Source organism: Mirounga leonina, unplaced genomic scaffold (assembly GCF_011800145.1).
Source record: "Mirounga leonina isolate KUSES-001 unplaced genomic scaffold, KU_Mleo_1.0 Mir_127, whole genome shotgun sequence".
Lineage (NCBI taxonomy): Eukaryota > Metazoa > Chordata > Mammalia > Carnivora > Phocidae > Mirounga > Mirounga leonina.
The window spans coordinates 70,181,460-70,240,910 of NW_023270316.1; the positions used below are offsets into that span (position 1 = coordinate 70,181,460).

The window sequence follows — 59,451 nt, forward strand, 5'->3', positions numbered from 1 at the left end:
GGAACACTACATCTAAAACTAATGATGTAATGTATGGGGATTAACATAAGAAAAAAAAAAAAAAGACGACTCTGGCAACAGAGTCTAGAATGCACTGGAGAGAGCACAGACAGATGGCAGTAAGGTGGATTGAAGACCATTGCAACAGCCCAGGCATAAGTCAAAAAGGAGCTGCAGCCCAGGCTGCAGAATTAGAAAGGAACGTGAATGCAAGAATTGTCATGAAGGATAAATCAGAAAGATTTACGATTAGCCAGAAGGAATTAAACATGATTCTGAAGTTTGGAATCCTAGTCGCCAAGTATCATGGTGAGATAAGTGAGGGGAGAGGACACATGGGTTTAAAAGATTTCGTTTTTCTGACAAAGTGTATTTGAGGTGAGGGTGGGACATCTAAATAGAAACATTCTGTAAACAGATAGATGGGAGGACTGGAACTCAGAGAAGGGTCAGTGGCTGAAATACAGATTTGAAAGGAGCCACAAAAGAACTGGAAAAAAATTCACAGGAGTCAATAAAGAGAGAGAGTTGCAAATGGCAGGACACCAAGTTAGGGACACCATCCTGGTGGCTATTAGGTTTTTTCCATCTTGATACCATATATTTGGTGTCTTTTGCAACACCACATCTCCAGCCTCTGAAAACAGTTGTCACCATCCACCTGGAGTAGGTGTCAGATCCCATGGGGGAAAAGGCTCCCACAGACTGCCCCCACTTCAGATGCCAACTGCAAGTTCAGGGTCACCCATATTTCTGACTGATAGGCTGTAAATCTGAGGTTCCTACAACCTCCTCTTCAGTTTCAACAATTTGCTAGTACCACTCACAGACCCCAGAAAGGCACTTCGCTTAGGTTGACCAGTTTATTAGAAAGGATACAAATGAACAACCAGATGAAGAGGTACATAGGTGAGGTCCAGAAGGCTCCCAAGCACAGGAGCTTCTGTCCTCATGGAGCTGGGGTGCACCACCCTCCCAGCACATAGATATATTCACTGACTTGGAAGCTCTCCGAATATGATCATTTAGGGATATTTATGGAGGTTTCATTCCATAGGCATGATGGATTAAATAACTGGCCATTGGCGATGAACTCAATCTCCAACCTCTAGCCTCACTCTTTTCTCCCAGGAGCAGGGGTGGGGTGTAGCAGTGATGTTTGAGATTGAAAGTTCCAAGCTTCTAATCAAGGCTTGATCTTTCTGGCAACCAGCCTCCATCATGAAGCTATGTAGGGAATCCCTAAGAAACACCTCAACAAAAGAAATTCCTGTCACCCTTATCACTTAAGAAATTCGAAGGGTTTTAGGAGCTCTGTGCCAGGAACTAAGGAAAACCACAAGGGATGTTTTATATAATACCACAGGGGTTATCCTCATTGAAGGGTCAAGGGCAGGAAGAGAAGCTAGGGACAAAGCAATCTGACATGTAGGACAGGAACCAGACTTGGCAGTGCCATGAAGATAAGCTGGAGCACTTCCGAAGGAGGTGGAAAGTGGACATTTAGCTTTCCTTTAGACTTTCCAGCATCTGAGTTCCTTTGCTACATTTGGGAAATTCCTCATCTTACTATATGCAGAGCCTGATCACTTTCCCACCCTGCATTGCAGTTAGGAAGCAGGGGCAACACCTAGACTCTGCCAACCAGACACTCATGCCCAGGCTCTGAACGTGAAGTTGGGGTGGGAGTGCTGCCAGGTACACTCTGCAGTGAATGGTGGCAGCAGCAACAGGCTCCTCCAGTGTGGGTGCCCCCAGCAGTGGAAGCAGCAACATCTAGGGCCGGCGGCAGATTCAACGGATCAATTTCCAGCATGACTGGGGGACTCATTCCTGGCTTCCTGGCCTCCAAGCCTGGTTCCATGCCCTCACCCCATGTCCATCCTCCAACTCCCCAGATTATTTGAGCTTCCCAATACCTTTGTGCCCCTTTTCTTAAATCATCCAGAGTAACTTCTGTTGCTTGCAACTAGGACCCATGGCGAATATAAGAAGTTGCCAACAATGTCAAGTACTGAAGACTATTGAATTCAATTTCATGATTTGGTTATTCGTGATTTTTAGACAGATATCTAGCAATGGGAATAAAATATTATTAACAGTGGAAAAAAGACTGAGTTCAAAGATCATACTTATCTAGCCACATGTCTGAGATCAATATCGTGCTAACAAACAATATCAATTTGGTTATAGAGTTCTGGAGGACTCATCAGAGTCCAATTGTTAAAAGCCTGAGACCTTCTCTTGTTCAGAGCTATATTTTTTGTGTTAGGTGCGGCTAGAGAGTGATTCTCATTCCTTCTTCCTCCAACAGAGAGAGACCCACTCTTAGGATCATAGCCAAGAAGAGAATCGCACAGATTGATCTAACGGAGCAGTAGAAAGGTCTGATTATCCTTCTCTTTCCTCCCCTCCTCTCCTTCCTGTGGGACAAAACACAGGTTCATGAACTTGGCATCCTCAGTTCTTCACACTCTGGTCTCAACCTTTCCACCATGGGCTCTACCTCTCCCTTCCCTCACATATCCCACCATGGACACAGGACTCTCTCAGAGCACATCCCATTCACAAAAGTGACATGTTCTTTCACACATATGAGAAAACACTGCTATATTTTCCTTCTGACTAAGATGGTTCCCCCACTTTTCTGCCTGGCAAACTCACAGGCTTCCTGTATGACTCAGATCAGATATTGCTTATTTGGGGAAGTCGTCCCAAGTTCCACACTTCAGATCAAGTGACTCCTGTTTCTGTTCTCCTTTAACACCACTCTCTAAACAATTGATTATGCAACATATCTACCTATATCTATTTATAAATTGCATGGGTGTCACTATACCAGTTATATATATCTAAAAGCATACAAAAACAGAAAAATTTAAAATGTGAGATAAAAAATACAAAACAAATTCTAGTATTTTTCCTTGTCCCTACCCCCACCCCTTCAGTCACATCCTTTGTACATAATTCTTTTTTTCCTTTGTACATAATTCTATCACATTCATAGCATCTATTGCATCCTATTATAATTGTTTCAAGACCCTATATCTGTTGAGTTAGCCTAATAACATTATAAGAAATCATTTTTTTATAAATAGTTTCAAGTTCCCATAATTTCTCAGTGGTGACAGATTGAAGAAATTGGTATATTGACTGAGTTATCTGAACAACTGCAGTTTAAAGTCAAGTGAATCACTTTCCTTCATTTAAACTGCCCCGATCTTGTGCTCAGTTAGTTTTCTTTCTGTCAGTCCTGGATTTATGCTTTAGAGCACAAATAAATGGCAATCCAATCCTGGATCTGGAGCTATTAAAAATTCCAGAATCTGGGTTTGTTTTTGAAATGAAGTATATGGACATTACCATCGCAGCTAGGACTGGGTCATTAATTTGCAAATGTGAAAGTCTTCCCAAACAAGCCAAAAGCCCAGTTATTCATGCAAGACTTGAATCAAAGAAAAAAACCAATAGGAATATACTTTAAATAGTCACGATTCCCATTTCTGAAAATTCTATTCATTTTGGGCATTCAAGGCTCAGTGCTTTTTCTTATGAGAATTATCTGACTGTGAAATACTTGTTTAAAAATAGAATCTTTAAAAAATACTATTACATAAAAAAAAAAAATACTATTACGTTGTGGTCCTCTCCAATGTTCATCCTACTTATTTAAATTATATGCTGATGGCTGAGCTACATAGGCAACATATTAACATATTAATAATTAAGTGAGTTCTGTGAGGAAAGCCGGTGTGCACCTGCCTGATGGGAAGGTGGCTCGGTAAGTGCGTGTTGACTCCACATGATGTTCTATAGCTTCATTTCCCAGGGTCCTTGCAATAACCCCTCCCTCCTCCAAATACTCCCATCCAAAAAAAAAAAAAAAAAAAAAAGCTCATTTGGAATAGGTCTATACAGAGTCTTTTTTATTTGTTTGTTTGTTTGTTTATACAGAGTCTTGACTGATCACTTATTCTTTATTTTGTTTGGAATGTATTTTATTTGGAAACAGTAATATGGTGTGAGCTGCTGGCAATATTGCTTTTATTTGGGAAATCCTACAGATAAGAAATTGATAGTAAGTTTAAAGGAGTTGTTTAGCGTTTGAGTTGGTGTTTAGCGTTTGAGTTGGTGTTTGGGGTAATCACTCATCTCTCCTTTCTTCTGGGGGTTTATTCCTGACTGTCCCACACCTGAGGAACAGTAGCCAAAGTACTGCTTGCACAATAACCCCATTGCTGGGCTATCGTTAAACCAGACACATACGGCTGAGGCTGTACCCACGGTGAATATGGCTGAATAAAGTTGAGGCCAGGAGGCTTCCCTTCCAAATATTAGATGGCTGGGTCTGTAGAGCAGTGCAAGTCCACTTGCCCAAGCAATTGAATGGGCAGGATTGACATACTCTCCCAGAAGCATGGTTCTGTGGAGGAAGAATGTAAAAAAAGGAAGTGCCTCTTGTCCATCCTGCCCTTTAAGACCAGCTCACTAGCAAAGCATAGGCCAGGAAATGCCTTGAATTCTAGTCCACCAGATTAGCAAGTCCTCTTTCTGTAGAAGTACTAATAGAGTTGAGTATAAGGATAAATATGGGTTAAAGTATTCCATCCACTCTGGCGAAGGAGGCCTAATAGGATGAGAAGGTCTGAAAATTCCTCTTCTCCAATAACGGTAATATTCAGTTCCATAATTTGCTGGTGTTTTCTAAATTTCATGGGTTTGAGGTTATGCATCTGTCAGGTTAGGCCATGTTATGCTGCAGTAAGAAAAGACCCCCAAACTCTCAGAGGCTTTACATGATAAAGATTTATTTCTCTCTCACATTACATGTCTATCAAGGGTCAGCTGTACCTCTGCTCTATGTCATTTTGACTCTAGGACTCGAGGTGACAGAACAGCTTCTGCCTGGGACATTAGCTGTTGCCATAGGAGGAGGGGGAAAATATAGCAAACTATACATCACTTTTGTTCATATTTCATTGAGCAAAGGAAGTTGCACAGACACATGTAAGGCACAGGATGTATCATCCTTTCTAGGAGAGGTCGCCACAAGCAGGTCACTGAATATGATTAAACTATATTACAATATAATGCATGCTGTTACGGTCTTATGTTTTATGTTGACCCCAGAGAACTTTTAAAAAGTAAGACTCAAAGGAGATCTGGAAATGGAGAAATACAACTATGGACATATTCTAGCCCCAGGGATGCTTCATTGTCAAATACTCTAAAAAAAAATAGGCTTATTTTGCTCACAATACATGTCCCTCTCAAGGGGCTCTGATCTATGGTGTCCTCACTAAGAGACAGGAGCCTCCATCCCTTCATCTGCAACATGGTGGACCCATGGCAGGGAAAGAGAAGAGAAGAATTTGCACATTCTGTCTTAAAGACTTTGACCAAGAAGCAACACATGACACTTCTACAACAACCATTCTGTTGACCAAAGTAGATCACATCACCATGCCCAAATTTAAACAGAAAACCCAATCCCACAATGTGCTTGGAAGGAGGAGAACCAAACCACAGTTGAACCACTCAGTGACTACCACATAAGGTACTGAAGGTGGCCTAGGCTGAGCAATGGAAGAAGAATCCAGAATCTACTGACCACCTGTGACTGTTCTGGCCAGATTACAAAGAATAGGGGACAATGAAAAAAAAGAACATCTTTTGTATGTCTCCTCAACTTTAACTTTTCTTTCGGAAAAAATAAAAGGGTTGAAGTTTCATATGTTGATGCAAATTTTGAGTTATTTTATATACTAGCCCTGTATTATCTGGGCTGGGTTCCTATCTGAGCTCACCATATAAACCTGCCAGACAAATTTAGTTAGCCATGGAAATAAACTATGGATGACTTTGCAGCCTATTATAGAGTATGACCCTGGGTATAACATTATCTCATCTTGATCCAGTTTAGAGATGGTGGGAGCCACCTCATAAAGGCCTGAGGGGCTCAAATACTCACCTTACAGACTTTGGGGGATGTGCAGGGAAGATAGGATAAGTCTGTGAAGGGGCCAGAGTAAACTCCATTAAGCACAGCAGGCAACTTCTTTCAGAAAGTTCTTTGAAAATCAGAAGAAAATTGGAAGAAAGAAAAGATCTTTTATGTTGAAGAAAATGTTTTCACATATAATATTAATAGTCATCTTTTTACCAATGCTTTAGTAAAATAATTTTTATTTTATCATAAGGGAAGGGGCTCATGAAGACAAAAGTGGCTAAGACCCATGAAAGTCATAATGCGATGCTAGAAAGAGCACCCAGAATCCTCCCCTAACCTCTCTGGAGGGCAGTAGAAATATGGTTGACTCAACCCGATCATTGACATTGGGATTAACAAGCCAAGAACACAAATGAGGAAATTCTGGCCTCAAGGGGAAAATAGGACTTCCCTCTGCTCCCCACCCCAGGGCATACCATATAGAATGTGCTAAAAATGATATTCAAGGTCTACATAATAATTTGGGAATCAAGAGGTGGTAGAGTTTTGCTGGGTGATAGAGTGTGATGAGGAAGGGATTACAATGCTAAGCCAGAGCAGTCTACTTCTGGATTCTTCTCTTCCATTATGTCATGGAGTTGTTCCCGATATGGTTCTTCCTTCTCCCTACAAGGGGTAGGGGTGCGAGATTCTGCAAGTTCTAGCCTATGTCCTAAGAAGAAGCTATTGTTTCTTGGGATTGCTCATCCTTGGTGCATTTTTGTCCTTACTGTCATCTTTCCTCACCATTATCTCCTATCTGCACTGTTGCAAGAATGTCCCAACTGGTGACCCTGTTTCCAAACTTGCCCCCTATAGTATAGACCCATGTTACACATTATGGTAACCTCAAGCCACGTAGGGCTATTAAGCCTTTGAAATGCAACTCTGCTGAATTCAGAGGTGCTATAAGAGTGAAATATATGCCAGATTTCAAAGATTTAATATTTTTTAAAAGATGTATATATAATCTTAATAATTTTTATATTGTTTATGTTATAGCATTAATAATTTAGACATTAGGTTAAGTTAAATATACTAAAATTATTTTCACCTGTTTATTTTTGCCTTTTAAAGCAAAAAACTGTTTCTATTTGCTGCTTGAAAATTTTTTGAAATTATGTATGACTCATTTTTGTGGCTCACGTTATATTTCTATCAGGCAACGCTGCTCTAGACTTCATGCAACACCTAGAATCATTCTTTGGGAATCATGAATATCATGTTTCCCTTCTATTCAAAACTCTCCAAAAGCTTTTACATTTCACTCAGAGGCAAGTAACAGATCTTACTGTGGCCTGTAAGGTCTTATGTGATCGTAGATGATCCCGGCTACCTCCCTGACCCCCTCTCCTACTACTTTTGCCTTTGCCACTCCATTCAGGGCACAGTGGCCTCCTTGGTAAACATGCCAACCATGCTTTTACCCCAGGGCCTTTGCATATGTTTTTCCCTCTGCTCAGAATCCCTTTCCCCAGATATTGGGCTGCCACTCCCTCACTTCCTTCAGGTCTCTACTCTTTTGTTACCACCCTATTTAAAGTAAAAGTGTGCGTATGCATGCACACATGCACACACACATCCACAATCCCCTGAGTCACCTGTTCCCTCCTTATTCTGTTTTAGTTATCCTCAGTACTTACTATACCCATCAGTTTTTCTTTTTTTTTTTTCTGTTAGAAAGGAAGCTCCATGAGGGCAAGGTTGTTTGTATGTTGTTTACTGCTGAAGACCAAGTGCCTAGAACGGTGCCTGGCATGTAGTAGACACTTAATGAATGTTTGTTGAATGAATGAATATCAGAGCAGTAAATGTGTGTGGATCCAGGGAGGAAAAGCCCAGGATGACCCTCAGGTTTGCCACTAGCCTAAGTAAAAGGATCTCCTTCACCTCCAAGAGATCTGTACACTGGGGTTTGAGGCAAAAGCCTCTCAGTAATAGGGTCCCCTTTGCCTGACTTTGTTCTCTGTAGAAACTCAAGGACAGGACAGGACCTGGGGATGCTAGGTGCTATCCAAATATTATCAACCCTAACACAGCTCACAAAAATCTCTTTTGTATGTGTGTCCTTTTTCTTTCTTTTTTTTCCTTTTTCCTTTAAACACAACTAAAACAGAATACAGTGCTTTAAAATTCTTAGGTAAAATGAAAAGAAAGCTAAGAAATCCAAACAGTATAAAACCAATTACTGTAGGGCTTGGGCTATGATCCTACGATAACTAGAGTCAAGTCACAGATTGATTAAATTTTCAAGGGCAAGGCCTGGCTTCCTCCAGCTTCAGCTTTCATCTGTTCCAGCTCATACGTGCTCTGGGCGTTACCTCATTTCCAATTACCTAGTACAATCCTGAACATTGCCCTTAATTCAAGGAGAAACTGGAATGCCCACTTTTCTAGCCACAAACCCTTGCTTGCTAGAGACCTCAGTTCATAGTTTACGGTTTCTCCAAATGCAATTAATCCCCAGTTCTTCCAGTCAGCCTCCTCCCTGCCCTCACTGGCTCTGAGATTCACTTCCCTGGGCCCTTCTCACCCCTACCAGACTCAAGGGAGCCTTTCTGGCAAGATTTAGCAGCTTGGTCTCAATTAGCAAGGAAATGGAGTACCTGGAGGCTGAAGGCCCCAGATGGTAGAAGAGCCCCTTGGAACTCAGCCTCAACATCTGAGAGCTGCTCCAGACCCTCTTTGCCCCTTCCCCATGGGAGGGTTAGGATCTGCTCTGTGTGAGATCAGACAGCGGGGAGTACAATCCCGGGCTACACTCCAGAAACCTCACCCCGTTCCATCCCCACACACTGCCCAGCGCCAGATATAGTAACCTGTGCCTTTAATGGATGAACATTGTTCCACTCTCTGAGACTCGCCTGGGACGGATTTTGTGGCTTAGGCTGTGCTGGAAGCAAAGCGAAGGAATTATTTAGAAGCACTCTGCTCTGTTTCCTCTCATTGCCTACATCCACACCCACTACCTCAATCACCCAAGCCTGCCAGCCAATGCCTTCCCCCAACTTCTCCTGTACTTTCCTGCCCCTTTCAATCAAGCAAGGACTTCCTTAAGTAACACATGGCTCCACCACTTACCAGCTGTCCTTTGGGAAATCACTTAATCCAGCAGCGCTGTACTCTCACTTGTAAAATGAGGATGAAATAGAAGGTACCTAGCTCCGAGGGGCCTTGGGAGCTTATCCTCGCTCTCCTCTTCTGAGCTGTAAGTACCTTGTCCACCTGGAGCTGCAGGGCCTGGTTTTATCCCCATGACGAAGGAAAGGGACACAGAGCAGAGCTTAGCTGAGAGTTGGATAGAGAAAGACAGAACAGGTCCTGATAAGCTCAGTGGAGCACCTGGATATGGCTGAGCCTAAATCAGATGCACCCCAAAACTTCCAAGTTGGGTGAATCAACAAATTCCCATTTTTAGTTTTATTTTGTTGGTGGTTGATTGGTTGTTTTGTTGCCTGCAACTGCAAAAGCTCAAACTAAAATACTGCTTTTCTATGCCCTGGCTCTTAACTTTGGCAGCTTCATATAAGATTTTCATGAGTCTCTGGCTCCCCTGGGTGGCAAAGAGAATAAATTCACCTTTCTAGGATTCTTACTCTCTACATAAGCATTTTCATTTCTACAATTTATTCACACTTTGGCGCCTATAGTCTCGGATATATTTGGGTTTACTCTTAGCCCACAGGTGCCTTAACAGAGATTTCTTTTTCATGATTCCCCCCACCCCTCCCTCCTGTGGTGGTGCTCTGTCTGCAGTGAGCCAGTCGAATTCTCACTGGTCCTATTTGGAGTGGCTACTGGGTTTGGGGCAGTTGCATAGTGAACGGCCCAAGTCAGGAGAGCAGAGGGTCACCTGCCTCCAGAAGCAGTCTGGACACAAAGCACCATTTTAGTATTAGTCCTGGTTTCACCAACCAACTATGTGAACCAGCCCAGATTCTATCATGCTTTCAAAAGCCCCAGCCATGTGTTTCCAAAGAAGACATCCAAACGGCCAACAGACACATGAAAAAGTGCTCAACATTGCTCGGCATCGGGGAAATCCAAATCAAAACCTCAATGAGATACCACCTCACACCAGTCAGAATGGCTAAAATTAACAAGTCAGGAAACGACAGATGTTGGTGGGGATGCGGAGAAAGGGGAACCCTCCTACACTGTTGGTGGGAATGCAAGCTGGTGCAACCACTCTGGAAAACAGTATGGAGGTTCCTCAAAAAGTTGAAAATAGAGCTACCATATGATCTAGCAATTGCACTACTGGGTATTTACCCCAAAGATACAAATGTAGGGATCCGAAGGGGTATGTGCACCCCGATGTTTATAGCAGCAATGTCCACAATAGCCAAACTGTGGAAAGAGCCAAGATGTCCATCGACAGATGAATGGATAAAGAAGATGTGGTATATATATACAATGGAATATGCAGCCATCAAAAGGAATGAGATCTTGCCATTTGCAATGACGTGGATGGAACTGGAGGGTGTTATGCTGAGTGAAATAAGTCAATCAGAGAAAGACATGTATCATATGACCTCACTGATATGAGGAATTCTTAATCACAGGAAACAAACTGAGGGTTGCTGGAGTGGTGGGGGGTGGGAGGGATGGGGTGGCTGGGCGATAGACATTGGGGAGGGTATGTGCTATGGTGAGTGCTGTGAATTGTGCAAGACTGTTGAATCACAGATCTGTACCTCTGAAACAAATAATGCGATATATGTTAAGAAAAAAAAAAAAAGAAGAAGATAGCAGGAGGGGAAGAATGAAGGGGGGGAAATTGGAGGGGGAGACAAACCATGAGAGACGATGGACTCTGAAAAACAAACTGAGGGTTCTAAAGGGGAGGTGGGTGGGAAGATGGGTTAGCCTGGTGATAGGTATTAAAGAGGGCACGCTCTGCATGGAGCACTGGGTGTTATATGCAAACAATGAATCATGGAACACTACATCAAAAACTAATGATATAATGTATGGTGATTAACATAACAATAAAAAATTAAAAAAAAAAAAAGCCCCAGCCATGTGAATTGGCCGCATCCAAATTTCTCTAAATGAGAAGAGCACAGAATTGAAATTGACTTGCAGTGCCAGTGCAAGCTGATAGTCATTTTCATTATGCAATTTGTAAAGACATATTTAAGAACACAAAGGGTTGGCCATATTGGTATTATTTTACCATGATCAATTTTCTGGGAAGGCATTGCTATTAAAAAGTCAACAAGGTTCTTGGAACCCTTACTCACCTTTTCGTATTCCGAGACCATCTGGAAACATGTCATTAGTACGTGCCACTCTGTTGTGCTTACGTTTTTTACATAATTGTTGCTCATTCCTTACTTCAACCCTTGCACTTCAGAAACACTAACCTGCTTGTCCTTACAGGCTATCATTCATCTCCTGTATATTTGCATCCTCTGGCAGAGAAATGGAGTACTTCCCCCCATCCTCCTCACCTCAGCTCAGGTGTATCTACCTTATCCCCCCATTCTGCACCCTTGGCCTAAGTTGGGCTAGTGTCCCACTTCTATTTCCAATAATGATCTATGCACAGTTCTGTCATTACAGCGATTACTTGTTTATTAATTGTGTCCTCAACTAAATCGTGAAGCTTGAGGTGTGGTCTTTTATCTCTTTTTTTCTTTAAAAAGTGCTTCTAGCACAGGGCTTGGCCCAAAGTTTACTAAATGAATATATGAATTAGAAGGACAGGAGAAGATAAAATAGCATTTGTTGAGGACCTACTGGCCAGATGACTTAAAGCACTGTGGTGAGAATTTCGCAAGAGAGTGTAAGTAAATGACCTGGAGACATACCTAGCACCACATGGACATGTATGTTGAGTGAATGATGGTAGATCCACATTCTGAAGAGGAAAGCTGAGGCTCAGAGAGCCTAAGCTACTTCCCAAAGTCACCCAGTTACAGTGAGAGAGCTAAGATTTGAACAGAGCTCTCTCTGGCCCCCAGACCCTGGCCTCATCTACCCCTCCCTGTAGCCTTCCACTTCCGCCTCACCATATCCCTCATCCCAGCAGGTAGGCAAATTTTTTTCTGTTGATCATGATCTTTGAATCAACTGTAACACTTTTACATAATGACTTTCCATGGGAAGAATTCCACAAATATTTGTTGGGTGAATGGGTGAATGACTAGACTGGGGGAAACTTCCAGTGCCGAACAAACACAGGTGGCTGACTAGTCCATTTAGTGCCTGGTATTAGATTACTCCTTTAGAAAATGTACAATATCACTGTAGCGATCCATTAAGCAGAAACATAATGTGTGATAAAATAACAGTGGGTAAAAGGCTTTTAAGACTATGTAACAGAAGTAAAGGTAAAGAAAATAAAGCTACTCTTTCCAGGACATGGACAAAGTTAAAATCTGTAGTATTCAGAATATTCTTAAGAATCTCTCACTACAGAGAGGAGGTATTTTAACCTCCCTGCTAAAATCTGATTCTCTGATTTTGAATTACCTGCAGAGATATTAACACAGATCTATCTAACGTTTTGAAATCTGGATGGTTGATTGTCTAAGCAGTTAAGCAGTATGAAGTAGCATACCGTGAAAGGTGAGGATAAGTAAAGAGTTGCAGGTTCTCTTACTGGGAGAGGTTTAGGAGGGGAATGAAGCTAACTGGAGGCGTCGTGGGTAGCTAAGAGATTAACCAAAGCAGTAACAATCATAACTGCTGTCCATTTTGCTCCCTTTCTGTGGCAGGCACTTTGCTTATGCTATATATTGAATTAACTGGTCCCCACAATACCACGATGCGGTAGGATTTCTTATCCACATTTCACAGGTAAGATTTCAGAGAGGTTAGGTATAGTAATTTGCCCAAGGGATGTTACAGACGCAAAGATTTACACCCAGATCCATCTGACTCCAGACACGGAGGCTGGTGGATTATCTTGTGACTCTCACTGTAAAGGCAAATTCACAAACCTGCCGCCCAGGCTGTGAACCTTACCACGCTGGGTTCTAAGAGCTGCGCCCCCTTCAGTTTGCTGAGGACATGGACTGATCAAAGCGAAGGCCTTGCACACTGAAGAAGCTCATCCACTGTAGGTGATGACAAGGGCTACTCTGTAATAAGCAAGGTGCAAAGTCAGCTTGTTAGAAAAAAAGCATATCAAGCTGAAGGCTAATAGGCATTTTAATTACGTAGGACATATTTAAAGCACAAAGTCTTGGCCATATTAGTTTTATTTTATTGTGATTAATTTCCTAGACACCCACTGCTATTGAAAGAAGTCAACAAGGTCCTTGCGATCCTTCTTGGAAACAGCCCAGTGCTCCTCAATATTACAGTCTTCCTCCCACCATCCCTGCCAAGCCTCCCCACATTTTCTTATGTATAAACTCTGCCCCAGGGAAGAGTTCTGTTCAAGGATAAATGTGATCCTCAAGGACAGGTCATAGGTCACAGTCATAGGGTGGGGCTTCCTGTACTCCCAAGGAACAAAAATGTCCTCTTCTTTCATTTCTGTCCCCTAAGGGTAACAAGCATAGTTAGCACTTCCTCTTCCATAGGAGGATATCCAATGATTTCACCTTTGGGAGATCAAGCAAGGCCAGTGCAGGACCAGAGGAAATAAAGTTCTGTAGTGGTTTGTTCTAGGAGAAAGAGGCCCTTTTTTCACTGCTTGGCACTTGATGATATAAAACAGGACTGGGGCTGCCTTTTACTGGTAGGCCTCTCAGGCCTTGGAAGGTCAAAGAGAAATCAAATAGGAATAGAACATGCATATCTAGAGAACCTTAGCAGAGGCAGGTCAGGGATTTGCATTCAGGGCCACATACGAGACACAGCCAAAAGTAAATGAGGAGGCCGGAGGCAGGTATAAAAAGTCAGGGGTCAGGAACTATAGACATTCCTGACCTTTTGTTTTGGGTTGACCCTGTTCCTTCCTGTAGAGACAAAAAAGAAGAAATTTACATTGTCAAAAAATTAAAAGCAGTTGACAAATGGAGAACTTCTCAGAAGGGAGACTCTGCAAGTATAGAATAAAGTGCAATGACATATTTGTGGAGTGTACTTTTTTTAATGGAAAATAACAACACACAAACTTCCTCAGGAAAAACAGACTTAATATATCACAATTTAAATAGCTGGTTTCAGGGTTGTTAGTCAGCAATATCAGATTCCTAACCGTAATTGTGGGAGGGTGGAGGGATGCATCTTCTCCAATGCTTTACTCATAACATACCTTAAGCCTTTTGTTTGTTGATATAGAAAGCAGTTGGAAGGCATGTGTTATTAGTTTGAAGCGCCTCATCATTCAGAATTGGCAAGAATTTTTGCTCCTTTTCGCTCTTTCTCCTTTTTTATTGGGAAATTAAAGCAACTTTAATTTGCACAACTCTTAGTTCTCATGTCTCTCTCTTTTCCAATTCTAGCTGTCCACCATTAGACAACTGACCTTTTGTGATTATATCCATTTTTGCTGAGATCTGACTTTGTAATCAAGTAGCCAACTCTCCTGAAGGATCTAGAAAGAGGGATTTCATTTCACTCTGCACAGATGAAGTTACAGGTCAATTTGCCCAATGAAAACAAATCCTGAACATGTTCTTTTTTTTTTTTTTTTAAGATTTTATTTATTTATTTGTTTGAGAGAGAGAGAGAAACAGCATGAGAGGGGAGAGGGTCAGAGGGAGAAGCAGGCTCCCCGCTGAGCCGGGAGCCCGATGTGGGACTCGATCCCAGGACTCCGGGACCATGACCTGAGCCGAAGGCAGTCGCTTAACCAACTGAGCCACCCAGGCGCCCTGAACATGTTCTTTATTCCAGCACTCCCACCCTCCTGACTGGGTTATTAATTCATTTGGGAAACTGAATATACATATACTGGTTCCATGAACCTAAGGTGCCATCTAACAATAGCATCCATAAAAATGCTAACATCCCTGGAACTCAGACACATCCTGGTCTCAGAATCTGATTCATAAAAAAACAAAAACAGTAACACTTTGGTGGTTGTTTCCCACTGAAATGAAGATGCTTTCTTTCAACAGGGCAAATCCAAATAGTCTGTAGTGAAATGACTCATCTTTATGTACAAGGACTTTGAATTTACCCCATTATAGCTCAGAAGAGAGAAGACACAGGATACTAATTCTTCTTCCTTTCCTTTTTCTCACATGTGCTGAAGAAACAAAAGAGAAAAAAAAAAGAGGAATCTATTTCTGGCCTACAAGTTTAGCTTTCAGGGTGAAAAATCAGAATATTATGTAGGGCAACAAAGATCCCGATTATCCAAATATGAAATCTCTTATTTCTACTATCATAGAATGCTTAAGGTAACCATAGACATAAGAATTGCTTTATAATTTTCAGTAACAGAGCAGGAATTCTCATTAATAGTTTATAGGTGAGAAAACTAAGGCAAAGAAGAATGGTGAGTTACATATATTTGTCTGAATTAATTTATAGTCACAAAAGTACTTCTCAATCACAGTCAAAATCAACTCCTTGGAATGGGCAGGGCAGGCGTTCACAACAGTAAGCATGTCCTGTAGCTAAATGGCAGACACACCATCCCTCCTCACCTACTGGATGGAACACAGGATGGAGCTGGCTGTCTTATTCATAGTGAGGTTATTGTTCTTCCATCTCTTAGCCTCTGGTTTCGGAATCAAACATCACTCTATTTTCTCTCAAAAACATCTATGCTCTATTTGTGCCAGTTAAGCTTAAATAAAATCTTTTAGATATTATAGCAGTGGTTCTCAATCAGGGACACTTTTGCCTTTTTCTGCGACTGGTAAAGGCTTGGGGTGTTGCTAAACACTCTAGGACAGCCCATACACAACAAAGAATTATCTGGCCCAATATGTCAACAGTGTCAAGCGTGAGAAACCCTGTATTAGAGGAGAGCTGACAAATGTCCCTTTTCCCCAATAAGTTTGTGATATATTTCTATCATCCAAATCATTCACCAAATATTTATTGACCATCTATTACGGCACTGTGAAGAAGAAAAACAAGATCACTGACTTCCTGAGCCATACAATTTAAAGAGAGGAAATAGGTAAATAAACAACTAACTAACTAACTAAACACTATAATTTCAGAGTGTGGTATAGATGGTAAAGGAAATAAATGGATAACAATAGAGAATAACCAGAAGATGCTTTTGATAATATAGTCAAGGAAGACCTACCTTGCTGAGGAAATGAGGATGTTTTTAGCCGCGAATAACAGAAACTCCCAATTCAAACTGACTTACACAGTAAGGAAAAATATGGTTTCATTAAAATCCAGAGGTAGGGTGAGTCTCAGAATTGGGTTAATGCCTAGGCTCCAATTTCTATCCAAGTATCTACATCCAGCTTCCTTTTCTGGATGGCAGTAAGGTCGGTTGTAATCATGAGGTCTCATAACCTTACATAATGGGGCTTGAGGGAAGGCAAGGGAGATGGAATGGGGCACACAGGTAATAGTCACACCCCAGTGCTCTAAGCAATAACACTGAGAATCACCTGATTGGACTGTGTAGGTCACGTGTCCACCCTGAACCAATGACTGTGGCCAAGAGGAATAGAATGTGCTGATGGGCTTAAGCCAAACAGTGCCCACCCTTGGCACGCGGTCTGGCATCAGCTTCTCCTTAACAACTAAGCAAACAGTGGGAAGAGTGAGGTATTTACTGGGTGACTTTAGGAAACTTTCTCTGTAGAAGATGAGATTCAAATTGTGCCTCGGAGAATGAGAAGGAGCTGGTAGTGAGGGGCCCAAAGAAGAGCATGGGGATGGGGCGGAGGGACACAAAGGCTTTGAGACGGGGAAAGGAGGCCATGGTGCTCCAAGGGGAAAGTGGTCCACAGTAAGCTTGGAGGGGCAGATAGGAACATTATCCTCTAATTTGAGTTTTTGCTAACCACATTTGTTATAAAATATGGTGATCCTTTTTAGGTTGGAAAAAACACAGTATTTCCTTCAGGATTTTTCCCTGCATTCCTACTTTTAGGTAATCATTCTTTCTAATGGCACTTAAAATTAAGGCAAAATAGGTTTTATCAGAACTAATTAACTTCCAAAGAATAATTTTCAAGTTAATATATGAAAAGAAAAAATCCTTTAGAAAGCAAATATTGAAAGAAACTCAAGTGGATGAGATTTCAAATATTTGAGCATTTAGATGTATGGGTACTCTAGAGAAGCTATACGAAACTCATCTTGATTTAGAACAAGTTTTATCTACTTCTGTAACCCCCGGCACCTGGCACCATACTGAATGCAGAGGCGGCCACAATGATACTGATTCACACCAGAAGTTGAAGATCACGAGCACTTTCATGTTCATTATTCTACCTACATATCCATTGTTTTGACCATCTCTTCCTTCCTTGTAAGGAAGCCCATCACAACTTTTTTATATTGACTGCACATTATCTCTCTGAATGACATTCTGGTTTGGGCTTTTCTTTTTTTTGTCTTTGCATTTTTGTTTTATTGTACTTTGGGAGCTGTTTCTGCTTCTGATTTTGATGATTCTCTCGTTCTCCAAGACAAATATGGGGGAAAAACCCCCAGTAACTGCACTGATAGCTGCTAGCAGATTTAGGATAAAGTCACCTTAACTTCTTGTTTACCTTTGGCTCCATAATTACATAATAATGATGTGTTGGAATTATGTTTATCATTCTTAGTTTCATCCTAAAATTTCTGACACTATGACAAATAGTGTGAGAAACTATATGTATTAAAAATGTAATAAATAAAATAATAAAATATGATAAAGTAATAAAAACAAGGATTCTAATTAGATAATAAATGTAGCATTATCTAATTAGAAAATAAATGTGGTAGTTCATATTCCCTACTCACTTGTCCCAAAAATTTGTGAAGGTGATATAAAATGTTAAATAGGGTTAAATAAAAGGGGGCTACAAAAATGTACAACTCAGCATTCACAGCAGTGTGAGCTGAGATACAAGTTCTGGTACTGGCTTTTCTTGAATAATATTACCGTTGCTACAATTTATTGAGTGCCTGCTACCATACTAGATGTTTTATTTACATGTAATCCTTCCAAACTCCCAAGGAGATAGTATGATCTCCATTTTTTACATATGAGGAAACCGGGGCCCAAATAAGAATTGGAAGATTACACAGCTATCACATAATAATGACATATGTTTGGTGGTTTATATACATTTTCAGTCCTTATATACAACCTATCAGGCGGAATTCAAGAAAGCTTAATATAATTATCTCAAGGTCTCACAGCTGGCAAAGTAGTGAGTCTCTAGAGCCAGAATTAAAGCCCATGAAGTCTAACTCTGGGAGGCTGGTACTCTTAGAAGCTGTGCTATAAAATATCTTAGTATTGCCCAGGATTTGAACCTGACTCAAATCTACTTCTAAAGACCAAGAACTATTCCTTTCTCCTTTCTGCAGAAGTTTCCTCATATACAAAATGTTAGAAGACCAAAAAATCTCCAAGTTCTATTTCTGTTCAAAAATGCTACGATTCCATGGATTCTAATACAGAAAATTTTGTTATGCAAACAACGTGGGGGCAAGAGAAGTTTTTGTAAGGCAAAACAAATATCATCATAGCTACCAATATTTTCAAAGGTAGGAATACCATCACCTTTAGTTAACTAATGAAGCATTTAAAGGTTAAGTAGCTCGTCTAGATGCCAGGCCAAGGATCATAAAGCACATACAATTTACTTCACGTGTAACAAAAGCTGGCCTCCTAGACTTGTCTCTAATACAACCTTCTAAGAGTTGTCATACTCTTCAGAAGACAGATTTTTTTATCTTTGGGTCACCACTCCTAACTTACCCAGTTACACACCTTTGAACTGTGCTTATATTTTTCTGCGCCTGAGGGAAAGTGAGCAGAAAGCTATCAGGAAAACTTGAAAGACACAGAAGCGTATGAAAGACCTGATGATAGCAGCAGAGTGCCAACTTTTTTTCTTTTCATAGTTGTCTCTTTACTGAAAGCAAGTTGATAGCAACATCACTGTTCAGGGAAAGAAACAAAAGCTGTTTTCTGATCAAACCAAGAAGCAAAACTTAATATGGCTAGGAGTGGCAGGGTAGAACAAGGTCCGCTTAAGTAAGACATCAAAAATAAGCAGCAAGTGATACCACAGACAGCCTTCCATATTACGCCACATCTAAAAAACGCTCCCTTAAAAACAAATCAGTAACAACAACAACAAAACCTTTTACATTTTATTCCACGAAAGAATATCCTGTCGACTGACGAATACAAGAACATTTAACACACACCTTGTGCCTATTAGCGGCTTAAACGGAAATTCCCTCTTCTATTTCATAATTCCCCAGTTGAGGGGTAATCCGTACAATCGAAAAGAACACAAAACAAACAGAAAACAAAACGCCACCGCTAGGGAATGCGCGCAAAAGCACCAGAGGGAACCCAGCCTCCCCCGCGAGTCTTCCAAGACAAAGCGGGGTCCCGGCACGCACTGCGGCCGGGACTACACATCCCAGCATGCAAGGCGCACTCCATCAACCGGCTGGACTACGGTTCCCGACGTGCTCTGTTGACAGCTGGTCGGCCTCCTCGGGGTCTAGGGTCTCCGAAGAAGTGGGGTTTGTCTCCGCCCGATCAGCCTCTGAGGGTCGGATACCATCACCCAGTAGTAAATTGTGAAGATGACGATTTTCCATTTTTCCATTCTTCATTGTCCGTTTTATTAGGACAGCAAAGAGCCTGTGGCTACGGCGGGCGGGGACCTAGGTGGGTCAGCCTGGCCGGCTTGAGCCAATAACGCCGGGGCGGCTTTTCTGCCACTATGGCAACCGCGGCCGTCCCCAGAGGGACCAGCCACCCATTGGGTAGAATCTTTCGAGAAGGCTCGAGAAAAAGGAAGCGGAAGTAGCACGTGGAGGGGCCGGTGGAGGCGCCGGTGAGTAAATGCCGCAGATTCTGGAAAGTTCTGATCAGTGCGATACATAAGGCTGAGGAATTGGGACCTCCCCTTCTGGGTCGGTAGTTCAGCGCCGCGCCGGTGAGCTGTGGGTGCAGATCGAGGCAGTCAGCCCGAGCTTGCGGAGCTACCCGCGGAGACCGATCACCGCTTTCCCCAGTGCTTAGTCGTCTGGGAGCTGCCACTGTCTCCAGGAAGCCGGAGGCGCCAGCCAGGCCGACTGTCCGTGTGTCCGTCCGGGTGACAGAGGAGCGGTCGGACTCCGCGGGAGCCGCGCGCGGCCGGGGCAAGAAGCGGCTGCGGAAGGAGCGGGCGGGCGGCCGGAGGACGCAGAGCCAGACCCAGAGCGCAGGCGGAGGCGGACCGCGAGCCGGCCATGTCGGTGGTGGGGCTGGATGTTGGCTCGCAGAGCTGCTACATTGCGGTGGCCCGGGCCGGGGGCATCGAGACCATCGCCAACGAGTTCAGCGACCGGTGCACCCCGTAAGTGGGAGCCTGCGGGGGCGCTAGGAGAGACTGGAGTGAGGAGAGAAAGCCGGCGGGGGCTGGGGAACGTGGGCACCGGGGGCTTGCGCGCTGGCGGCGGAGCGCCGGGCCGATCGGAAGGCGATGTGGGGAGCGGTGCGCTCCTCCGTAGGGTCTGGGTACCGGCGGCCGGGTAGGGCAGGACGCTTGCCCAAGAGTAGGGGTGGGGGCTTGCCGCCGGGACTGGGAGAGGAGGGGGTCTTGGCGATTCACGGGGCCAAGAGAAGTCCTAGAGCGGAGTGGCCCAGGGCGGTCGCTTCGGGGGCGGGCTGCGCTCAAACCCGCGATTTCGTTCCTTTTCTTGGCAGGCCTCAGTTCGCTCTTTCCGCGGCCGCCCCCGTTTCCCCACGCGGCTTCTCGCTGCCTGTGCCGCCCCCAGCTTGTCTCCCTCCCGCGGAGCATATCTTTGCGCACCGCAGTTGCGGGGCTGCTGAGCTTTTTCTTCCGCATTGTGAATCTCGAAATGAACTGGAAGCTTCCAGAGCCTGTATGCTGCTGCTTGTCCAGTGAGCGGGCGGTCTGTTGTTAGCGACCGCAGAATCCCTCGTTTCATAGATACCTCTTCGTGCGCACTTTTGGTTGCTAACGCTGTCCGCCTTAGTGCCTGGGATCATTTGTGAAGATGTAAATGTTCTTTTGCTCATTTTATGGGCGCCATTCAAGGGGAATCCTAAATCGTGTTCTAGTTTATTAATTTTGCACAGTTTAAATAAAGGAGATAAAATGAGAATTGCACAGTTTTGTGCTAGAACTCGGGGATGAATGTTATCACTGAATTAAATATTCTACAGCGGCACGGGGTGGGCAAAGGTAACATTTCATTAAAGCAACTTTTTCGGGGGGCTTATTTTCTGAAGATGATACATGCAAACATGCCTGCCTGTACATTAATGAAAACAATTGCTTCTCGGGAAAATTAATGTAGGTATTTATTTTTTAAATGCCTTAAACCCAAGATAAAAAGCGTAGAATGAGACATTAAGGCCCAAAGGTAGAATGACTGTGTATGTCACGATTTGAGTACAGATGGCCATTGATTAAAGTGAATGGAAAATCAGAAAATAAGCAAATATTTGACAACGAGTAGCCTTGGGAATACTTATTTCATGATTTTACGTATTTGCACATTTAGTCTGGTCTTTAGCTGTGTAAAGGGCTCTGTAATTGGAGTATAGTAAGAAAGACACTATGTCAGGCTTTCGTGCTTAGGTACAGTTTACATCTTTGTTCTCTTTGATCCGATAAAAGGAAGAAAAGCTGTTCAGATGAGAGTAGGAAAAAATGGGTATGTGGCTGTATTGACCACTGTGAAAGTAAAGACAACAGATATTTCTCTAAAAAGGGTAAACAGAAGGCAGCTTGGAATTCCCTTTAGTCTTTTGATCTAATAGATGTTTGACTCATTTGCATTGGCCAGTATTAATTTCAGTGTGGAAAATGAGTTAAGTCGTTCTGCAAGTGAATAGTTTACTCTGAGGCTAGAATGATACACTGTTTTTGGAAGGTGCTAGCCTTTGCTTGAACATTTCTCTGGCTTTTAGGATGCTATTTAGCACCTGCTCAGATAATTTAGATTTAGGGTGTTTCCTTACTAGCAAATTTAAAGTTGATTTAGCCTGGTGTTTAATGCCCTCCGCATATTCCCATTTTGTTCATCACACTATTACTCCTACCTGCTCTCTGATTGAAAACCTAATTTGCTTACCTCCTCCTGACAAGACTTTGAGTTTCTCTCTGCTCTGTGCTGCCATTCCATTTCTATTGCTGAGAAGGCTGTCTCACAGAAGTCATTTTTCATCTCTTCTGACTTAATGTAACTAATTACTCACTCCTTTCTCTCAACTCTGTTCTGCTGTGGTCATTGCTCTGCGTCATTTTTAGTTGGCTTCATTAAGTAGAGTCTTCCATATAAGACCCCCTCTTGTGCTTTTAAACTCCAAAAACCTAACTTAGGGCCACTTGTTTGGGTTTATATAAACCCTTTGATCCTAAAGAGGCCAGTGGTGTACATATAGAACAGCAATGGGTATGACAGTGATACTTAGATTTGTACAGAGTTGCTAACCGAGAAGTGGAATTACACCATGAATTTTGATAATCATGTATATAAGGCCAAGTTAATGATAGCTTTTATTCAAAATATTTTCAGAGTTCATGTGCACTTCCTAATGATTGGGCATCTGGAGAATTATACTGGTACTTGAGGTATTGGAAAATGCCCCCTGAACCATGAGCAGACTTTTTTGGGTAAGATGGCCACCTAGATTGGATTCTCAGAGTAGCGATTAAGCAGACTTCCACTGAGTATCTGACCAAAGCTTTAGAGTCCAAAGTTGTGCTATAGTTATGCTGTCCTCCACCCCCAATGGGTAAGAAATTTGTATGTTCTTGTCAGTTAAAGATGTCCACATCTATGCCTTTTAACAGTTTTGAGACATGCGGTTTGTATATCTTCTAGATCAGTCATATCATTTGGATCAAAAAACAGAACAATTGGAGTTGCAGCCAAAAACCAGGTATGTTCTTTAAGAGAATTCTGGTCATTTTTAAGGGGGAGATTTTCAAGGTAAAATCTCAAGGGCATGCAAGAGTATGAAATATCTAAGCCTATATATTTTTGAGTTTTAGAAATGTAATGTGAGTATTCTTTATGAGCCCTTAGATGGCTATTTTTCCTTCTGTTCCGTTCTTCTTTTCCCAAGATCTACCTTAGTGTTCTAATCTGCCAACCTTAATTTTTAATAGTTTTGCTACCTTCTAATTTATCTAATTTTTAAAAATTATAAATAAGACACCTGAACTTCTTTCATGTGTAATTTCTTATGATATGCATTTAAGAGTTAAAGATTCCTTCTAGAAGTTCTGTATTTAAAAGCATTTTCAGGTTATTTAATAATTAAGGTAAGACTGGGAGAATTTTCTATATAGACCTGTGCTGTCTTATTAGGGTAGCCATTAGGTACACTTGAAATGTACAAATGTGAAGTAAGTATGAAATACATATGAGATTTTGAAGTCTGAAAAGGAAATAAAGTATCTCCTTAATATTTTATATTGAGTACGTGTTGAAATGACAGTATTTTGGATCTATTACGCTTTTTTTTTTTAATTTTTTAATTTTTAGATTTTATTTACTTATTTGAGAGAGGGAGACAGAGATAATGAGAGAGAGCACAAGTGGGGAGGAGAGAGAGAAGCAGGCTCCCCACAGAGCGAGGAGCCTGACGTGGGGCTCGATCCCAGGACCCCCGGGATCATGATCTCAGCTGAAGGCAGACGCCTAACCGACTGAGCCACCCAGGCACCCTGGATCTATTAGGCTTTAAAATAAGTTACTGAAATTAATTTCGCCTGTTACTTAATGTGACTAGAAAATTTATGTATGCCCCTCCCACATGGGCCTCACGTTGTAACTGGTGAGCCCTTAGGTTTGGGGAGGAAAAAATAAAGGAAAAGAATATGAAATATGAAATCTCTTCTGAGAGGCTTTTAAAGAGAGACTGAAAAGTTCTTTTAAATACAGAAAATAGTATTGCTGAAACAGAAACAAAATTCTAAACCCTGGAAGGGTATAATAAGGCTAGTTGGAAGAGATACAAGATAAAAGAAGAAAAAAAAGAGAAAAAAAGCTATGTACACTCAATATACTCAAAAGGAAAGAAACACATTAGTGAAGTAACTATCTTCCTGAATATGGCCATTTAGAATATTGATAATTCCAGACATAAAATTCTGTTGCATTTTTTGTAATTATATGAAGAGAGTCAATAGAGACCCAGATCTAGCCTGTAGGTTACTAGATCTACCTCAAGTCAGTTTCAGAATCACAGGGAATTTTAGTATATAAACATGCTTCAATTCTGTGTTGTTTGAAAAACTAGTACTGCCAACTTGTAGTCCTCCCTTTAGAAGAAGTGGACCAGAGAAAACAGTAAATAGTTAACTGTTTTGGGATTTTCATTATTTCAGAAGTCTCAGTTTTTAGTCTTTGAATTATTTCTGTATTTTAAATAAAGTTCCCACTGCCGACTTCTGTGAGTGAAACATACTGTGGAGTGTGGGACTTTTCAATCCAGAGCCTAATCATCAAAAATATGCAGTTGAAAGCATTAAGTCACTTAGAAACTTCTTGAATTATCCTCTAGCCTCTTCTGCTTTTGGGTATAGATAATTAACATTCCATTATTGTCCCAATCCATGTATTTTGTGACACAAAATGTTTATTCTGACCACTTAGCAATTTATTAGACTGTAACCACTTTTTTTTTAAATGTAATTTGCCCTATAGTGCTTCTGGATCTCCTTATTCATTTATTCATTGGGTATAAAACTTACAAGTTCAGTGGGGGGGGGAGGGAAGGAATGAAATAAAGGGATGCAGTTCTTGGTTTGTTCAGGGCTTTAGTGATAGTTTCACCATCTTTGATTTTATCTTGCAGATTTTGAAATCTTTTTAAAAGTCTGTGCTGACAGTATTGCCTTCTGTTCCCTCTCACTGCCTACCTTCTGGCATTTCCCGGGGTTGCGGAGAAAGTTGTTTATGTTCTTAATGGTTTGAGTTGTACAATTGACTTTCTATAAAATTGTAATAGCTGATAGATGTTCCAATTAGGAAAAAAAATTTTCTGATTTCTTTTGCAGCAAATCACTCATGCAAACAATACAGTGTCTAACTTCAAAAGGTTTCATGGCCGAGCATTCAGTGACCCCTTCATTCAAAAGGAGAAGGAAAACTTAAGTTATGATTTGGTTCCAATGAAAAATGGTGGAGTTGGAATAAAGGTAATATAACTGAGCAACCTTAGAGTCCTTAGTAGGAAATGGAATTCACCTACAGAACAAAAAACAAAAAACCCTTAATTCCTAATAAACATTTAATTTAAAGTTCTTAATTAGATGAGATCTTTTTTTTTGGTCAAGTTCTTGTAAACTGTAAGTATGTTTTAATGTCTGAAAATTATTCAAATGATATATACTGCTATAACTTAAATTGTCTCATAGCTTCCTTATAATTATTGAAATATAGGTTTCCTTAGGGGTGGTTAAAAAAAACCTCAGTTGTCTTGTTTTATCAAACAAAAGCCATGACAACAAGCCATGCCCAGTTGCAGTTGTTTGGAGAGCAATAGTGTAATACAACCAGAAATCTGTTTTTAAACTAGCAGAAACGTTCCTGTCTTAGGATCTACACCAAATAATATATGTCACAGTGATTCATCTCTTCAGTTAGAGTGGAAATTTACTACTTCCTATAATGTTTTGACTAGTACTTTAGGTTGAGGAAAAATCTGCCTTAGCTTTTTTCCTTCTCTTCATCTCTAAAGAAAAGTTCTTCTTTTTTTTTCTTCTCTTTCCTTTCTTCTTTTCTAACAGCTGTACCAATAAAGGTTTTCTGGAAGAGAATATGTAATAATATTTGGAAGTTAGTATTAGCATGTAGCTTTAAGTACTATAATGTTTAAAATATTTTCTTTCCTCAATATAGGTAATGTACATGGATGAAGAACATCTCTTTAGCGTGGAGCAGATAACAGCCATGCTGTTGACTAAGTTAAAGGAAACTGCTGAAAACAACCTCAAGAAACCAGTAACAGATTGTGTTATTTCAGTAAGTAGAATTCAGCAAGGCAGTGTGTTTTATTTTAATTTGCCTTTTTTGCTACTCTTAAGTATTAAATGTGTGAAAGCTGTTCTATTACTAGAGATCAAAATCCTACTGGACTACATTAGCATAGTGTTCGGGAGCATTTCAGAGTATGTTTGAGTGGTATTTTTAGCGAGAAGTTGCAGAGGTTCTTGACTAGAGGTGCAAATCAGAATCTCCTGTGGGGCTCCTTGGAAAAAGAGACTGACTAGTTGAATGGGGGGTTGTTCTAAGGCAGTTAACATACTGTTAGACAGTTTGTATACTTAATGGGAAGTTTTCAGAATTCTGCTGTCAGTTGAGAACCAGTTCATTAGAAGTTTTACAATGTCACTTCCCAGTAGTGACAAAACCTAAGATATTTTAGGATTTTATTTATTTACTTGAGAGACAGAGATGGAGAGCACAAGTGGGGAGAGAGGCAGAGGGAGAGGGAGAAGCAGACTCCCCGCTGAGCAGGGAGCCCGATGCGGGACTCGATCCCAGGACCCTGGGATCATGACCTGAGCCAAAGGCAGATGCTTAATTGACTAAGCCACCCAGGCGCCCCAAAACTTAAGATTTTTATGGACAGTTGGTAGGTTATCAAGGAATATTTGAAATGGACAAAAGTCATCTTTTATTTGGATACCAAAAAGGCAGCGGGACATTCTCTCCCAAATGTCTAGGGTCTCTTTTTGATCATCTGTGGTTATGTCCTGGACCAAGACAGCCTGTGATGGACTTCCCTGCATCATTCATGGTCTTTGCATTATAACCATGGGCAGCGTGGCCTGCCCAGACCATTCAGAAGCTTTTATGGCAGTGTGTCCTAGGATATGAAAGAATAGAGGCAGAGGCTTAAAATTTCTCCTAGTGCCCTTGCAAGACAGAAGGTGTTCTGAAAGAGTATCTGGCTGTCTCTTGGAAAAAAAAATTAATATCTGGTAAAATTAAAGAATAAGTTACAAGTCAGTGGTTCTTCCTTTTTTTTTTTTTTTTAAATAAGCAATATAGAAAACTGATGAAAGCAGTGTTCCTGATTTGAAAGGTGATCACAACTGCCCTAACTTTTGCTCTTGCCTCTCTTTCTGAAGCAGCTACAAATACTTTGGGGAAAAAATGAAAGCCGCTCTACTAAGTTTTCTCTTCGGTACTTTCTAGTTAAGTGATTCTATGGCTGTATTGTTAGATGCTCTTCCTGAAGAGTGTCCTAGTTAAAGTGATGTCCTAGAAAGCGATCAAAAGAATTAACCTAGCTGGAAGCACAAGTCAGCACCATAAGAAACTTCATCCCATCCCTTGAGCTGTTTTTGCTTTTCTTTCTTTTAAGAATATCAACAGGCTTTGCCTAAAAATGTTTTTGTAATCTTAACAGGTCTACAGAATTAGAAGGTCCCCCATCATCTATTAATGCTTAAATGCAATGAATAGCAAAACTATAGGGCAGTGGCATATGCCAGAATTAGCTCCGTATTATCTTTAAGTTCCTGAAGTATTTATCTGTAGTGCAGTTATATTTAACATTAAATGTTGACTTAACATTGTGATCTCCAGCTGTCAGAAATTTAGGACTGGCTTAGAAATGGTATTTCATATGCTTAAAGCTTTCTGTTAGATAGGAGTAATTGTCAATATATCTTAGTGAATACTCCTGATTTTTATTTTGGATTAAAATTTGGTTACAGTAGGGCACCTGGGTGGCTCAGATAGTTAAGCGTCTGCCTTCGGCTCAGGTCATGATCCCGGGGTCCTGGGATCGAGTCCCTCATCGGGCTCCCTGCTAGGCGGGGAGCCTGCTTCTCCCTCTTCCTCTACCTCTGCCTCTCTCTCTCTCTTTCTCTCTGACTCTTATGAATAAAAATAAATAATAAATAAAATAAATAAAATTTGGTTACAGTAAAGATTACAATTTTGGGGCAATTTTTTTTTCAAGTAGTTATTCTTTAAGTTAAGGAACTTGCTAGACATTAAGTCTAAAGTTTTATTTATGTTTATGACTTCACTAGGCACCTATTTAGTTGAATTGTTGTTAATTCATTATAAGTGGTTGTGAGGAATTTGTATGTGTGTATTCTAGACAAGTTAAAATTCTTTCCTTTCTTGTTGGTAGGTCCCCTCTTTCTTCACAGATGCTGAGAGGCGATCTGTATTAGATGCTGCACAAATAGTTGGCCTAAACTGCCTGCGACTTATGAATGACATGACAGCTGGTAAGGAAAAAAAACTATTTTTATGTAGAAGTGAATATACTATCAAAGCTAGAGTTAAGACACATCAGGTATCATAACCGAACACTTTTTCATGTTCTTGTAGAAACATAGCCTAGTAAAAAGTATGGGTTAGATTTGAAATTAAAGAATTCTAACTTTTCAGATGCTTATGTCTAATGAGACATTGGCACTTTGTCAGGTTTATGATTCTGTTTTCATTAAGAAATTCTTTTATATATATATTTTAATCTTTTGAGTTATGTATGTTGGATTTAGTTTTCTATTTCCTTACATAGTTTTAATAGTTAAGTTTTCCCCAAACCTTAAGATTTGGGGTTTCACAACTGCCCTGACTATAAGCATTGATTAAAAGTTTTTCCCTTCTACATTTCCTGAATATATGCAGTTAGTCACTGATCATTCATCTTCTATCAAATATTGACTTAAACTATCATTTGCCAGGCATTGTGTAGGTACAGATACAGTGTAAACAAAGCAATCACTATTCCTTCCTCCTAGAACCTTTACTAGTTTTTTATGATTACAGGTGAACAAAAGGTCAGTTACAATTTAGTGTATTCAGACAAAGCGAGTAAGACTTTTTTCCAGTGTATATCTAATATACACGTGTTTTATATCTGATATATATATGTCTTCCAAATCTAATATGTGTTTTAAAACTCCTAGCTAAAGTATCGATAAAGATGTGTTCTTAGGGTATATGTATTTTGAAATACAGTGGTTTCAAAGCTCAGAAAAAGCTAACAGTCTCTTTAAGGTAGATCAGTTATTTGCCTTGGACCTAGAAAGAAACTGGTAGGAACTGCAGTTGCTGTAGTTGTATATTAAATTCTTAATTTTTTTGGATAAGCAGTCTCCTGGCAGGTTGTGGTTCAAATGTAAGTATTGTGTGATGAGCCTGCTACTGTTTGTGGTTACATTTCATTGTATTCGCACCTTGTACATTTTCTCTGTCACATCTCTTCATACATTGAAAAGTGATAGAGCATTGTTCTAAAATCAGAAAGGGAAAAAGTTATTGATGCCATGAAAATTAGTTCAAAGTCCAGGTATAAAAGGAATGTGTTCACCTTTAAGTGTTTGAAGTATAGTCAAATTTCCTGCATGTATAATTATTTTGGTAATGATGAAATTCCTAAGAAAATGTGAACCAAAGAATTAAAACAATTATTTTTTTGTAGTGGCTTTGAATTATGGAATTTATAAGCAGGATCTTCCAGGCCTGGATGAGAAACCTCGGATTGTGGTTTTTGTTGATATGGGACACTCAGCTTTTCAAGTGTCTGCCTGTGCCTTTAACAAGGGAAAATTGAAGGTAAAGTCATAAATTGGAACTCAATGACCAAAACATATTAATTGTGTTGTATTTGTCATTACTTTAAGCAGCTTTGCTTCTTGGCAATGAAGAGTTTTGGGTAATATTAATAAGGAATTATTCCCAAGGTTGCTCTCCATAATGATGATGTAATTATCTTAGCATACTCGTAAGTATTCTTGCTTAAGAAAGAGCAGCTTTTTAAGATTATCTTCTATGTGATCATTAAAAGTAAATCAGAAATTTAGCATTTCATGTGGCTTTGGTAGTAACATTTCTCTTAACTTGGATTTCATGTAGTAATTTAAGTAGAAGTCTTGATGTCTTTAGTTGTTTGAATAGCAGTATTTAAGGTTTTAGTTAAAAATATGATTGAAAATAACCAGATTATTTGTTTTAACTAAATTAGGTACTGGGAACAGCCTTTGATCCTTTCTTAGGAGGAAAAAACTTTGATGAAAAGTTAGTGGAATATTTTTGTGCAGAATTTAAAACTAAGTACAAGTTGGATGCAAAATCCAAAATACGAGCACTTCTTCGTCTGTATCAAGAGTGTGAAAAATTGAAAAAGCTAATGAGCTCTAACAGCACAGACCTACCACTGAATATCGAGTGCTTTATGAATGACAAAGATGTTTCGGGAAAGATGAACAGGTGCGTCTTGAATTCTGCTAGATTAAATAGAAGAAATTTCTTGCTGATGAAACTATAACCCAGATGTCAGTCTAGCTGTGGTGTTGAGAGTCTTGGCCCACATTTCAAGATTATATGCTATACACTAGGACTGTTCACACCATTAGAAACTAGGATCACTTCTGCAAAGAGATTGTTTTTTATTTATTTTAGAGTGGGGATAGGGGCAGAGGGGGAGAGAGAATCTTCAGCAGGCTCCATGCCCTGCAGGGAGCCCGATGTGGGGCTCGATCCCACAATCCTGAGATCATGACCTGAGCCGAAATCAAGAGTTGGATGCTTAACCAACTGAGCCACCCAGGTGCCCCATGCAAAGAAGTTTTTTAAAAAGATCTTTGCTAAGTGCCCTCATGATGGAGTCTTTTTGGTATTTATCATCTCATAGTCTTTCTAGGCCAGTAATTGAATAATGGCTTCACAAAAAAACTTTTAGGAAGAGAAGAGCAGTCTTTTTTTTTTTTTTTTTTTAAGATTTTGTTTATTTGACAGAGACACAGCGAGAGAGGGAACACAAGCAGGGGGAGGGGGAGAAGGAGAAGCAGGCCTCCCGCGGAGCAGGGAGCCCGATGCAGGGCTCGATCCCAGGATCCTGGGATCATGACCTGAGCCAAAGGCAGACACTTAACGACTGAGCCACTCAGGTGCCCCTAAAACGGCAATCTTAATTTAAAAGTGATTTTCCCCCCCAGTAATACCAGTAGAACTAATTTTTCCCCCATTTCTTTTCTGCACCTGTTTTGTATATTTATATATTTTTTAAAAGTTAAAGATTACAGTTAAACTTGGCCCATGTGGAAGAGAGGTTGTTGAAGGAAAAAGAAATTCATTGGGTTAATATTATTAAAAAAAAAAACAAAACAGGCAGGATATTGGCTTTAAGATAATGTTTCTAGAGATTTATAGTGTTCCTCTTGCTTGCCAAGGGCACAGTTTGAAGAACTCTGTGCTGACCTCCTGCAAAAGGTAGAAGATCCCCTACACTCTCTGATGGAACAAACTCAGCTCAAAGTGGAAGATGTGAGTGCTGTGGAGATAGTTGGAGGCACTACGCGAATTCCAGCTGTGAAAGAAAAAATTGCCAGATTCTTTGGAAAGGATATCAGCACAACCCTCAATGCGGATGAAGCAGTAGCTAGAGGATGTGCACTACAGGTACTTTTTGCTCAGCCCTTCTCTCTCTTGGTGCTCATTCCTTAAACCATTTCGGCCGTATTTCATTGTGGTGGGGTTATATAGTAAGCAAAGCCCTGTGTCTCATTAGCTATCACAAGGGAGTTCACTTGCAAACACAGCCAGAAGGCTGTGGGGAAACAAGGATCTTCAGATCCGGAGCATCCAGGAAATTTTTGATGAAAGGAAATTTGCAGCTGATGTTTTTAAACTGCAGATCAGGAGCAGGCATGATTCTGAGGGGACACAGGAAACACAACAGTGAAGCACGAATTAGTAGTTCCAAAGCACATAGAGGGGAATTAGAACGGCAGTATGGTGTAATTGAGGAAATGATTCGGGGGAAAATTTGCAGGGCTGACAGTATTAGTTAACAAGTGGTTTTAGAAAATAGCTCTTCTTGGGGCGCCTGGGTGGCTCAGTCGTTAAGCGTCTGCCTTCGGCTCAGGTCATGGTCCCGGGGTCCTGGGATCGAGCCCCGCATCGGGCTCCCTGCTCTGCGGGAAGCCTGCTTCTCCCTCTCCCACTCCCCCTGCTTGTGTTCCCTCTCTCGCTGTGTCTCTCTCTGTCACATAAATAAATAAAATCTTTAAAAAAAAAAAGAAAAAGAAAAGAGCTCTTCTTCCTTCTCCAAATGGATTGTAACTTGCTTATCAAGTAAGAAGGCCACTCAGAGGCTTAAGTGTGGCAAAGCGAAAGCACCAAAACTAGAAGTTATTGATAAGAGAATTAATCTTTATATTTAGGATAATATTATAGTCATCAAGTAGTTGTAACTGAAGTTTCAGGGTATCTGTGCTTAATTTTTTTTAATGTTCTGTTAATCACCATCATTAGTTTTTGATGTAGTGTTCCATGATTCATTGTTTGCATATAACACCCAGTGCTCCATGCAGAACGTGCCCTCTTTAATATCCATCACTAGGCTAAAATTTTAATCTAGTTAGCACAATTATTTTTAATACAAAATAGCAAGAGTTTCTGTACACAAAGATTTTTAGAAGGACTATACTTAATACCTTTTTTTTTTGTTTAAGATTTTATTTATTTAACAGAGAGAGAGCACAAGCAGACGAGGAGTGGCAGGCAGAGGGAGAGGGAGAAGCAATCTCTCCATAGAGCTGGGGGAGCCTGATGTGGGACTCGATCCCAGGACTCCGGGATCATGACCTGAGCCGAAGGCAGTCGCTTAACCAACTGAGCTACCCAGGCACCCTGGACTATACTTAATACTCTAAAAAGGAAGAATATGTGCTCATTATTGCTGATAATCCATTGTACCCACATGATGCATCATGGGGTTTTTAGTTTTGCTTTTTCCTTGATAATGGAGTGTACCTCCTTAACTGAGTCTCTAATTCCCCAAAACTTTGGAAGTTGATCATTTCGTTAGAGGTAGAGCTTATTTTGGCCTCTCTTTTGAAGGATCCTATGCTAATCAGAGATTGACCTTTAGTTTAGTCGTGTATTTAGTCAATTTTATGTGACTAGTCCACATCCACCTGTCGGGGTGGGTGTTTTCCACCTCAAATTTGAATTTACCACTGCTTCCTTCATAAAACTACCTGAATATGGACATTTTGGGTTTTATCCTTTTTCAGTTTCTTAGACATTTGAAAGGTGATGTGGACAGAGCTGTGTGTGGATATATACACAGATTCAAAAGTGATACAGTTTGTAATTAAAATTGCTATCAGGGCATTTCTGGCAAGGCCGGTGTTTTTTTTCCTAAGCTCCTATGAAACTTGTTACTAGTCAACAATTGTTGTCCTAAGATTCATTGTATTATTCTATATTTAGTGATTGGCATAGTATTTAGATGTTAAATCCTTTATACTTACGATGTATACTATAAGCAATTTTTATTTTGAATTTAAACTTACCATCCAATTTGAATTGAGTTTTATATTAAAAGGTGAGTGCAGTTATTCACGATCTTATGATAATCCTTTCTTTTTTTCTTTTAAAGTGTGCAATTCTTTCCCCGGCATTTAAAGTTAGAGAATTTTCCATCACAGATGCAGTTCCTTTTCCAATATCTCTGGTGTGGAACCATGATTCAGAAGATACTGAAGGGTATGTAGCAGAAGATAACTTTATTCAGATAATTATTTTAATATAAGCATGAAAAAATTAACAAATGACTTTTACATTTGAGGGTCTGATTAATTGGGATCTTTGAACAATCAAACCTTTTGAAATATTTCTCTCATTTTGGTGTTAATAAATGGTGAGATAGAATTGATGGAGATTTCAGAGCATTTATTGCATTTTGTGTAGCATAGTAAGCTTAAGTGCTTGGAATACTGAATGCCTTTTCCTTTCCTCTAGGGTCCATGAAGTATTTAGTCGAAACCATGCGGCTCCTTTCTCCAAAGTTCTCACTTTCTTGAGAAGGGGACCTTTTGAGCTAGAAGCTTTCTATTCTGATCCTCAAGGAGTTCCATATCCAGAAGCAAAAATAGGTAAGCAATTAATTTTGTGTGTTTACGGTTTTAAAGACTTAGTGTACCAAAGTAAAAATTTTTCTTCTCAGTGACGTTGAGTAGAACATAATTCCATGTAAAGACATTGTCAATTTACAATAATGGTGATGAAGAAATCTCTTCCTTTTATTGATGAATAAGTTGGCCTGTAAAGATGGAACGACTTGCTTAGTGCAGCTGTTATGTCCACGTATCTGTGTTTAGGAACATGTCAGTCTTTTTTCTCTTCTGATACAGTCTCTACTTAAAGGATTACCACCTGTTTTTAATATTAACCTTTCTTCTAGATGGAATGTTACTTCTAATTTTTGTTGTTGTTGTTGTTGTTGTTGTTGTTACTTCTAATTTAAAACCTGGCTCAGAAACCATCGCAGTAGCTTCTCAAATGTACCTTTCTATTGTAATCTCTTTTTTTTTAATTTTATTATGTTAATCACCATACATTGTAATCTCTTTTAAAAGTACATCTTTTTTGGTACATTTTTCCTTGAGAGGTTTGGCACTATCCATCTGTTTTGACCCTTACTAACTGGAAATTTATGGGAGAGCTACAGATCTCTTCCTGAGTGGCCGTGTGTCTTTCCCAGGCTGAGGGTAAAGTTTACCAGTATTGCAAGATCTGTTCAGGACTCACCGTTGCCCCATACTTTTTCATAACGAAGTTGTTTGAAGAAGTCTAACCTGACCAGTTGTGTTTTCTTTCTTACCACTTAAGACTAAAAATGTTCAGCACAGAAGAGGTTTTTTGTTGGGTTTTTTTTTGTTTTTAAACAGTTTTTACGAATTTATTGCTAGGAAATTAGCTTGAGAAATTGTTGAATAGAGAGAAATTTTAATAGGTTGGATTCTATGCGTTAATTTCCCATCGTGCAAAGGATAAAATCGAAGCTTTTTAGTATGACACCAAATCAATATGTTATCACCAAAACTGAAAAGCTCGCACATACTTAAAGAACAATCTTACATCTCTCTCCGTCCTCTAACTCATCTCGGATACCCCACAGTAAATGCTGTTTCTTTAAATGGGTCTTACAGTAATCATTTCCTGAGCTCCAGTGATTTGATAATTATTGAACGTTTACTCCAACATCTTTCACTGACCTGGTAATTAAATCTGTAACTTTCTGTGTTTGTGTAAACAGCACCTTAAATATAAAAATGTCAAATCCCATATAGTGCTTTACACATACTAGATTCAGAATACTTAATTTTGGTTTAGTGGCCTCTGGAATAAGAAGCCTATTAGTGGAGATGATATAGCTAACACGTAGCACTTGGTACTGCAGTTTTACATGCTCATTGTAAACACCAGCTCAGTCCACAGAAGCATAGATAACTGAAATAACTTGCAGTAGGTTACATGGCCAGGATTCAAGCCCAGAGACTGGGTCAGAGTCCATACTTTTAACTCCTACTCAGTAATGCTCTGGAACTGCTGTATTTTGCATAATAATTTTAGGCTTTGGTAACAGGTTTTATCAAAACCTCTCCTATTTAAGACCTAGGAAAATGTTTTGATTATTCAGTCAGAAAAAGTATTCCCTAAAGACCTGTAGGATTAAAATGCATCCGGTTCTTGGTATCATTTGAGATCTCTGCCTTATACTAGCTAACAGATTTTCATGTCTAGTTTGTGCTTACCCATCTGGAGAAATAGGGTAGGAGGAGGCAGGGACTTCTTGTCATCTTATCTTACAGTATCTGTGTTAAATAAAAACAATCACAAGAGTGCCTTGCCTTTGAAGGTTTTACAGCATATTAAGACTAATTCCAAGTATTGAAGTAATACCATACAACTAAGTTTATTTTATGTTAATAGTATATATCTTAATTCAGTTAGTAGAGAAAATGGGAAGATTTGGGAATAGCAATACTGTGAAGCTATATTTCTTGGTCTTTGTCTTATTTACAGACATTTAGATTCACTTCAAAAATTGCCAATTTCTTTTTGTTCTAGGCCGTTTCATAGTTCAGAATGTTTCTGCGCAGAAAGATGGAGAAAAATCTAGAGTGAAAGTCAAAGTGCGAGTCAATACGCATGGCATTTTCACCATCTCTACAGCATCTATGGTGGAGAAAATCCCCGCTGAGGAGAATGAAGGGTCTTCTGTTGAAGCAGACATGGACTGTCCAAATCAGAGACCAGCAGAAAACTCGGACACTGATGTAAGTGTGTGAATAATAAGACTTTGAGTTGGAATATATAGTTAACTCTATAGGAGAAGAGTAGGGAAGGGCTCAGATATGTTTTTCTTAATTTTATTTAGAATTTTGGGGAATGATGATAGCAATTGCTAGATGATGATAACATGGCCCAGAGTTTGGTGAATTATGCTTAAATTCTATACAGTTAATTTGAACTGGCACATTACAAAATAATAAGAGTGTAATAACTTGTTACAAAATAATAAATTGTTTTTTTTAAAGGCATAGACCACATATTGAGAAGGCAGTTTTGACTGATGATTAAGAAAAAAAGAAAAAGACTTAAAAATATTAATTTGGAACATATACCAAATATTAAAGCTGATTCTTAAATTACTGCAAAATTGGCTTTGGTATTTCAGGACTTAACTTGCTTTTATTTACATGATTTGTTATATTATGGGAGGGAAGGAAAAGAAGTATCTGCATGGAGTATAGAAAGAAAGTTGTTACTGTTCATGTTCTTCCAATTAGCATGAGTGCAGAAGAATTTTAAGAAACTTTAAAATAGATTAGCTATTGGGGTTTACTTCTGGATAATAATCAGAAATAGCTTAAATGAAGAGGCAAGTGAACAGTGTTTTAGTCAAGATGTGAGAAAGTGTGGTATCCTGTGGTCAGACAACTGTTACCACTATTATTCCTAGAACATTTAAGGAACATTAATATCTGAGCCTTAGCTTTGTTATCATTTTTAAAAATTTCAAAATAATGCATGCGTTAAATGACCAGTGCCATATACTTTTCCATTTGGCTACGGACACCATTATTCTAATGCCTGTTTTATCAATCTCTTAGTACCTTTTGGATCTGTTTACATCATGAGTGCCTTGTTTCTGAATACTTCCATGTTTGCCTTAGAATCTTGAAGCTCTGAAAGAAAAATTTGAGAGACTTCAGGGTGGACAGAAAGTAGTTAAATTAGAATGTTTCAGCCTTCTCCCAAAGATGGGAAACGACTAGTGCAAGCACTGATTTATCGGGAATGGAGAGGTCTACTAACATGTAGCATATATTCTTTATCCTGACATCTTCTGAGGTGGAAATGGCTGGATCACAAAAAGAAGGTGGGGACAGAAGGAGTCTTGGGTATCTGTAAGCTGAAATGATGAATCCCTGAACGACTGACTGATAGTTGGCTTTTTTATGCAACTGTTCAGGTCACTGAAATGGTGATATGTTGAGATGCTGATGGCTGCTGGTGAATTTAAGTTTTGGAATCTTGTTTCTGGGAGAGAGGCCTGGAGTAAACCTATTTCTTGTGCTTTTGGGAGTTAATAGCTGTACAAGGCTAGATCAAAGTTTCTTAAAGGAGAGTTCTTGATTGTCATCACATCAATCAAAATGCCTACTGCTTGGTTATTTAACAATATTAACTGCTCTCATTCAAAGAATTTCTTACAGGTTTAAGATTTGTAAGGAGTTTTCAAATATTTTGTGTTTATTTTGCTTTTATCCAGTATCTTTTCTCCCCCACCTATTAAGATTTCAAAAATGGAGTGTACGGTCTTTGGTGCCCTATAACCTTTTAAATTTATATAAGTACACCTGCTTTCTACATCCTTTGTGCCTGGGCTTTCATTTCAGAAAAATATCCAGCAAGACAACAGTGAAGCTGGAACACAGCCCCAGGTACAAACTGATGGTCAACAAACCTCACAGTCTCCCCCTTCACCTGAACTTACCTCAGAAGAAAACAAAATCCCAGATGCTGACAAAGTGAGTGACTCTTCTAGTTCATTCCTTTAGACAATGTTGCAACATGTGATCATTAATGATATCATTAAATCTGCAGTTTCAAGAGCAAGCACCAAGTTATCTTATTCTGTATAGGGTTTTTCTTTTAGTTGTTTGTGTTTTTCAATTAAAATTGGAGGTACTCAAGCTCAACTAAGAGAATTGAATATTCTGCTTTAGACCTAAAAGCTTCTCTTGATTAACTGCTACTCCAAGCAACAAGAGGCAAATGCATGGCATTTCTTGTCTTCTGTAGTGCCCGAGGTATCTGCTAATGTGAGGGCAGAAATAGATACATTCCCAGGGCTGTGTGATGAGTTTTCACTTGAATTAGTCTGATGATAAATACACGGGCTATAGGAGTTTAGTAAACCTTTTTCTCCTCTCAAATCCCCTGCCAAAATTAAATTAATTATGATGGTCTGCTAATAATCAGATTGTACTTCAAAGTCATTTTTCTTTGCCATGCTTCCACAATATGTATTGGAAGCTTAATTAAATATTTGTGCTTTGTCCCTTGAAAAATGACAGCTTCTAATCAAACCTTTAAAATTCATGGTCAGATAGATACTGGGAAGTTTACATTGTTACTGTAGATCATTCTGTGCTTTTCAGAACTTCACTGTTTGTACAGATTGCATGTAAGTTATTAACCTTTCATTAGTGGTTTGGTTTTTTCTTACCTTTAGATGAATTGCAGAATTGTTCTTTGGCCAAAATACATTTTCCACTTGGTGGTAAAAGTTTCCAGTCCTGTGGGGATCCTAATACGAGCTTTAGTTCCTGTCTCTGAAAGCTGCCTTTTTCTCCTCTTAAAAGAGTTCTGTGATGATGATGGTGGAGCAGCATGGCTTTCTTTGCGACAACAGCTCCTTAATGTCCCACCCCTCCCCTCACTTAGTGTTGAGTATTAATGGGCTTGTGCTGTTAGTCTCAGTGCCTGTCTGGAACATGACATTGAGCACCATCTCATGTTCTTCGTTGTAGGTGGGACCGCTAGTGTCAAGCCCTTTGGAACATTCTCACACACCCCTTTGCAGGGTTCTTCATCCATCCCTTGTCAAGTGCCATTTTGTGATATATCGGTTTAGTCAGTAGTTGGTTTAATGTACTGTCAGAGTCTTATTCTGACTTTAACTGTCACACGTGTACTGTCATCGATTTGTTTCCCAAATATCTGTTGTATTCCTGTTTTTTTGCGAGATGTGGGTGTCCTCTAATTCATTTTCCTTGTGGTCTGTGCCCCCAGAGCATGCACAGTATAATGAGGGGTTCTTGTGTGTGCTAGAGTGAAGAAGACATGGGGACTGCAGGCTGATTGACTAGATCCTTGCTGGTGAGGCAGCTGGCTACACTTCTGAGACATCTGACTTTGAGGAATACTGAACTAGAAGTCTGAAAAACATGAGTTCTAGTCCCATCTCTGTCTTTGTCATTTTAGGCAAGCCACTGAACTTTTTTCAAGTCCCAGTTTCTTCTATGAAGTGCCTGGAATTCTAACAACCTTTTAACTTCCCAGAATTATCCAGTGGCGGTGCTCATTGTACTGATGGGCTAGTCCTTCCTATTTGACCATTCCAGCCAGCCAGGGTATACGGCTGAGTTTCCTAAATTGTGTTCTTTGTCATCTCAGCTAGTAGGAACCTGTAGAAATGGAAATACATAGAAAAGTCTTGGAAAATTAAAGGCCATAGGAGATACTTACTTCTTTAGCCCTGTATTTACATATTTTGAAAAACCTGCAGTAAACTGTTAGCATTTGCTGTGTCATTTCATTTTCTATTTTAAGGTTCTTTTGTCTCTTTCTACCTTATGTTTGCTTTGAAAAGGGGTATGACTCAAAGGCAGATAGTAGGAATAAGGATATTTATCTGCATATGTACATACATGTACATATGTGTGTATATACATAATCCCCAAATTCAATAGGAAACTTTAAAAGGCACTCACCAGTATAGTGCTAATTGTAACTGAAGCAGGTATAATAGTGGGCTAGAGGGACTCAAGTATAGAGGAGAAATAGAAAGTGATCCTAATGTGTTTAGCATTGGTCACAGTGTATTTTAGTTACTGTTAGATTCTAGACTGTTATTTAAAGATGTGGTAATTTAATAATAGTTTTGACTTTTTTTGGAGTCCTAGACATTGCTTACAGGGCTTAAAAATTAAAGATCTATGAAGAAGAGTTTTAGCAGGAAAGATTGAATTTAAGTTTAACATGCAAAGAGAAAAATATCCTGGTGAATTCTTGAGAGAGAATATGACATGTTCAAGTTGTAATTGCAGCCCCATTTAAAATGAGTGGGTGGGAATTAGATGATCTTCACTCCTCCAATTTAGGATTTTAGGGATTTTATTTTTAGTAAGTGTGGTAGGGAGATTTTGTTGTTGTTTTCAAGAATTATTTAGGAATTTTTCCATTTCTTTTTTACCCCTTCCTAAGGCAAATGAAAAGAAAGTTGACCAGCCTCCAGAAGCCAAAAAGCCCAAAATAAAGGTGGTGAATGTTGAGCTGCCTATTGAAGCCAACTTGGTCTGGCAATTAGGGAAAGACCTTCTTAACATGTATATTGAGACAGAGGTAAGTACTTCAGGTAATTATTTTCCATCCTGGAATGTATTTAGTTGGTTGGCCCTGTTACCCATACTTCTGATAGAGAAATAGCTGTACTTCTTTCCCATATCCCACATTTTATACAGTTTTTAGGACTAGGATGGATCTTCAGTTTAATTTTTTTTAACAAGTTTTGTTTACATTTTTGTGTCCTTATGAACGAGATCTATACCCTAGATCATTCTGCTTGGTATATAATTGATTGCCCAAGGTCTTGGAAGAAATTGGATGCCACTATGTCCTAGCATCGGGCACAATACAGTTGGTGTCTCAGGCAACACTAAATATTTCTGTTAAAATACATTGTGCTTCTTTGTAGTCTAGAATATGTGAAAAAATTTGAGATTAGGTTTTATTGTTTTGTTTTATTGAGATGGCAACATTGTGTTTTGAAATTTAATAATAAATTACATCTCATTAATATTTCATAAGTAAGTGGATAAATAAATTTACTTAAAGCCCTTGATCTCAAATACGGTTGCAGCGTCCTATGATGATTATATATTGGCCAATATTAATCCCAATATGAGACAACCATATAACTACCTAAAAAGAAAATTATAGTGAATTGGGTTTTTTCCTTCTTGATATTAAACCTGAGATGCAAAAGCATGTAATTTATTATATAATTAAAAAAAAATCACAACCCACTATGTGTATTTTAGTAAATGAAGAACTTTGTAAGATTTGTTATAAGCTTTATGACGTATAAATTAGACCTGTTAACACTAATTTTTGTGTGTATGTGTGTGTAATTGTTGATTTTAACACTAGAGTCTAGTTAACATTTAGTTACAGGTAATAGAAGACCAAAGCTGAAATTAATCTTTTCTATTCTCTGACAGGGTAAGATGATAATGCAGGATAAATTGGAAAAGGAAAGAAACGATGCTAAAAATGCAGTGGAGGAATATGTGTATGAATTCAGGGACAAGCTGTGTGGACCATATGAAAAATTTATATGTGAGCAGGTATGTGTAGAGCTCTGTTTTTTTTCAGATAATCTCATAAAGTGTTTCATATCAAATTTGACATTTAAGTCTCTACTAGATTATGTAACGAGCTTTTTGAAAACAGAAAACTTGAGGGGCGCCTGGGTGGCTCAGTCGTTAAGTGTCTGCCTTCAGCTTAGGTCGTGATCCTGGGGTCCTGGGATCAAGCCCTGTATCAGGCTCCATGCTCGGCGGGAAGCCTGCTTCTCCCTCTCCCACTCCCCCTGCTTGTGTTCCCTCTCTTGCTGTCTCTCTCTGTCAAATAAATAAATAAAATCTTAAAAAAAAAAAGAAAACAGAAAACTTGAAATAGGAATTATATAAAGAGAGTCCTGGAAAGAGGCTCATTAGTAATGTGCAGTTTTATTCTAACTTGTCCCAGTGACTTTTTAGTTTTTACCATCCAGAAGAAAGAACCTATCAAACATTTATTTAGAGTCTATGACACTAAAGGTATGGGGGCTAGAAAAATAAATAAGAGAAAATCCTTGGTTTTAAAGACCTCAGACCTTTTATTTTTGTTTCTGGTTTTTTGTTATGAGTCTGGTTCCCTTGGTTCCTCATGGTCATTGTTTTATCCCCTAAGATTTGTTCATCCAATCATTCCAAAGTTTATTGGGCACATTATTCCCTTTAGCCCTTTTCTAAGCTCCCAAAGTCATTGTGGCTCTGAGTAAATCCCAGAAGCACAACTGTGAAAATGGGGCTTAGAAAACAATTGGCTAGATACAAATCTGGGATGGTTTTGGGATTAATTCTGAAGTTAAAAGAATTTAAACTTAGGGGTCTATTTTAGTTCTAAGATCCCTGGACTACCTTGTAATAAACGTTAGTTTTTGGCTCTGCCCTGATATGTCCTGGATTTCTTATGGTTGGGATTCTGAAGGAGAGATGACTTAAGGAGGGTAGACCTCCTAAGGCTAGAGTAGAAATACATTATGGGAATTGGTTCAGAATGGCTTTTTTTCAGGTTCAGTGATTGAATTGTCAACTTGTCTATTTCCCTTTGATAGTTGTGGGAGTGAATAGGAAGTTACTTCATCAAGACCTAATTGCTTTGGAGAGTGGGAAGATAATTGCTCTTCCATAACCCCATTTCAGTGTATAGATTGTTCAAAACTGGACTTCTGAGATACATTATTGTTACGGCAGTAAGCAGTTTACCAAAACTTCTCACGTGTCCACATGTAAAAGAGAAGCCAAAGAATTACTGTTCATCTCTCATATAAAATCTACTAGTGTTCATTGTTCCCTGATACTTTACAGTAAAGAGAATCCAGCTAATCAGAGTGCCTTCCTAGAAATAAGATTGGTGACTTAGTGTTTAACACTTCTGAGGATGACTCTGTTTTGTTGTGAAAACTTTTAAAGTAAAATTGCCCCTGATACAGTTTCTCATGTTTCATATACAGGATCACCAAAATTTTTTGAGACTGCTCACAGAGACCGAAAACTGGCTCTATGAAGAAGGAGAGGACCAAGCTAAACAAGCATATGTTGACAAGTTGGAAGAATTAATGGTAGGTCCTTCTCTCCTCCTAGAAAGTGGTACATGTGTTTTAGACTACAAACTTTCGAAATGCAGTTAGACAAATGTTAATTTATTATATCTTGTTTTAGAAAATTGGCACTCCAGTTAAAGTTCGGTTTCAAGAAGCTGAGGAACGACCAAAAATGTTTGAAGAACTGGGACAGGGACTGCAGCACTATGCCAAGATAGCTGCAGACTTCAGAAATAACGTGAGTCTGTCTGTGTGTTGCGAGGAAGTTACCCTAGATTTTAATAAGCTGATACTAAGTTGAGGAACCTTCACTGTGAACACATCTTCTTAAATGAGAAATTTGTTTTTGGTATTTGAGACCACAGATAGATTTGAACTTCATGGAAAATTCGGGCAGGTTAGAGTTACTGTTAAATACTTTTTTTTTTTAAAGACTATTTGAGAGCGAGCATGAGCGGGGGTAGGGCAGCGGGAAAGGGAGAAGCAGGTTCCCCACTGAGCAGGGAACCCGATGCGGGGCTCGATCCCAGGACCCTGAGATCATGACCTAAGCCAAATGCAGATGATTAACGACTGAGCCACCCAGGCGCCCCACTGTTAAACACTTACTTAAGTCTATAGAATGACCATGCCTTTTTCCATTCAGGATGAGAAATATAATCATATTGATGAGTCTGAGATGAAAAAGGTTGAGAAGTCTGTTAATGAAGTGATGGAGTGGATGAATAATATCATGAATGCTCAGGCTAAAAAGAGTCTTGATCAAGATCCAGTTGTACGTGCTCAGGAAATTAAAGCAAAAATAAAGGTAAGTATTATTGTCTGATGTTTGCTGCTGTGTTTTCTTAGGGACTCAAGTTGCAGTCCTGTGAACCTTAAACATAGCTCTTTCTTTGATCACTCTTCTACCTCATCCTGATTGAGGCCAGATTTCTTAGTTCATTATTGATACTACAAAATACAGAAGACCTTATATGTTTCTCTTAAATTTCCATTTCTTCGTTATTCATTCAGTTCAACAAATACATTTGTTGAGTGCCTACCACGTGGCAGCCATTGTTCTCAGGTTAAACTCTGAGTGTACAAAGTCACTGCCCCTGTGGTAGTCACCTGCTGGTTCGAGGAAGGCTTGACAGCAAACAAGGAGGAGAGGAAGTGTATCAGATGGGGTCAGGTGCTGCAGGCAAAAATAAAGTAGTCAAAAGGATTAGGGGATTCTGGGCACTGGAGAAGGACCCAGATTGGTGTTTGATCAAGGAAGGCCTTGCTGAGTGTGTGAGGCTTTGAAGAAAGTTGAGACGAAAACCAAAGAATGTTTTCCATCTGGAAGAATGTGGAAACAAAATGAAGGTTAAAGAAGCGTGAGCTTTTTTTTTTTTTTTTAAGATTTTATTTATTTATTTTGGAGAGAGAGCATGTGGGGGGGAGGGGCAGAAGAAGAGGGGGAGAGAGCATCCCAAGCAGACTCCAAGGTGCGGAGTCCGATGTGGGGGTCAGTCCCAGGACCCTGAGATCGTGACCTGAGCCAAAGAAGGCAAGAACTGGAAGCTCAACCATCCGAGTCAGCCAGGTGCCCGAGAATTGTGAGCCTTTGAAGTCAGGGGGCTATAATCTTGAATCCCAGTTCTTTGCTCACTAGTTTCCCTGATCTTGAGGTTTAGTTAACCATCTTCTCTAAACCATCTTTCCTCTTTCCTAGGTGGGGATCATAATTTCTGCCTTTAATATTGTGAGGATTAAATGAGATAATAAGATGTGAGGACTTTGCAAGTTCCTGATTCATCATAGAAGAATATTCACTGCTCTTTTTTGATTAGGCTTCAAGTCATAGTTTTGGGCAAGTGTAATGAGGAAATTGAATTCCTCGAGATATGTGTAATTGGAGTTGATAGAAAAATAAACAGTTAAGGTGGTGTGTTAGGAAAGTAATTGAAAATGACTGGGTGGATCAGAATTAACCTGATTACCAGTTTTGTTTCCCTTGCTTAGGAGTTGAATAACACTTGTGAACCCGTCGTAACACAACCCAAGCCAAAAATTGAATCACCCAAGCTGGAAAGAACTCCAAATGGCCCAAATATTGATAAAAAGGAAGAAGATTTAGAAGGCAAAGAAAATTTTGGTGCTGAGCCTCCACATCAGAATGGAGAATGTTACCCAAACGAGAAGAGTTCCATTAATATGGACTTGGACTAGATAACATTACGTTGGCGTAGTCCTTCAATGAATAAAATATTTTTGCCATAGTATGTGATTCTACATAACATACTGAGACTATTTATATTTTCTTTTTTAAGGATGTTTAGAAATTTTGTGTATTATATGGAAAGAGAAAAAAGCTTAAGTCTGTAGTCTTTATGATCCTAAAAGGGAAAATTGCCTTGGTAACTTTCAGATTCCTGTGGAATTGTGAATTCATACTAAGCTTCTGTGCAGTATTACCATTTGCATCACTGAGGATGAAACTGACTTTTGTCTTTTGGAGAAAAGAAAACAAACTGTACTGCTTGTTCAAGAGGGCTGTGATTAAAATCTTGAAGCATTTGCTCCTGCCAAGGTAGTTTTCTTGCATTTTGCTCTCCATTTCAGCATGTGTGTGGGTGTGGATGTTTATAAACAAGACTAAGTCTGATTTCATAAGGGCTTTCTAATATTAATTCTGTCCAATAGAATATGACTTTTTGCTTTGATATTAAAAATCAACAAGTAAAGCAAAAGCTAGTGAAATGTGTTAGCAGCATGCAGAACAAAAACTTTCAACTGTATCTCCTGTCATACAGTACATTGTCATGTGAAGGTGTAAATTGGAAGAAATGTTGATTCTGTTTGTAACTGATATTGTGAAGCCTTTTATGAGCTTTAAAATAAAGTTCATCTTATGGTGTCATTTCTAAACGGTTTTGTCATTAACTCAAAAATGGGATTGGGAGGGAGAAGGTTATATAAATGGTAGCAAAAATGAAGTTACTTTGTATGAAAATCCAATTTTCCTTTTTTGCTCCTCCTTATGTATGCTTTCTCCTGATAGAAGAGTGGCATGTATTTATTACATTGAACTTTTTTTTAATAGAGCATTGAATATAACTCCAACACCGGGGAAAAAAGCATTAACTTGTTGCATATCCTTCAAGCCTTGTCCTCCTAGTGATGGGGGTGTGTTGGGACAGGTATGCGTGTTATACTGTTGTGTAGGCTGTTTTTTAAAATTACATAACCAAGCGAAGATGTAAATTTAGTCAGGTATTGTAACTGCACTGCTCTCCTGAGTTCCAATATGAAGACCTACAACAAAATATTTTAACCAGTCCCAGTGTCGGTGGAGAGAGGTTTCTCTGGGTTTTGCTATCTAATGCTGCAATGAATCCTGTCTATCTGCTTATTTTCTAAGGCCAAGTAGTGTTGGGGGTGTGTTGGGAGTGTGCTGGGTATGTGTGGGATAACAAGTAACCACACTACCCTTTAAGGGGCCACAGTTTTATGTTCCTTTAATGAGGACCAGTTTTCCCTCACCAAGGGGCAGAATTCATGTTTTATCTGTGGCCAGTCTATTATAATATCTACTATTTAGCTACTATGTACCAGGTATTTCAGAGTTTAGTCCTCAAAACATCCTGGGCATCCCAGTCACTTGAATTTTAAAGCCCACACCCCAAACAGCCACTAAGCACTAAGTAACCTGTCTTTGTGTGTGTGGTGTGCACCTCAACATTGTAAGTTTGTTTGCCTGTTCCTATTTCTTAAATACTTTATTCTTATTTGTAATGTTTGAATGTTGATTTTTTTTTATAAAATGTTCTTATTAAGAATCTTAATCATTTGCCAACATTCAAACATTTTCCCACTTTGTAATTTCATTTTTTTTTTTAACCATTTAGAGCCTGTCTCTTCTGTGTTTTTTCTTATGTTCTCTTAATGCATGTTAATATATACTCATTGGGTATATGGTCCCCCATTGAGAAGTGAAGATAGGTTAATGTTCTGTGTACAATTGGGAAGCTCATAAAAAATGAAAGATTTTTAAAAATATGAATGGGAAAACTTTTTTTCTTCTACCCCAAAATAGTACCTGGTGATAATGATAGAAGAACTATCAGTCTGGTCTAAGTCTGTTTTTGTCATTAAAGGTTAGAAATTATCTGTAGTATCACTTTTCTGTAAAGATGAGGTATTTTTTAAAATGGCTCAACAGGGGCACCTGGGTGGTTCACATGGTTAAGCGTCTGCTCAGGTTATGATCCTGGAGTCCTGGGATCAAGTCCCGCATCAGGCTCCCTGCTCAGCAGGGAGTCTGCTTCTCTCTCTGACCCCCCCTCCCCATGCTCTCTGTCTCATTCTCTCTCTCAAATAAATCTTTAAAAAAAATAAAATGGCTCAACTGGCTATAGTTTGCAGACCTCAGGACTGCATTTTTGAATGTGGGGAAAAAACACATTGTCAACATTGACTACTTTATGATCTAATATAGGCTTACACAATTTATATATATATATATATTTATATATATTTAGTATATATATATATTTTTATAGTGTATATATATATATTTAGTATATATATATTTAGTAATCACCTAGAATTCTCAGGACATGGACTAGTTTGGGTAAGTTCTCTAAGAGAGCATTGATTTTTTATATTTAATTTTCACTTAAGGTGTTACTTAATGACAATTATTTTTAAAGATGTCTACTCACTAGAGAACATAGGCAGTAACCTGACACTGGCCGTAGCAACTTCTTGCTAGATAGGTGTGAGGCAAGAAAAACAAAAGCGAAAATAAACTATTGGGACTTCATCAAGATAAAAAGTTTCTGCACAGTATAGGAGGAAAAACTAAAAGGCAACCTTTGGAATGGGAGAAGATATTTGCAAATGACCTATCTGATGAGGGGTTAGTATCCAAAATATATAAAGAACTTAAAAAACTGAACACTTAAATAGTCCAGTTAAAAAATGAGCAGAAGACATGAACATTTTCTCAAAGAAGACTTACAGATGGCTAACAGACACATGAAAAGATGCTCAACATCAGGGAAGTATAAATCAAAACTACAATGAGTTACTACCTCACACCTGTCAGAATAGCTAAAATTAACAATACAGGAAACAACAGGTGTTGGTGAGGATGTGGAGAAAGGGGAGACCTCTTGCACTGTTGGTGGGAATGCAAACTAGTGTAGCCACTCTGGAAATAGCATGGAAGTTCCTCAGAGTTAAAAATAGGACTACCCTATGATCCAGCAATCACACTACTAGCTATTTACCCAAAAAATTCAAAAATACTGATTTGAAGAGATAAGTGCATCCCGATACTTAAAGCAGCATTATCAACAATAGCCAAACTATGGAAAGACCCCAAGTGCCCATTGACTGATGAATGGATAAAGAAGATGTGGTATATATAATGGAATATTACTCAACTACCCAAAAAAAAAAAAAAAAGAAATCTTGCCGTTAGCAACAATGTGTATGGAGCTAGAGGGTATAATCGTAAGTGAAATAAGTCAGAGAAAGACAAATACCATATGATTTTATTCATAAGATGGAATTTAAGAAACGAAATAGATGAACATAAGAAAAAGACACAAACCAGCAAATAGTTAACTGTAGGAAACAAACGGGGTTGCTGGAGGGGAGGTGGGCGGGGGATGGGCTAGATGGGGGATGAGCATTAAGGAGGGCACTTGTTCTGATGAGCACTGGGTGTTTTATGTAAGTGATGAATCACTAAATTCTCCTGAAACCAATATTGCACTCTGTTAACCAACTGGAATTTAAATAAAAACTTGAAAAAAGAAAAATAAAAATACCTACTGACTTTAGTAATCATTAATGGACTTCTCGAGTCTAGTTCATCATGAACATTGATTAAGTCTGAGCAATGATTAACTCTCATGGGTAAAATCCCTAATATTTACTTGATTTTTATTATCTTTGAAAAAGCACAATATGGCTCTTTAAAAATAGCTATGAGAGTTACTTTTAGAAAGACCAAAAAGTAAACTTCAGCGTTGCCAATGACTCGCTTTTATCAGCAGTGTTCAATATTTCTTTTTTGACATTACCACTTGTCAACGTGTACCCAGACTGTTGTCTTGCCTGTGATATTTGCTGTGCGGGAGTATCTCACTATCTATATGTAATCAGCACAAAACAACCACGTCATACTTTTCTGGAGAGATTGAGTCCTGATTTAATGATATTTGGAGAGATAGATTCACTTTCCCAAAGAACGGAGGCGTTTGGCCATGGTGAAGCTCTTGCAGGGGCTAGGATGATGGGAAAGCATCCCCCATGCCTCTGAGGCTAGCTCTGGCAAATGTGCTATGGTTTTCTCGCAGGAGGTCCAGCTTCGCTAGCCTTGGCTACTTCTTAAAAGACAACCAGTCAAAATTCGTTATTTCTGAGTCTGTATTTGCATGTGTTTTGTAAATAATATGAGCATGTGTGACATATTTGAAAGCTTTAGAATAATTAGCTGTTCCAGTCTCTGGTGGTTTTATTTTCTCAGAATTGTCACATGGTGCAGGTCCCTTAACAGCTCTTATTCTACTTAAGGAGAGGTGGCACTATGATAGAGTGGAAAGAGCACCTTTTGGGGTAAAAACGGATTTGGTTTCACGTCCAAGGGTCCAAACTGTGCCTCCCTCAGCACCCTCCCCAAGTATACTATGGTTTTTAGACAGATCACCCAACTTCCCCAGATCTCCCATTTCCTCATCCAGAGCTGTATCACGCACACTTGGCAGAGTCTCTGATGTTGTGCATCCCTTGGTGGCAGGGTTTCTCTACCTCAGCACCACCGACACTTGGGGCCGGATAATACTGTGTCATGGGGGGCTGCCCTGTGCCGTGTATAATGTTCAACAGCATCCCTCATCCACTAGAGGCCACTAGATGCCCCTGTTGTCACAACCAAAAATGACCCCTGCCCCTTGAGATCCGCTCTAGGGAAAGGGACTGAACTTCAAAATCGTACATCAAGAGAAGGTTGGAAATCGGCACCTAACTGCCTCAGAGTGTCCCAGCACTCTGCCAGGTGCTCTTACTCAGGCTTCACAGTCCTTCCCAGTTTACAAGTGGAGAAATGGGGCAGAAGACAGTCGGACCTAGTTGAAATGTTGATCAGAACTTAGATCTGACTGACTCCAAAGCCCGTGTTCTCTCTATGGCAGTAGAGCGATAAAAGGTAGCTCTTACTTAGGTGTAAACGTTGTTCAGCACTGTCAAAATACATTACAAATGCTTCATGAGAGGACTCAGAATCTGTTTTTTGAAATTATCTGTTGAACTCAACAATATTATGATTTGCTGTTTTTTTCCACCAGACTGTATATAGCTTTGTAAACTCATGCTTATATGAAACACTAAAGCTTTTCTTTACCAAATACAGACTCTTAATCCAGTATTTTCAACCCTGGTCAAGAGACAGACAAAGAGAAAAGGAGAGGGGACGGGGGGGGGGGGGGCGGCGTTAAGCAAAATATCAGTGTTTGATCAAAAAACAGTCAAGATGAGTATCAGCCTATTTATTATTGCTGGGTGCCCAGGGCTACCTCTTTGCTAACCACTTCCAGATTTGGGAATGTTCTAAAAGCCAGATGGTGCCCAAAAATGGCTCTTGGGAACCTGACTTTATAGTGCGTAAGTAGAGGACAATATTTTCCCAGCTCCAAAGAAGTGGTGACTGTCAGGATTTGTGAATTTTCCTGTTTACTGGCATAAAAAACGTCTGAAAGAGGAGTGTGCCTGGGCAGCTCTGCTGGTTAAGTGTCTGGTTCTTGATCTCAGGTCAGGTCTTGATCTCACGGTCATGAGTTCAAGCCCCACACTGGGGTCCGTGCTGGGCATGGAGCCTACTTAAAAACAAAAGAAAAGAAAAACTTCTGAAAGAGTTGCCTTAATAATATCCTTTTCCCTTAAAACAACAAATACCAGAGTAGCATGTTTCTTTTTTTAAGTACCCCTACCTTTTTATTGAGAAAAGTTAAAATATTGCAGCGAACACTTGACTAGTCATGGCCACACTCACCTCTCTCTTCCCCACATACCTTCTGAGAACAGGGACCTCCTCCTCCCAAACCACAAGTCCATTGCCACACCCAAGGAACCCTTCATTGGCACGGTCGCATTATCAGGTCCACTTGTGCCCTAGATGTCCTTTACAGCTTTTTTTTTTAGATCTAGATACAATCATGGATTATACACTTCCTTTGGTTGTCATAATCAGCCCAACCCTTTTTAAATTATGTAAATTGTTTTATTTGAGAATGTTGGACATTTTACAGCAATACTATTCATAAGTGTTTTGCCTAAAGAGAGCTTTATTGAGGAATTAGAAGGTGGTTCTTTATTAGTCAAATAATTAGACAGTACTTGTATTCACTTAGATCAACTGCATCTTTCTGAAAGCTATGGGGGTGATCTCATGATTAGGGTCATACCATTCTTCCATTAGTAGATAAGACACATCCAAGAGTCAACAGCCCTACTGTTCCACAGCTACAAAAAATCAGATCTAGAAGAGCAGATCTCCGCTTTACAATCGGTGTGTTTCGGTGGGACATAGGTGTGCGTCCCGCACACAGCTGGTCCCTACATTTTCCACACGCAGCCTATGTGTTGTAGTCCTGAGCGCTGCATGCTCAGGAGGAGGCATTGCCTTGGTTGTACTAATCAGGCTTCTCAGCTGGCAAGTGTAAGACACCTGACTTCGAGAATTTGGTTCCAAGAGGGAATTTACAGGAAGAGTGATTGCATGTAATAAAAGAACACTGCAAAGCCAGTGTGTGGATAACCTGGGGTGACTGGGCTTCCAGACGCAGCACGCGTCTCCTCTGTCCTTGCGGATGTCTGGACCTCCTGCACACACACCTGCTTCCTGGGCGGGGTGGGAAGTCCCCCCTGCACACCGTGCTGACACACGCCTCCCTGGGCCCAGGAGTCGGAGGCGGGGGACACTTGTGACGGGCGCCCTTCTGGCCACCAAACTATGCCCGCAGGTGAGCTCTGTAAGAGCATGACCACTTCCATTCAAGCCCGCGGTGACGTGGCAGGAGGAACCCTTCCCAGGGCAGGAGCCTCTGCTCCCGGAAGAGCCGAGGGACGCTTGGCTCACCAGCCGCGCTGTCTGCGGGATCCGCACTCGGGCTCCCTGGGCTCTCCCCAGCAGCGCAGCGCATCTCCGCACCACCCTCGCCGGGCGTGGAGGAAAGCGGCCGGGAAGCGATTCTTCAGCGCTTGGTGGGCAGTCAGGAGTCCACCTGTCCCTGACCGTCCCGGAGCTGTGCGCAGTAAGGACGGGCTGGGATGCTGAGAGGGAAGCAGGGCCGTTCTTACTCCTTTCCTGTCCCTGGGAATCACTGCAAATAACCTAAGCAGTTCAGGGCTCCCTTTCTCCCAACTCAGCGCTCCTGGTTTGCCCCAGAAGGCTCGCCTCCCCTGAGACCTCAGCGCGCTCATCTGTCGCTTCAGCTCCTCTCCACCCTGGTGTGCTGGTGGACTCCCGATGAGCGGCGGGGACAGGGACAGGCTGACTGCTGTGTCTCTGACTTTGGTGTCATTCCTTAAAATGGAGCCCACAGGAGGAGACCGGAGGAGGTGAGGAGAGCTGGCTTCACCTTTGTGCATGTTGAGTTGGTAATGTCTACCGAGGGCCAGGGCAGAGCAGGGGGCTCCCAGGTGCGGGACTCAGCAGGGAGGTCTGAGCTGAAACCCACTGCCAGTTAGCGTGGGGGCCATGCCCCAGGCTCTGGGTGTAGACGAACAAGTGGCCCATACATGGAGCCAGGGTGAAGGGTGGGTGGTTGGAGGGTGGGGTGGGTGGGGCTATTGTGTCCAGTGAAACAGGGTAGGGGGTGCACAGGGTCCCTGAGAGTCACTCCTTCTCTCCAGGGGAAGCCACAGTCCTGCTCCAACATCTCCACGTCATCCCCTTCTCCAAGGGGAGGCTGATCACAGTCTTAGGGACTCCTCTTCTACAAGCCCCGACTTCCCCAGACAACTACCGGAGAATAGCCTCAGACTGCTCTCCTTTGTTGCCCAAACTGGCTATGACACCCTGACCTCTCCTCCTACAAGGAAGTGAGGATTTATTAGCTTATGTAAGAAATGACGTGCCCTGTCAGGAACATGATGATCTGTGTAGGCTTCAGCCTGGAGTCAGTCCCAATGGCCTGCGAGACCCCTCTGCAGACTTGTTTCTGGGGTCCAGTGGCAGCCCCTGCCCCCCCTGCCTGCCCTCTCCCTGCCCCCATGAGACAAGCCAAAAGCAGGATTGGCCGCATGTGGATTTCTGTTTCCAGCTCTGTTATTCCAAAGAGATCTTTGTGTCATGCGACTTTGTAGTGTCTGTGAGGGATGGAGTTTGAAATGCGCTCTTGGCTAAAACCCTGGATAGCACGTCGAAGGGGGAAAGTCGATTCTCGGCTGCAGTTGAGATTTGGGAGGGTCCCAGGTAGGAAGCAGGAGGAGGCAATGGGGCGAGAACTGGGTGACACCAGATGGACAGAAGGGAAGACCCAGGATGCCCGGGGGTTCTTTCTGGGTTTGACGCCGGTGGCGGAAACAGGTGCTTCTGATTTCCAGGGCCTGTTTGGCCAGCAGGACAGAGGACATACAGACACGGGAAGTAATGTAGGCTTCTGGTTTACCGCTCACTCTCCGAAGTGAGCATGGCGGGGAGTGTTCTGCAAACACCGTGTCCATTGTTTCCTTACACCTATTCATTCCAACTGCTCTGCTCTCAGGAATCACTGGTGAACTTTCTGGAGCTAAGTCCAGTGATCTTTCGTGGCTCTGTGGCACTCACCGCTCTCCTCTCTCCCGGGTCTGGCGACCAGAGGTCTGAAATCAAGTTGGGGGCAGGGTCCCCCACTCTCTGCGGGCTCTGGGGGGAGGACACTTCCTTTCCTCTCCCAGCTTCTGGTGACTCCAAGTGTCCGTTGGTGTGTGGCCTCATCTCTCTTTTTCATGTCACCTTCCCCCCACCCCGCCAACGTTCACCTTCGCCCCAGGGTCTCTCCTTTTCCTCTCTTACAAGGACACGTGGGATGGCATTTAGGGGCCATCCAGATAATCCAGGGTCATCTCCTCCTCTCATGATACTGAGGTTCATCACATCTGCAAAGACCCGCTTCCCAGTAAGGTCACATTCACAGGGTCTGGGGATGGGAACTTGCTGGGTGTGGGCAGCCGTCATTCAGCCCTCTACCGTGCCCCACAGTGGACGAGAATAAATAGTGCCTATGTCTTTCTTGCGATGCTTTCCTGTCTGTGTCTCACCGGAGAGAAATGTCCCAGATAAAATGTGTGTAGGAATATTAAGCCAGTAATTAAAATTTGTAAGCCTTTAGTAATACCTCTGATGATCATAAAGAGGCACACAAATGACATCTTTCTTCATGAGAGTCACTACAACAGGAGGCAGAAGTGAAAGGGGAGGCTAGAAAGTGTGTCTCGGCATGGGAGGGAGAGGGAAGCGTGATATATCAAACCGGCCAAATTATTTCAGAATAGCACCTAAACTATAGAATATTCTCTTTGGGATCTTGGAACTGAGGGCGAGGGGAGGACAGACCCAGGTTTAACCTGATCAGAAAGGGCAGGGAGTGGTATGAGGGACGGAGGGTGGCCTCAGGGAGGGGCCTGGGAGTAGTCCGGATTGAGGTAGAATAGAGTGGCTTCCAGGGTCTAGAAGAATGATCCTGCCCCTGTCTTGAATCTCAGAGGCAGCCCACCAAGCATCTAGGAGCTGTAGCCAGCCTCCCCCAAGCACCCGGAGTGGAGAAAAGACTGTGGTTGCTCTTTGATGGGCCCCTACCTTCTACCAGAGCAGCCTTGGAAAGCAAACAAATTGTGTTCCAAGGCTTAGCCAAGCGGTGCTACGCTGGGTTGTCCCCAACAGAGGAGAGAAGACAGTGCCATCACTCTAATACCACTGGTGAGAGACAGGGATCCTGACTGGGCTTCACCACTCACAGTGGGTCACTCACACCAGAGTCTTCAGCTCACCAAAGTCCAGTGGTAAGATTTGGGTACGAGAAGGAAAGACCTGCTCAAGCTCTGAGCCTGTCCTAACCCCGGCTCAGCTTCCTGGAGCCGTCCACCCACGGGACTACCAGGCATCTCAGCTAGCAATAAAATGGCACTTGCTTCCATCTTCCGTTGTTCCTTGTTGCGTGTCTCCCTCTGGGATCTCACCAGAAGAAGGGGTTATGGGGGAGGGGCAGATTCGGACTCCCCAGGGCCGCTGCTCGGATGCTGGGCATCATCAGCATCTCAAATCCTATCCAGTCTCATCCTTCCCACCAGCTGCCCAGCACAGCACTTGATAGTCCATGATGCCTCATACTGTCGTTTACATACAAGGGAAAGAGGACAGATGGAGGAATCTGGAGACATCGGTCCCAGACGTGGCTCTTGCCACCTTCTTGCTTATGATCCTGAACAAGTTACTCTCTGTTACGGACCGAGTGTTGGTAGCACCCCCAAATCTATATGTTGAAGCTCTAACTGCCATGTGGTAGTGGTAGGAGGATATGCCTTTGGGAGGTGATTAGCTTGAGATGGGGTCAGAGGGAAACAAACCCGCTAAACTGTCTTTAATCCAGCATTTCCCAAACTTATTTCTGCAAGGCCCAGCGGGTGACGGCTGGACTTGTCCCTGTTCCTGCTGTGATAGGCAGCGGGCCTGTGAGAAAGCAGGATTCTGGCTGCAGAGGTAGGAGTGGGAAGGGGCAGAAGGAAGAGCTGTGTCAGAAAAAGTTCTGATTGTTCTTCACCGTTTTGCCCCATTTTCTTCCAACAAGGCCAGACCAATTGGAAGTTGCACCTGGAGGGATCTGGAACCCGGCCTGGCATGATTTACAAGATGGGTTTTGTTTTGAATGCCTCTGACTTCAGATAATGGCATTATTTCCTCAAGGGATAAGTTAATGGAGGGAACACTGCCCTCAGCAAAACAGCATTAATGCAGAGCTCTTGATTCAAAATAGTACCAAGTAGGCAGGCTAGAACCCCGAGGATTAAACTCTAAATGTTATGGTCCAAAAATAAAGGATTAAAAATGAGTACTTCATTAAAATAAGGAGAGATCCAATGTTTTAAAGGTTTACATAAAGCAGGGTGGGAAAAGGGGTCTGGCCAAGGTAGGCTGGTTGCTTAGGAGGCTCAAAGACTCAGAAACAGAAGGGCAAAACCCGTGTGGCGAGCAAACTGCTCCCCCTTCCCTTTTTGGCAGCTGAGGATATTAAGGCTTAAGGGATAGAGTAGTAATAGGCTCTGGCCCATCAGCAAGCTGGTGACAGAGCTGCGAGCAGGTCCTCTCTGTGCCTCTGGAGCCTGGATTCAGTAGGAAGGAGAAAACTCAGGATTTAAACCCATGTCAGGAAGAAGGCAAGGGGGGCGAGGGGAAGACGAAGGCAGGCAGATAGGCATAGTTTGATAGTCTGAGGTGGTGGGAATCAATAGTCTAGCTTTCGGAGACATGCAGAGGATTGTTTGTGTCCCCAGCCTCCTCCTCTTCTCCGGGGGAGCAGGGCCTTTGCATCACTGTGGCTCTAAGAGACCAGCCATTTTTAAAGGAACCAGTCCCCAGCCCTCATTTGGTTTGAGCCAAGGTAAGTGCTGACCCAAGATACGTCAGCAAGTCTCTTTGCTAGGGATTTGAGACTCGGAACCCAAGAGAACTTGAAGTCAGTCTCTCTGTGGAATTAAAGCTACAGATTAAACCCAGAGACTGTTGTGGCCATGTTTCTGGCAAGGTGGACAGAACTGGTCTGCAGAGAAAGAGAGAACAGGCAGTACCACAGGGACAAGGAGAGAAGGTCAGTCCTGATGGGGTTTTTAAGTTCTTGGTCATCGTTTTTCCCATGGTTCTACGAATCAATACATTTCTCATTTTGCCTAAGCTTGGATTGCTTAACGGTTAAGCAGGATTCTTCACTGATGGGAGCGTTTTCCACCGGTGCTGGCTGGAGGTACTGAGGTCTGGGCTCCTGCGTGGCTGGGTCAGAAAAATGTCAGGGAACAATCAGGCAACTTAGCCAGAAAGCAGGGCAGCATCTCTCCTGGAGCTGCCGACGATACAGAAACCTGTGGAATGCCCTTCATGGGCAGGGAGTGGGGGGGGGGGGGGGAGGGGGCGGCTCCTAGAAAGCGCTCAGTGAGGATCCAACGTTCTTGGCAAGGGTGGAATAGGAAGTAAGGCCACAGGGGCCTTGGGGTGTGTGGGACTAGAAGACTCTGAGAGGTGAAAGGGAAGTAGGGGCAGGCTCACCCCCGATACTTGGGGGGCCAGGGCAAGAGTACAAATGGAGGCTCAGTCTTTAAAAGTTAAATAGCAAGTTAACAAGTGTTCAGTAAAATCTTAACAGATGGTGAGTGTTCTCTCCTCCTACCTTGGCCACTCAGAAGGCCCCAGAAGGCCAGGATGAATGTAGAATTTTTGGAGTCCTCATAGTTCCATGGGGATGTGGCGATGCAGGGAGGGCAGCCTCTGGTTGCCCCAGCTCACCCCCTTTCTCCCTCCACCTTGAGGGACAGATTTCTCCTTCCCACCGTAAGGGACATATATGGGCAACCCCCCGCCACTATGTATCTGCACCCCAGCAAATACCCATCCCCTTTGCTGCCCTGCTGGGCTGGGACTTTGCGGTCTCTTCACGGATGGACAAATCCCCGAGGACACGGAATGGCTCTGGACATGGATTCAGGGCCATCTGGGCATGAGATTTCCGGGTCCCAGGACCCGCAGCATGGTCCAGAAGCGGGACACTCCTCCTGCAGACTCCTTGCCCAATGGGGAGGGGTGGCATGGCCATGACAGTACCCCTCTTGCCCTTCTGAGAAGGCTGCTGCTCATGGGCTGACCAAAGAGCAGGTGAGTGGGTACTGGAAAGTACTGGACTGCGGGGTCAAGAGACTTCCAGAATACAAGGAAGTATTCTGTACCATACTGTCCTCATTTGCAACATGATGGCTTTGAATGAGGGGTAGAGAATTATAGCCCAGTGACTGGGGCCAAACTCAGATTTGAAGTTGGAAGATTCTGGCTTGTGTGACTTTGTGCAAAAAACCCGTAATCTCTCTGAGGACCAGTTTTCTCACCTAAAAAGCAGGGATGCACCTTCCCTAGGCTGCCTCAAGGTTAAACGATGCCCGTGACGAGATTGGCACAGCAAGTGCGCTGTAACTGGCAGATGCTTTGCTATTCTTTCTCTACCATGGTTGGGAGCGCTGAGAGGGCCAAAGCTTCAAAATGACCCCACTTGGAAAGGAGAGGGCAGTCGGCCTTCTGATTTTATTCCCAGAGCCTGCTTTTCTCAACTCTGATGGTCCGCATTGTTGGTAGTTAGGACTGTGGGCTCTGGACTTTCTTGTGCCATTTACTTAACTGATAGCCACTGGCCAGTCATCTCACCTCCCAGAGCCTCAGTTTCCCTGTTGGTGAAAGGGGACACTAACAGTATGAGTAACACTCATAGAGGTGTTACTAGGAATAAAGGAGATAAGACATTCCAGCTCTTAACCGAGGCTTGCCTGGCACAAAGTGAACTTTCAAAATTGTCGGTTTGTTACCAACAGCCTCCCTTTCCTGTCTGCTGTCCCAACCCACCTGTGGGCGGTGGTTGTTGGTGATATCTGGGGTGTGGGTGGAGCTGTATGCAGGCCATCAGCTCTGTCCTGGCTCTTCACTCAATGAAATCATGGCTTCCAAGGAAGAAAAACCCCGAATCCAACTCGGTTGCTTCAATCCAAGCTCTAATTGCTTTGGGAGGAAGCCCACATTGGCTGAAATCATTCCTTGCTCTGTTCTTCCTTGTCCCTGTCGGGCAAAGCTGACTCTCCCTCAGACATCTAGGGTAACTGGGGAAGAAGAATTTGCCAAGACAATAGCAACCTGGTCCCTGCAGAGCCCAGACACGGAAACGGCTATGTGATCAGTGCTCCTCCTGGGCAGCTTCATGTCCTTCTTTTTCCTGTGAGGGAAAATTTAAATTAAACAAATTTGAGCCAATAATAGACAAGTCTGGCTTCTCCCCAACAGCGGACACGCAGGCGACCTTGTGGCACCGGAGGGTCTGGTAGATGCTGGGCCACCCCAGCTCACATGTTCTCCTGGAAGGCTGGTTGTGGTCAAGCGGCAGCCTGGAGGAAAAGAACCGGGTGAGCGTGCAGATTCCTTGGGCACCTGCTGCCTCCTGCTGAAACATAAGCCCCCCGCTCAGCACGGTGGTCCTTCCCATCATCCCCCGGCTTCCATTAACAAAAGCATGAGCATGTTGGTCTCCTCTACTTGACCCTCTATCACCAGCTCGTCCCCCTCTTGTTTATTTCTCAACACCTTGGAAAGCCATCTACTTCCATCCCTCAGAATTCTTTCATAGTCTAGTCCTTGCCACTGTCCCCCCCCCCCCCCCCCCCCCCCCCCCCCCCCCCCCCC

At 41.4% G+C, this 59,451-nt stretch overlaps 2 protein-coding genes across 3 annotated transcripts in view; one reads left to right on the forward strand and one right to left on the reverse strand.

Annotated features, from left to right (window-relative positions):
* The first annotated feature begins 19,880 nt into the window (after window positions 1–19,880).
* On the forward strand, window positions 19,881–45,901 carry HSPH1 (heat shock protein family H (Hsp110) member 1). Of its 2 annotated transcripts, XM_035003595.1 has the most exons (18): window positions 19,881–20,397; window positions 22,898–22,955; window positions 25,081–25,221; window positions 25,925–26,047; window positions 28,176–28,275; window positions 29,478–29,611; window positions 30,021–30,265; window positions 31,228–31,456; window positions 33,444–33,550; window positions 33,806–33,939; window positions 35,918–36,126; window positions 37,753–37,884; window positions 40,346–40,483; window positions 41,362–41,487; window positions 42,921–43,028; window positions 43,129–43,248; window positions 43,657–43,818; window positions 45,000–45,901. In XM_035003595.1, the coding sequence occupies exons 1-18, from the start codon at window positions 20,291–20,293 to the stop codon at window positions 45,204–45,206; spliced, it is 2,580 nt and encodes an 859-aa protein (XP_034859486.1). In that variant the 5' UTR covers window positions 19,881–20,290; the 3' UTR covers window positions 45,207–45,901. The 2 variants fall into 2 exon arrangements, with proteins under 2 accessions (XP_034859486.1, XP_034859487.1); XM_035003596.1 differs by lacking the exon at window positions 37,753–37,884.
* Window positions 45,902–58,948: 13,047 nt separating this feature from the next.
* Window positions 58,949–59,451, reverse strand: part of LOC118009093 — a 107,308-nt gene continuing 106,805 nt past the window's right edge. Inside the window, 1 exon segment of the mRNA XM_035002916.1 lies at window positions 58,949–59,156. Coding sequence (XP_034858807.1) covers window positions 58,949–59,156 — 208 coding nt within the window.

Coding starts and splice junctions, on each gene's coding strand:
- HSPH1 (XM_035003595.1), top strand. CDS start 20,291: ATGTCGGTGGTGGGGCTGGATGTTGGCTCGCAGAGCTGCTACATTGCG. Junction 29,612..30,020: donor TTAACAAGGGAAAATTGAAG/GTAAAGTCATAA, acceptor TAACTAAATTAG/GTACTGGGAACAGCCTTTGA. Junction 36,127..37,752: donor CAGAAAACTCGGACACTGAT/GTAAGTGTGTGA, acceptor CTTTCATTTCAG/AAAAATATCCAGCAAGACAA.